The sequence below is a fragment of the Lissotriton helveticus genome, chromosome 7 (genome assembly GCF_964261635.1).
Source record: "Lissotriton helveticus chromosome 7, aLisHel1.1, whole genome shotgun sequence".
Classification (NCBI taxonomy): Eukaryota; Metazoa; Chordata; class Amphibia; order Caudata; family Salamandridae; genus Lissotriton; species Lissotriton helveticus.
The window spans coordinates 1,068,091,868-1,068,163,956 of record NC_136068.1 but is presented as its reverse complement, the minus strand read 5'-3'; positions in this window follow the sequence as shown (position 1 = coordinate 1,068,163,956).

Genomic DNA, 72,089 nt, shown 5'->3' with positions numbered 1-72,089 from the left:
GCTGAATTTATAAACAAGGAGAGCGGTGAATGGACATGCTGGGTCAGTGAAAACGCCCGTGTGTGAACGCTAGTCGTGGCCTCAGTGATGAAATCAGAGTTACCTGAACACGCTATGGTGCAAATCGTCTGGAGTGCTCCTGGTAATTGCTTAATCGAGTTAAATCTGTGGAGGTATACAGAGGTTTTAGCCAAACCTGCTATCATGTAATAAAGCGGTGATGTTGGCTGGGTACAGATTGAAACTCACCTGTATACCGGTAAAAGGGCTTTCGGAGTTGTTTAAAGACGTGCCAATTCATGTTAGGACAAGCGTGTGGTATCTGCGCCCTGAAAACAAGAGTATAAGGTATTGCCGATATTCAATATTGCACTCCCGGGACTAGTCCCGTCATCAGCGTGTCTGCTCACCTGGAGTATGAAACAGCCAAGATCTGCAGGGCAGCTAAGTGTCCTCGAAGTGGTGAAATTCTAAAAGGGACAGTCGTGCACAGTTTGGTAAACGCTCACTGTTCTTGTAGAAAAAAGCGTGTAAAATAGAGTAAAAAAAGTAAATGGACTCCACTTACATTCTCACAGAAAGAACGCAGGTGCCCAAATGGTCAGCTTCCAGATTCCAGATTCTACGACAGGCGCTGCGGCAAGCAACAAATCTTAGTCGGTGCCTGTACAAACGACTAACCGCGTCAATGTATTTAAAACGTGCGGCGTGAGTGTAGTGAGGGGACAGTGAAAACGGACTATTCACTAAGAAGGGCCACGTCCGCCATATTGTAATGGTGTATTATTACACAGTGTTTGTGATGTGGAAATGGGACGTGAGGGCATCGATGTAGTTAAGTGCATATTTAGTGGAAAGCAAACACACAATAAAGTGGTCAAACTGATGACGTAAAGCAAAAATACATAACAACGAATTTCAAATGAAAGTGTCATAAACATCAACATCAACTAGTTATGGTGATAAAGTGCTTAGGACATAAATGTTAATGTTTCACGTTCGGCATGATGTACAAATCTTTAGAGTCACACTCAGTGATGTACGTAATCTGAGACTGCACGCGATATTGTTTAAAGAAAACACAATCTGATTGCCAATCTAGTGAAGAACTTCTCCAGTTAGACTATAAATAAACAGTACTAGTCCTAAGCGTTACTTGAAGCTAAAAACAAACAGTACTGAGTTACATAATGTGTAAAGCTGAGCAGTTCGCAATTGCCGTGATTTTGAAATACATACAGTGACTTATAGTGAAATGCGAAAACATGATCTAACACATATTAACATTGTGTGGTAGAAACGAGATCTCCGGTGTAGTCTGGTAAAATATTAATCCAACAGAAATCTGACTAACCAATGTATGTCCTGGGTGCTACTCTGTATCAACAATAATATGATGCTTGAATCTGAGCCGATCACATTTAACGTAATGTAGAAATTCATACAGTGGCATTCAGTGAGCTGCCTAAACACAATATGGCACATAACATAATTTGGTGAAAATGAACTCTGCCTATCAGTCTGGTGAGATGCTAAAACAAAAATGTGAATGACCAGTGTATGTCCTAAGTGTTGCACTGAGTCAACAGTTGTCCTAGTGTAATTAACCATAAAAGGTCAGATTCATGCAACAGGGATCTGCTAGTGTAAAATCCAATCTCTACTCTAAAGGGATCTATTGAAAAGGCTTCTTTAAAGCAGTATCAAGTAATGAATCTACAGGAAACAAGCTAGTTCCAATTTATCATTAAGACCAAATGGAGTCAGGTAATTGAGATTTTTTATCCATATTGATTCCCTCTGAGTCAAAGCTTTCGCCATGTCTCTGTCATTACGGTATTTCACCACTTCCAGGACTGTGAACCGAAGTTGAGCTATGGTGTGGTGTGCTTCTTGCCAGTGTTGAGCTAATGGAGAAGTGATAGTCCGTGTCCTTATTCTGCTTTTATGTTCAGTGATTCTGGTTCTTAATGTTCTCTCTGTCTTTCCTACATAGTGTAGTGAGCTCGGGCATCGGATCATATAAATAATATATTGAGAATTACAATTAACTGTGAACCTCAAGTTGATAATTTTGCCAGACCAAGGGTGAGTTATGGAGGATCCTGTAATTACATTGTTGCAGTGTGAGCAGTTGTGACATTTCTGCATGCCTTTGTGTTGTTCTGTAGTGGGTGTGGGTTTTTTATTGAGAATTTCTCGTAGGTTGCTTGATCTTTTGTACGCAAATGTGAAATTCGTTGTTATGCATTTTTGCTTAATGTCATCAGTTTGACCACTTTATTGTGTGTTTGCTTTCCACTAAATATGCACTTAACTACATCGATGCCCACACGTCCCATTTCCACATCACGAATACTGCGTAGTAACACACCATTACAATATGGCGGACGTGACCCTTCTTAGTGAATAGTAAGCATCGGCGTAAAAATTCGTTCCGCTCACGGATTTTGCGGATTTCCAGCAATTTCGCGATCCGTGAATCGCGTGAAATCGCAGCAAAATCCGCAAATCCGCAAGCGGGACGAATTTTGCTCAGGAAGCTAATTCCTTTATAACCATTTACAAAATGGTTACAAAGAAATTAACTTCAACTTGGGCACCTGCTGTAACCCTGTAAGTGCTTCCTGAGCGGCGCCTTGTTGCCTACTTGCAACTATTCTCTGACCCTGCTCTGACCCTCGAAGCAGGGTCAGAGAATAGTTACAATTAGGCAATGAGGATCCTGTCACTAAAATTAAATCTCAGCAGGAAGCACTTACAGATAACAGGTGCCCGAGTTGAAGCTCAAATTCAGTAACGCATTGTAATCAGCCCAAGAATCTAGTGAGCACGGTTGATGCTAGGCAGGTGTGCTTTCTCCCCAGATCTACCCTCTACAATTAGCTTTAATCCGTGATGGGGGTCTAGGCATCCACGATTTTCTCGAGCACAATCCCCCTATACTTCCAGTAACCAGGAGGCTGCTTTCTCCTCATCTGCTGCGCTGAACGGCCTCTGACCTTTATAAACAAGAGGCATGTGAACTCTCACAGAAGCCCGGCCCCACACACACCAGGCTATGCAACCTCTTTCCGCCCTTGCCCCACTGTGCTGGACAGCTCACTCGAGGGACCTCGGCGCCTATGGGCGCGGTGGCATAGTTACAGACACACGGGGTCACTGGAGACAACTCTTCTGGGCCTTTACACAGCTGTAGTGCAGGAAAAGCACGATACATTTACCCAACGAGGTAGCACTTACTGCTTTCTCCTCATTTGCTGCTCTGATCGGTCTCTGACCCTTTATAAACGAGAGGCATGTGAACTCGCACAGCAGCCCGGCCCCACACACACTAGGCTATGAAACCTCTTCCCGCCCTTTCCTCCACTGTGATGGACAGCTCACTCGAGGGACCTCGGCGTCTATGGGCGCTGTGGCAAAGTTACAGACACACGGGGTCACTGGAGACAACTCTTCTGGGCCTTTACACAGCTGTAGTGCAGGAAAAGCACGATACATTTACCCAACGAGGTAGCACTTACTGCTTTCTCCTCATTTGCTGCTCTGATCGGTCTCTGACCCTTTATAAACGAGAGGCATGTGAACTCGCACAGAAGCCCGGCCCCACACACACTAGGCTATGAAACCTCTTCCCGCCCTTTCCCCCACTGTGATGGACAGCTCACTCGAGGGACCTCGGCGCCTATGGGCGCAGTGGCAGAGTTACAGACACACGGGGTCACTGGAGACAACTCTTCTGGGCCTTTACGCAGCTGTAGTGTAGGAAAAGCACGATACATTTACCCAACGAGGTAGCACTTACTGATTAGCCAGTAGAAAGTACTCCAGTAAAATATGGTGCAAATCGCAAACAAATCCGCGATTTCGTGGGAAAATCCGCGAATTTGCGGATTTTTTTACGAATTCATGGACAGCTGATTCGCAAAATTCGCCCATACTTAGTGAATAGTCCGTTTTCATTGTCCTCTCACTACACTCACGCCGCACGTTTCAAATGCATTGACGCGGTTAGTCGTTTGTACAGGCATCGACTAAGATTCGTTGCTTGCCGCAGCACCTTTTGTAGAATCTGGAATCTGGGAGCTGACCATTTGGGCACCCGCGTTCCCTCCGTGAGAACGTAAGTGGAGTCCATTTACTTTTTTTATTCTATTTTACACGCTTTTTGCTACAAGAACAGTGAGCGTTTACCAAACTGTGCACACCTCTCCCTTTTAGAATTTCACCACTTCGAGGACACTTTGCTGCCCTGCCGATCTTGGCTGTTTCATACTCCAGGTGAGCAGACACGCCGCATTCTATTTGATGACGGGACTAGTCCCGGGAATGCAATATTGAATATCGGCAATACCTTATACTCTTGTTTTCAGGACGCAGATACCACACACTTGTCCTAACGTGAATTGGCACATCTTTTAACGACCCCGAAAGCCCTTTCACCGGTATACAGGTGAGTTTCAATCTGTACCCAGCCAACGTCACCGCTTCATTACATGATAGCAGGTTTGGCTAAGACCTCTGTATACCTCCACAGAATTTACTCGATTAAGCAATTACCAGGAGCACTCCAGACGAGTTGCACCATAGCGTGTTCAGGTAACTCTGATTTCATCACCGAGGCCACGACTAGCGTTCACACACGGGCGTTTTCACTAACCCAGCATGTCCATTCACCGCTCTCCTTGTTTATATATTCAGCTAGGATATCACGTAACCTCACTCCATCTCCAACAGTCGTTTTTGACCACGATCATACCAGCACACTTCTCAGCTTGCCCATGTGGTTAACCAAACTATGGACTGTTCCGTTTCTCACTTCATTCTCAGATCTGGTCTTTGTGATTAGTTCTATAACTGGTTTTCGTTGATAAAATAGCATGTACGTGTATATAATCCCCACTTCCCCCAGTAAAGATGAGGCCAAGCCTACAATGTCAATGTTTTCAAAAAATTGATATATGATTATGTTTGTTATAGATTGTCCCCTGAAGAAGGGTGTAATTTATCACCCGAAATGCATTGGGAATCATCGTAATTACGCACAATGAAATCCATGAAAGTTTGTTTCATCCTGCATCTTTCAATAAAAAAGAAGCTTCATACAGCATTGGACAACAGAATTATTTATTAATTTTCATGATTGATACTATTGTTTTACATTATGACCTAACAGATGATTAGTGGATCTAGAGCCACACATTGTTGTACTGTTTAATTTAATGAGTTTAAATTGTAAGCACAGTTCTCCACTAGGTAGAGATCTCTAAACATGTGACATGGAGTACTTTATAAATCTGAGGCCCATAACAAGGGCCTAAGTGCTAGTCTTTCTCATATTACCTATCTTACTGTGCATATCGTGTTTGCCGAGCATTTAAATGTGACCATATTTCCTAGTGGGTAGTAACAAGTCTATCATGCTCTATTCCCTAACCTTACCTATCATTACCAGTAACACTTAAAACATTCCCTCCTATGTTACTTATGCTCTTTCTCTGGCTCTTCCTCTCTCCCAAGGGTCCAAAATCCCTTGGGTCAATTCCCTTTCACTTCCCTGTTCTTAGTCCTCTCTCTGTGTTAAAATTCGAACATTTCTATTGCATCTTTCTGTCAACATACTAAACCTTCACCTTTCCATCACATTTTACCACCTCTACTCACCATTCAGGAAACCCTTCATTCCTACACACTAGTTGTAAATATATAAACTACAGGCTCATGGAAAACAAGGTCAATCAGCAACAAAGCATCAATTCGACTCCCTGTCACTCCATCTCAACACTATCACTGAAACCTGGATTGACCTTAAGGACCTGCTTTTCTCTTCTTTAGCTTTACCGCTATATATCAGGTGAAGGGGTTGGCCTACTTATTAACAAGTCACAGCTGACCACCCATCGAGCTGTCTGACCGTCATACTCATTATAGAATACCTCATTTTCTCTGTCACTTTTAGCTTCAAAGCACACACAGTGGCCCTCTGTCATCCACTTGGCTTCATCCAAACATTCTTTGAGGGTGTCCAAAAGGAATTCCCCCTTAATCTCTACTCAGAGCCTTTGAAGACATAAACTTTAATCATATACATTCTTGTCATAACACTAATGCTTAATCTAAGAATTTTTGGGGGCCTGCACTTATTTTTCCTCATCAGAAACTGATCGTGACCAAGAGAGGGAAAAAAACACGAAGGAGAAAAAATTTGGAAGAGGAAGATTAAAAAACTGTTGCAAAGGGAGAAAGCAGGAACTGCACTAGTGAGATAAAAGGGGAGGGAGGGCCTGATAGTGGATGGGATTGAATCAAGACTTTGCAGCCTTTGTATTTGAAGGCCAGAAAGCACCGAACGTGGGGTTCTGAGCAAAGCTTTGGGTACCAGCAATCATTTTATTACAAATTAAGCACTGCATTACACTCTTTTCTGACCAGTCCCTTCAGTTTACTACTTCACCAACACTCACATCTCCCCAATCACTTACTTGGTAACTATCAAACTGATACTCATTTCAAACACAATTAATTACTTTATATCTACATTTGACCCATCCCCTTCAAACACCTCCCTCATCATAGTTTTGAAATACCTTACTGATGCCCCAATTTCTAAATGCACTATTTACTCTGTAAACTGTATCCAGTTAAAACTTGATCAAGTACAAAACATACGACTTTGGCTACACACCCTGAACCCGATTTACAGAAATTTGGGTGGCGCAAAGCTGAGTGGAAATGCACAGTGCTGTGTTGCTCGAATGGAAAAACTCATTAGTTTTGCACTCTTTGTGCTGATTTCTAAATTTTGTGTTATACTTTTAATGTGTTTTTTACTCACACTTAGGGGGGCATTTTACTAAAGACAGTTTAAGGAAAAGCTAATCTACTAGTACTCTTTTGTTTGGGGCACATTGTACTTCCGTTGGACACCACTTCCTGCTTCATCGGAGTCACAATGGGAACTGCCATTTTGTTTTTATTGCCGCTCTCGTCTGTTTCGAGCAAAGACTATTTCACGGGTTGAAAGCCGTGGACGCGCACAGTCATGCCAAAGCAAGCCTGTCTGCACCTGTTCATGTCTGGTTGTGACAGCGCCAGCTACTCTGCCCATTTTCTCTCAGGTATTTCCATGGCATCTGACTTTATAAAATCATGTAAAGAGTCTGTCCCACATTGTGGTCTCATTTGCTTTCCAACTTGTATTTAAGGTCCTTTCTCCTGCCTTAAGTTCAAAGGCGTGTTCGGAATCCCCTCAGAGCCACCTGCTGTTACTACAGGCATACACTAAGAGGTCACTATCAAGCGGCCTCATCAATGCTCGTACTTTGAGCAAACACCCTGAAGAAACTTATGATCTGATTAAAGACCTTCAGTTGGATTTCCTTTTCATTGCAGAACCTTGGCTCAAAGAGTGGTGCAATCCCGACAGTGCACTTGCTGTACCCCCAGGATACACCATTCTTAGGCAGGACAGAGAAGGGACTTGTGGAGGAGGCATGGCTATCATTTTCCAAGACACTCCAATGCAAACATTTTTATCTAGTTTCTTTGAAAGGGGCAGAAAGCCTGGGTTTTAACTTTTGGATTAGCCCCTCTCAGTCCTTTATAGGCAGTCTGATATATCGTCATCCAGGCTCTATTTTCTTAGCATCTCTGGGAGAAGCATTAGCTCCTCTCTTAATTCAGTATGCAAACTTTGCATTTTTGGGAGACTTCACCTACCACCTTGAGTGCAGTAATAATGCAGATGTAGCTAATTTTATTGAAACTTTAAGTATCATTGGTCTCCATCAATTTGTTACTTCCTCCACACACATTGCAGGCCATACCCTTGATGGAGCTGCCTGACGCTGACATTGTTTGTGTCTGTCAGGCTGACCTTTTCCTCAGCATGACATACAATCATTGTGCTTTCAAAAAAGGGGGCAGAGAGAGGGGGCAGGCTCTTGCACCCAAACATGCACTCAACTTCCCAGAGCTGCTTTAACACAGCCAAAACCTGCCATCTCTAGGGTTTTATAACAGGTCACAAAAAACAATACCCCAACCCATACACTTACAACCCTCTTGCCCTCACTCAAAGTCAAAAGTCTTTATTTCGATATTTTTCAATCATAAAAGACATTACATAAGACATTTAAAAAAAAAAAAGTTTTTTTTTGCAAGTATATAAAATACAAAAAGAAAAATTGGGGAAAATACATCATTTATAGCTAGTAGAATCCATAATTCATCCCTATACAAGTAACAATGGCCAGCTAAGGATCATAAAATCAATTCCGTAAAAACAATAAATAGTTGCAATAAAAAGAAAATAGAGGTAAAATCATTAGTTATATATAAATATTATTAAAATATGAAAGGAAATTCATTACCAGGAACGTTAATCACTAAATACATTTACCAATTTCATATTTTTGTTTTAAACAAACCAAATTACTGTAGGCTCATTTTACGGACCCGAATTATCCACATCCAGTGGAAAAATTTAGCTATTGCTATTACTACGGCTTGGGAGTTATCAGTACTCAGTATCCTGACTGCCTCAGTACCTGTTTTGAATCCTAACTGCAGACAGATAGGTTTTAACCAGGATCTCCTGGGAACCTTGTACTCAGGACAGGCAAAAAGGACATGCCCAATACCCTCCCGTTGACCAGGGCAGAAGGGACAGGCAGATCCCTGACCTCCTCGCCATTGGCGGTGAAGGCATTTAGGGGCAATGTCCCCACCCTAAACTGATGGTACTTCTTCCTATCCCCTGGAATGGTGATCCAGTCCCAATATGCCTCAAAGACCGGGGAATGCTTGAGAACTAAGAAATCAGCCGTAAGCGACTGCTCGATACAGCGGCTGAATCTCGATGTTTCAAGCATACTCCAGTACAGACCTTGAAAAGTCTTTTTTGGTGGGAAGGGATTACCTACAGGGTCATCCCACAGTGCAGATAGCCCCATGGCCTTGTAAATAGCCTTGACCTCTCTCAACCATGTTATTTTCCTAGCTTTATCAAGATCTCTTACCTCAATGAAGGCCTGCGCATACTGGGTGAGTTCGGGTGTAACCCATAGTCTCCTCCAGTAGGCGACCGATCTATATCTGGCCATATCATCGAGACAATGAGATCCTAGATCATAATGGAGAGGGATTAATGGAGTGGAGGGCGGTAGGCCTGTGATATTACGAATAAATTTATTTTTCGCCCCCGCCAATTTTCTCAAGTTGCTAAACCCCCAAAGTTCTGCCCCGTAAAGTACTGACGCTCCTACTTTGGCGTCATAAATCTTTAAAACCGGGGTAATGGGCCTGGTATTGGATAAGTAAAATTCCTCAGTGAGAGCTCCTGTCAATTGTGCGTGTTTTGTGAGTAGCTGGTTGGTATGCTGTTTCCAATCTAGTTTAGTTGATAGGGTTATGCCCAGGTAATTAAATACCTGGGTCTGCTCTAGTTGGACCCCATCCATAACCACCTTCCCTCTGACGGTTTTGCTCTTATGCAGGATCATGAACTTAGTCTTAGACGTATTAATGACAAGGCCATGATCACTGCAAAAAGCCTCGAAAACCCTAACAGCTTTTGGGAGTCCCTGCTGTGTTCGCGAAATCAGTAATGTGTCGTCAGCAAACATCAACAGGGGGATCAGCTTACCATTTAGTTTGGGAGCATCGGTTGGTTGCCGCTCAAAGTAGCCGATCACCCTGTTGATATATAACGAGAAGAGGGTAGGTGCTAGCACGCACCCTTGGCGCACCCCCCTATCAATTGGGAAATTATCGGTAGTGCTACCCTGCTGGTTCCAGCGTACCCGAGCATAGTTGTTCTCGTGCAGTCTAATTAGGAGTGACAGAATCTCAGGTGGGATGCCCTGCTCTTGGAGGGCTGCCCACAACTTGGTGCGTGGCACCAGGTCAAATGCTGATTTAAGATCAACGAAGACTGCAAAAAGCATGCCCCCCCCAGTAACACTACACGCCAGTATATTAAAACAAATCTAAAAACTTGGTCAATGGTACTTGTATGGCTACGAAAGCCTGCCTGTAGAGGCGATAAGATGTCCATTTCGTCTATCCAGCCCTGAATACGCTGCAGTAAAAGCCTTGCAACTACCTTTTGTATACATGCAATCAGACTGATTGGCCTGTAGTTTCCTGGGTCCGAGCATTCCCCCTTTTTAAAGATGGGAATGATCTCGGCTCCCTTCCAGGAGTCGGGCATTGGCGAACCCATTGCAATGCCATTAGCTACCAAAGAAATATAAGTGGCCCATAGGTCCTTGTCATACATAAAAAGATCGGCTGGGACGGAGTCCATGCCTGGTGCCCTAGCTTTGGGTATTATATCCAAAATTTTAATGGTATCCACTTTAGTGAAGGATAGATGGTTAGTACCCTCTTTTACTTTTAGGGGAGCCTCACTCACTGCCCCCGACGTATCAAGAGCAGTGAACTGAGATGCAAAATAAGCGACCCAAGCATTTGGTGATACATAGTTAATAGGGTCGCCCCTTTTTTCCCCTCTACCCCATTTTACCATATCCCAAAAGGAGCACAAGGATCTTTCTTTAGAGGCACTAAGGAGCTCCTTTCAATATTCATTGTCCCAGTCTCTTTTCGCCTTAAGTTGAACTTGTTTGTACATGACCCGGGCAACCTTAATCTTGGCTATCTCTTTAGTCTTTACTGCATCCAATAGGGCCTTATATGCAACTCTACAGGATTTATCATACCATTGATCCTCCTTCCTAGCTGGTCTACATTGTTTTTTAGGCGCCCTTTTTACAAAAAAAGATCCTAATTTAGTAAAGAGTGAGTCATGGATCCGACTTGTGTTCAATACTATCGCCTCATCAGTGGAATTATTCCTTAAATCTACTATGGCTTGGACTGTTAAATCCCTTATGGCAGCTAGACCCTCTTCATTAGCAGCACAGTTTGCCCATCTAATCCGTCTCTGGTTGTTTGTGGGGGCTATTTCCACGCAATCACCAGTGCCCTCAGGTTTAGGTAGATTAAACAACCTGAATGCAAGGACTAATGGATTGTGGTCGCTCTCCACCCGTTCTTCTATCCGCATGTCAACCATAGTAGACCAATTTTCCTTATTGGTCAGGATATAATCGATTCGACTATGTGATATGCCATTATTAAAGGTGGATGCGCCCTGCTTGTCAGAACCCATTCTTCCGTTAGTGGCACGTAACCCATGCTCCACGTTGAGGACTTTGAGCTGTAATGCTGCCTCTGACCATTTCTTAATAGGTGGTATTACCAACTGAGGGATGTTCCAGATGAAGTCCTCTTCCACTGTGAGGTCCACATCATAGTTATCTAGTGGTTCAAAGCAGCAGTTGAAATCTCCTGCAACGATGATATTATACTCTGATGAACCATATTGCTCAAGGAGAATATCTAACTGTTCAACTGCTTCTGTTGGTTTACCACCAGGAAGTCCCCTTGAATAAACGTTAAAAATAAGTAAATCCTTATGATTTAAACATTTAAGTTTAACTAACAAAATATCCGGACTGTTTGTGTTCAGCTGGGTAACAGAGTATCTGCTGTCCTGCTTGACCCACGTCAGCAGACCACCCTTTGATCTTCCCCTTAGACTGGGAGTTGCAGGGGTAAAGAAGTTTAGATATCCTTGCTTATATTCTGGATTAACCTGCCAAGTTTCTTGCAAAAGTATTATATCTTTGTTTTCCCAAAAGGCTTGCCAATCCGAAGATGTAACCTTACTCCTCAACCCGGCCACATTCCAAGAAACCAATGTGGTGAATGCTGGTAAATCAGAACCATCAGTTCTGGAGTTAGGAGCGTTTCCACCCCCAGCTTGGCAGGGTAAAGCTAGACCCCCATCTAGACTGGAAACCAGTACCTCCTGTATAAAAGCGTTTTTAATGATATGGGCGGTATTTGCTACCATACAGTCGTTAGGTTGGTTTTTGCCCTTAGTCCCTTCGGGGGACTCTACAATGTTATCTATGCCCTGTGTGATGGACCGGGGCACACTAGTGTCGCTGGTGTAAGTGGGACTAAGAGGTGCAAAATCTTCATTTGCTTTGGCCGGGTGCAATTTTATAGATGCAAAGATAGAATCCCCCCTAAGTCAGTCGCAGTCATTAAGGCCTGACAAAATGCCATACCTATTTCCTAGGCTAATCCCCCATTCATTGGCTGGGGCACCTGCACCCCACCTGTTCCACGGGATATCCCACCTTAACCCTGGGGTCTTGGGGTATGTTACATTTTGTCGCTCCCTGTAGAAGAATTTTAAGGTAAGGGGAACAATGGTGCCATTCCTACGCTGGGGGGGGGGAAAATATTTGGCAAAAGATTAGGGAGGACTGCCGAATGGGAAAAATTCACCACCACACAATCCCCTTTGAATTTTTTTTGTTTATTCCCTATCCAGGCTGTTCTTCTGGCCGAAGTAATCTCCCCTGCCAATTGCTCTTTTCCTCCAGGTGCCAACTGCATATTGCCTGTCAACCAATGCAACGCCTTACTAGAAAGGGAAGTAGGAGATTCTAACTGTCCAGGTGTCAGGGGTGGAACATTAGCCAGCACCAATACCAACGGGGAAGCTTCTACCATAAACTGTGGACAATCAGTTTCTTGATTGGGAGCAGTTTGAACGGTGGATGACAGCGCCTCTTCTCTGACTAATGTGTGGGTATCTGCGTTCGCTGGTGCCTGTCCGGGTAGAATGGTTGCTGTCAAATTTCTCTCTGTCTCTACCGTGGTAGAACCATTCACCCCCGGTAAAGCTGTAATGTTTGAGACCAAAGTTACTACATTACCCACCTCCCTATGTACATTAGTCTGGATACCACTGAGTTTTTTCACCTCCGCTGTAAGTTTATCTATTTTTGCCACCATTGGTTTTATGATAGTTTTTATTTTGATCTCTATCATGTCTGCTATCCTGAGAAAAAGCTCATCATCAATGTTGTTGTACTTAGCACTAACCTCCACAGAATCCATATTCTTATCCTTAGTTTTACGCAGAGGTGAGACCCTTTTCTTTCTCATTCCTGAGCGTAACCCACCCCGCTTTGGTAGAGTCTTTTTACATTTTCTATCTGCCCTGGTATCCTGCTCTACAGTCGAAACATCTCCTTCGGAACCCTGAACATGTACCTCTGCCTCGAGACCATCATCGCTTTCCAGATTAACCTCTGTGTCATTTTCTAGTTCGACCACTTGGGGTATACTTTGGTCAAGTACGCCACTAGCATGACGATCTGAGAAACAGAGAAGGTTTTGGATCCTACATCTGCCCAGCCCGGATCTCAGCAACAGAAAAAACAGAAGCAGTTGGCTGGACAGGACTATTAACACAACAAATATTTTGCAGGCACGTAATCAATTTGTACCACGTGGCCACTGGATTTATATTCTAAACACATTTATTTATCTTTTTAAACTGAAATTCCCAAAAGTTTCAAACCAGAATTAGATGTGTCAAATTTCAGTATGAGATAAGCCTCTTTTTGGGACAGGCGAAGGTCCGGGTCTCCACTGCCGCCCCTAATAACGGCTAGAACGGTCCATCTTATGTCGTGAGGGGAGTGTTTTTGTTGCAGGAAATGAGAGACCAGGGGGGCTGTCATGGTTTTGTTGTTAATTCTTGACCGATGTTGAATGATTCTTTGGCGAACCTCCTGTGTGGTTTTACCAATGTACAGCTTCTTGCACGGACATTGTATTGCGTATACAGTGTACTTGGTCTTACAATTCGTGTGTTCACTGTGGCGCCAGAACTTGTTCCCATCCGTGAACAAGGAGCCTTCTATTGTGAGGTCGCAAACGGAACATGTCCCACATTTGCGATGCCCCTGGACTGGATTGGCACCAAAAATCGTACTTTGGGAGTCCCTTTTCGGAGGTGGACGAGTAGATGTAATCATTTGGCCAATGCTCCTGTTCTTCTTAATCTACCGCTAGGATATAAACTACTTCCTGACGTTGGACCCTAGCAGTGTAACCCCACAGACTCACTCTGCCACAGGCTTTGGGAGACAGGCAGGCACCACTTTCCATCTGTATACCGCCTGTCCCCTGGTTTTTGAGCTCTAAGGACTGGTTGTCTTTTCTTTGTTTATGCACTGTACATAACTGCAATTTAATTGTTTCATTGTATGTTGTTCATCAATTTTTTGGTGTGTCATGATTAGCTTTTTTTTGAGTCGTCGTTGTATATGCTGCATTGTTGTATATTTGTATATTTGTAGATACTGTGTACATGAACCAACTGTTCTGACGATGTCTTGTTTGTGCCCTTGGTTTTGAAACTTTTGGGAATTTCAGTTTAAAAAGATAAATAAATGTGTTTGGAATATAAATCCAGTGGCCACGTGGTACAAATTGATTACGTGCCTGCAAAATATTTGTTGTGTTAATAGTCCTGTCCAGCCAACTGCTTCTGTTTTCACTAGCATGACGATCAGCGTCAAAGACGTCACTATCAATGGCCTCTAGAGATATATTCAACACAGTTGGTTGCTGGGACGGACTTAAAGGTAGAAGAATTGGTGATTGGCTTAGTCCAAGGGACTGACGTCTTTCGTTATTTATTTTAGAAACTACTTGAACCATATAGTTATCGATCGTATTTGACGCAATTGGGACTAGTTTTTTCGGCATTTTGTACAATAACTAGTTTGCGCCACACCGTAGGGTATAAAACAATATAAAAACCCCGGATTGATGGACAAGAGGTACTAAAATAGAGATAAGAGGGAAACAATCAAATTGACGTTCTACAACAACTCTCCTATTTTCAAATTGCAACAGAATAATTATTTGTATAAATAACTGGAATAATAACAGTCTTACGCCTGAAAGGTGATGTCTCGAACCTGACACAAGCAAAGTGATTAGCCCAGTCCTGTCTCGTTCTGTCTCGGACTGTCTAAGACTGTCCGCCCTTTGTCCGGGCTTCGTCCGGCGTCCCGCACGCGTCCCGCTTAGCGTCAGGGGTGTGTCTTTATAGGAGGAGCTGGGGCGGGAAGAGACTCCAGGTGCGCTTCGGTGATCCTGCGCGGAACCCTGGGTCTCGCAGTCCCGGCCCCTGTTGGAACAGCCCCACTCACGTCCAAAAACAATATTTCACCCTCTTTCTTCAGGGAACGGCAAGCAAGGAAAGAGAACCAAAGTCACGGATTCCAAGTACAGCTGCGAGCGGCACCCTCACTCAATATACTAGAACTCTACCCTTTCAGCTAGTAACTTTGCTGATTGCTTCCATTCCACAATACAGACCATTAAGACTAATCTCTTGGTTTTGCTCAAGACATACTCCTCCTCTTTCCCATAGCCCTACACAACCAGAGATTCCAATTAATGTTCCCAAAATGACACTATTCCCTTACTTACAGCTGCTAATATCTTGTGTGCTCTCATAAACTTTCTCCATTCAAATCATCAAACATCATGCTTCTTTCTTATGTATCCTCACTTCTGTCGTTCACGTAGTCAGCCAGCCTCTAACCACTGGCATGTACCTAAAATTCTTTTAAGTCTTCTGTATTATTACAAATCATGAAAAAGCCAAAAGACAACCCTTGCTCTCTGTCTATTTGAGATTTGCATCCTAATAGCCCATTTTCTCTAATGTATTGCTAATATCTTGGTATGTCACAACACACTTGACTATCTGGTTTCTGTGCTCTTCCCACCAATAAAATGTTTCTCTCATGTCTTCAATCATGCACTTCAGCACTTAAAAATAATTTTGTGGCTAAACTTATACGTCCACCTATTGGCTCATAGTTGACCTAATCGATCACTGTACCATAGTCAAAACCTTTGCCTCTCTGGTCATTTTCAGTACTATACTCGGCTGCTTCTATTTCTAGCTTTTGAATTATTCGTCCTCTGCCTCTTGATTATTGACATGCTCTCGCCCACCTCTGTTGTAGTGGGTGTCTCCAAGGCTCAAACCTGGACACTCTAATCATCTGTCTATAAACCTGGTCATTGTATGACATTATTGTCTCTTTTGACGTCTCGTACCATCTTCACGCTGATGACACACAAGTGTTATTTGCCTCCTCCTCTTTCTTCCTTTCCCCCATTTCCATACTTAAATCTCGAAATGTTTGCATCATTAAGGCTCTTTAATCCTGTAAATGCAATTTATTGAAGACTGAAATTACATAATGCAGAGTCTCAAGTCGCCTATCATTCTTCTTACCACCAATGATTTATTTATCCTTTCATACTCTTTTTTATGTTTGAAAAGCTTTATTAAGAATAATAATGGTAACAATTGACACCAGCAAAGAAGAATATAAAGCAAACAAGTCAAACGAAAGTCCCAACATTGCTAATGTCAAACTAGGTAACTAAAAGCATTTTATGGGATTTTAAGCGGAGAGGGAAGGAGGGAAGGGGAAGGGGAAGGGAATGAGAGAAAATATGCTATAACAAAACAAAGATATAGAAGGTAACGGCAAAGGAAGAAAGAGCACAAGCAATAATCAAAAATTGTAAAATATATGTAAAACATTGCAATAAGGAAAAGCTGTAAAATTGTAATGAAATACACAAGAAGGAGAGAGTAAAACCTTCAAGGGGGTTTAGAATTTTCGGAGTTGATATAAAACGGTTTCTTTTGAGCTAAATGATCTAGGTATGTGGTAAGGGGTAACCAATATAGGTCTACATTACGAGGTGGTTTACAGGAGGAAGCGAAGGAGACATCAAGTCTATGAAAATGACATAAAGAGTTCCACCAATGTTGTATGGAAACATTTGTAAGGGATTTCCAGTTAGAAGATATATGTTGAAATGCAAGTGCAAGCATAAGATCAAGGAGACCCTGTGAGTGTGGGGGAAGAGTTAGAGAATCTGAGAGACTACTGTGAAAAATAAGAGGGATTAAGTATGAGATGGAAAGTGAGAAAACGTGGGAAATATAAGACCAAACTTGTTTCCAAAAAGTAGAAACTGTGGGTCAGAAAAAGAACATATGTAGAAGATCAGCATTAGCTGTGTTACAAGTCCAACAGTTAGAGTCAGAGGAAGAAGTGAAACGAGAGAGGGAAAGAGGAGAAAGATAAAGTCTGTGATATAGAAAAAATAGAGATTGAGTGAGAGATGCAGATCGGGAAATTTTCAAAATTTTGGACCAGAGTTTATCCCAAAGGGTAATGGGCCAAGTGCATTCCAGGTCTGTTTCCCAGGAAAGTTCCAATTTGGACTTGACACGGTCCGGATTAGGGGAAGAAAAGAATCTATAGATAAGAGACGCTTTAGGAAGAGTAGAGAGTAGTACAAGAAGATGAGGAGGATTAGTAAGGGAGGCTGAGGAAGGAAGAGAATAATAACGATCAAGAATGATTTCCATAAGAAGAGTATATTTCTGTGGAAAAGAGCGGGCAATGGAATTGAATTTGAAAATGGGGGAAGGAGCAAGGCGATACACCATCGAAAAGCTGACGGATCCATATGATACCTTTAAGTCTCCAAGAGGTCCAACAAATAGGCCTGTGCAAAAGAATAAGCGAGTTATACTAGATGGGTAAATGTAGAAAGGATTCGCGCGAAATAAGCGACAAAGAGAATAAAGGTTTAAGGAGAGAGGAAGTGTGCTTAAACAAGGGAAGCAAATCATAAGGGGACTTAGAGGAGAAACGTACTATCTCCTGAAAAGAAAAGGGCGATAAAAAGGATTGCTCAATACAGAGCCAAAGAGGAGAGAAGGGAGAAGAATCCGATGATAGCCAACGTGAAGCTTGATGGAAAGAAAAGGATTTGTGATAGAGGGGAAAGTCTGGAAAAGTAACACCACCATTCGATTTAGGTCTGCGAAGAGAAAGAAGAGAAATTCTAGATTTGTTATTTTTCCAGAGAAATTTTGAGATAGAGGAATCAATACGTTTGAAATACAGGGCAGGAATATGCACAGGTAACATAGAAAGAACGTAGATAAGAATAGGAGCGATCATCATCTTGATGGAATCAAGTCGACCCCACCAAGAAAGAAAAAGAGGGTTCCAAAAAGAAAATAACTGATCAATTCGAGAGAGAACAGCGGACATATTTAATTTATTAAAGGAGGAAATAGAATTGGAAAACCAAATACCAAGATATTTAATCTTAGTGTTATTCCAGGCAAAACCAGTGGAAGAGAAGAGGTGAGGGAGACAAAACTTAGTCTGGGGGAGAATTTCTGTTTTATCCGAGTTGATCTTATAACCAGAAACGAGGGAGAATGCTTCGAATTCAAATTACAAAGGAGAGATAGATGACTCTGGGTCTGAAATAAACAAGAGGATGTCATCGGCATGTGCAGAAAGTTGTAATTGATGGCCCCCGTAGGGGAAACCAGAAATGGAAGTATTTAGCCGAAAGGAGGACAAAAAAGGTTCAAGGGCTAAAACAAAAAGAAGTGGAGAGTGTGGGCAACAATGACGGACTCCTCTTTGAAGGGAGAAAGAAGAAGAGAGTTGGCCATTCACGAGGACAGAAGCTTTGGGTGAAGAGTATAATAAAGAAATAAGAGAAATACATTTGGAACCGAAGCCATGCCACTTAAGTGAGGCAAATAAAAAAGACCAATCCACTCCGTCAAATGCTTTCTCAGCATCGACAGAAATAGCAGCCAAAGGAATGGAAAGAGAGGGGGCTTTATTTAAAACGTTTAAAAAGAGACGAGAATTGTCAGAAGTGAGCCTCCCTTTAATAAAACCGCACTGTTCTTTTCCAATAAGATGGGGCATGAAAGAATCCAAACGTAAGGCAAGTAATTTAGCGAAAAGCTTATAATCAACATTGACTAGCGAAATGGGGCGATCATTTTTACAAAATTTGGGATCACAACCTTCTTTCAGAATGAGACAGATGGTGGCATCTTGAAAAGCACCTGCAGCCTTACCAGAGGAATAAAAGGATTGAAAAAGCAATAAAAGTTTGGGTAATAAAAGGTCAGAAAAATGCAAATAAAACTCCACAAGCCATCAGGACCAGGAGTTTTACCCTTAGTGAGGAAAGATAAAGCCGTAGAAAGTTCATGTAGGGAAAGATCAAGGTCAAGGGATGAAAAATTAAGGTGGGATGTAGAAGGTTTAGGTAATTTTTCAAAGTAAGAAGGAACCATAGAAGAAGTAGGAGGGGATTCTGGAGTGTATAACTGTTGATAGAAAAGTTGGAATTGATCAAGAATATCTTTATCTGTATGGAGAAGAACATTATCAGAAGAAAAGATGGATTCAATGGAAGTACGCTCCTTACGAGATTTAAGGTAATTAGCTAACAGTTTCCCAGATTTGTTACGACCTCCATAATAACGCGCAGTACTACGAAGAAGAATAGAAGAAGCATTATCCGTGGTAAACTTGTTGAAAGAGATCTTTGCACGTAAAAGTTCTGGGGACATACAGGTATCGGAAGAGGTATAGAATTGATGTTCTAGTTTTTTAATATAACCAAGAGAAGACTTACGTTTTTGAAGAAATTGTTTCTTTTTTCTAGAGACAAAATCAATAATAAACCTTCTCGCAGTAGCCTTAAAGGAATCCCAGAGGATATAAGGAGGAGTGTTGGATTAGAGTTAATTTGAAAGAAATCATTAGTAAAAGTTTGAAATGAGGAAGAGAAAATAGGGTCAGTAAGAAGTGCAGAATTAAAGCGCCAGCGAGAAGGCTTAGGAAGAGGTGGAAGTAAATCAATATCCGTTATAATAGGGGCGTGATCTGAAATAACAATAGGCTCAATAGAAGAGGATAATAGATTTTGAGTGAGAGACTGAGAGAGAAATATATAGTCCAATCTAGTGGAAGAAGCATGAGGGTGTGAGAAAAAGAATAATCCAAAGTGTCTGGATGCGTGAGTCTCCAAGAGTCGGAGAGATGTGTTTGAAGTATAGTGTTCAAGAATTGCTTGTGAGGTTTGTGAGGGATGAAGCGAACAGTAGATTTGCGATGAAGGAACGGATCTATAAACTGATTACAATCTCCTCCTAAAAGAAAAAGATCATCTTTGTGTTGCATATATTTGCTAGTAATTAAAGGCCAAAATGAACAGTCAGGTTGAGTAGGACCATAAATATTGAAAACAGTTAGAGAAATTGAGTTAATCAGTAATTTAGCCAAAATCCATCTCCCTTCTGAATCTTTTTCTTCTAATAATACCTTACATTTCAATTTTTTATGAATTAAAATAGCAACTCTATTTTTTTTATTGTAAGAGGGAGAAAATAAAACTGTACCAACCCAGTTCCTTTTAAGGGATTCAAGATCATTAAGGTGAGTCTCCTGTAAAAGAGCAATATCAGGGGCATAGGAGGATAAATGAGAAAGTACTCTCTGCCGTTTAATGGGGTTATTAAAACCTTTTACATTCACTCTAAATTTGCAAACAAGATAAACATAATAACATTAAGATTTACGAAAAAGTATGAAAACATCATAAAGCCGAAAAGAAGAAACAGCAAGAAGCCAGAAAAAAGAAGACATGATCGAAGAAAAAAGAGGAGGGGAAAGGAAAGGAAAGAAAGAAGGAAAAAGAGAAAGCAGAAGAAGAGACAGTACATATCCAAAGGATGACTGAAAACAACGTACCTGAAAAAGATAAACACAGGGAGGTGGGGAAGTGGGGGCACTCTACAAGACGGACCTTGCAAAGGGAGGAAATCCAACTGCACCAGGACAAACAACTAATTGGAAAATCGACAAGTTGACCCACGCAGGTTCAAGGAAATACACCAGGGACCTGTGTTGCAGTGAAGACGCCAGGTGGGACAAAGGGAAGAGCTTCATGAATCTACGAAGGATATAAAATGGTAAATGACTATAAGAAAAGGACAATAGAGATGTACACTATAAAATACTCAGTGAACAAACATGAGAATAGAAGACAAAATAACAATGTGAAGGAGTTCTATATAGTACACAAATTAATCGGATGGTAAATCTAAAAGCACGATAACAATAGAAGTGCTATAAAATGCAAAACAAGCATGCGTAAATATTCATGGGATTACTAATAATATGAAAATGCATCCAAAACATTTAAAGAAAAAAAATGAACATAGAACAACAGAAATTCTACAAGAAGAAAATCCAACATAAACAAGTATAGAGCATGAGATGATCAGCCACACGAAGAGGTGGGCGTATCCATGGCACCACCAGATTTGAGATGGATAACGTTTTTAAGTTCTCCAGGGTCCTGAAAGGTCCAAGTTCTATTTTGGTGGGTGACCTTGAAAATACAGGGATGAAACAAGCCATACCTAGCACCCAGAGATCGTAGAGGCGCATGAAGATTCAGAAACTCTTTTCTCCTGGACGCTGTGGCGTTAGAGAAATCTTGGGAAAGGAACACTCTCTGACCCGTCCAGGAGATTTGACATTTGGAACTGGCTGCAGAAAGAACTGAGAGGAGATCCGTAAATTCCCAAAAAAGAATAATGACACCTCGTGGCTTCGGTGAGTCAGATGTACGTGGACCAAGTCTATGAGCTCTCTGGATACTGAGAGAAGTGGTAGGAGGCATGTCCAACAGTTTGGGAATGAAGGAGGTGAAAAATGTTACAGGGTCATCTCCTTCCAAAGACTCTGGAAGACCATAAATACAAAGATTATTCCGTCTGTTCCTATTTTCCAAATCCTCAGTATGTTGGTGGAGGGCACGGACTGATTTCTCCAAGGAAGAGATGCGCTGAGAGTTGGATTGAACCTCTGAAACTTGTTGCTCTACAGATGAGATTCTAGCATGCATAGACGCCCATTTTTCTTTCAGAAGTTGCTTGTCTCTGCTAGTATCCTCAACAAAAGGGCACAAAGCGCGAATCTCCTCTAGAAGTAACTCCATAGAGATTGGAGAGGATGGCTTGTCTGGTGATGGAGGATCCTGCTTCAAACGTTTAGAAGAAGCATTGGGAGGAGAAGATTTATTTGATGACGGCTGCGTTGAAAAGGAATGATGTGGAGCTAGACCAGCCATTTGATCCACAGATGTAGAGACGTTGGAGGAGACTGAGATGGATGTCTCTTGAGGAGATTTAGAAGAGACAAAGACGAACTTTGGCTTGCGCAGTTTGCCCATATAAAGAAACTTACTGTAAGTTGCGTAGTAGTAGGATGACAATAGCACTCAGCAGATCAGACAGTCAGTAACAAATGAAAATATTAAGCACATGAGACCACTTAGGATGAATATATGCACCAAGAAAAATCAGGAAGCCATACAGATATAATGTATTATTGTGGATACATCTTCAAATCCGTAGTGAGAGAAAGAAGCAAAAAACACATCCTCAATATGTAGTAATTGATATGAGGAAAACAGGAATGGTGGATATGGCAGGGTCGGATCTGTGGTGACGCTATGACTTGGAAAGCGCAAGTCAGTGAAGGAGTAGACAGATTGCTCGATGATAATGTCTATAATGAAGTTCCAAATTAAATAGAGCAGGAATTAGGTAACAGTAAGCAGTAGACCGGCAAGCTGCAAATAGTGACAAGTATGCATGACCTATCAAAAAGGTGGCCGTGGCAGATCCGAAACACCAAGGTGTCAGTAGCAGGTGGTATGGTTCATCTGTAATCTGTAGAATAAACTACAAAAGTCATTCAGCGAACATCTTCCCATAATGCTTCATGCTCTGTGAGGAGAAACATAACAGAGCTCATGTAAAAGTACCAATTACACACTCCAAGTATATGACTGGATGAAAAATCAGTAGAAATGTACTGCTATTCAGGGCGAGAGCCATCTGCAAATAAACATTGTGGAGAGGAAAACGTTTGTGCTGTGAGGAGAGGATACGCTACAAAATGGCAGGCGCAACCAGCTTCGTAGTTCACAGTCGGCCAAAGCCGGTATCGCGGTGAGAAGAAGCACTCAGGAATAGCGCAGTGAAAGCAACTTAGACGACGTTTGAAGAGCGCAGCTACAGCATGTCAGAGGGCGCCGTGGAGTCGCAGGAGAGAGCTGAGTGTAGTTCCAGCGCTGTAGAATGAAATAAAATGGCGGGCGCATCTAACTTCGGAGCACACAGGCAGCAATAACCTTTAGTGTGTCGATAAAAAGTGTTCAGAAATAGCGCGTAAGACGCGGCTTACATTCCGGTTGAGGAATATTGCAACCTTCTTGCTGAAGACATCGTGGAAACTCCGGAGAGAGTTGAATGAAGGTCCGGTGCGTCAGAGAGACCTCACTCCGCAGCCATCTTGCGTGGTGCCGTAACCACGCCCCATCCTTTCATACTCTTGATCCTTCTTCTCTTGATAAACCTAGGCTAACTATATAACTCAGAAATGCACCTGCAATTTCTTTTGTTCACTGTTGGTCTTCTTCACCACTTTAAAATCTGGAAACAATGTCCCACCATCTGATTCAATACCAATACACCGGCCTTTAACTCACTGGTCATAACTAGGTAGGGATTACCAAATTATGCTTACTTAACCCTAGACAGAGTTACTAACTTTGTTACCTGTATTCTCTTCAGTCACCGCAACCAGCACCCTCCCACATTCAAGTTGTATCCTGGGTAGCAACATAGCTCAATCTAAGCTTAACCTTCTGATATTTAAAACAGTGCACAGGCCTATTCTTCTTACTTATGTAAACTCTTTTCCAGGACTCGCCTCATTAACCGCTGCGTTCTACTTCTCCCTGTTCCTAAGCCTCAAGCACTCGGTCTACACCTCATTTTATCTTTTGGACCCATTTCACTGGGATGATCTCCCCTTGACCTCAGAGCAATCATTTCCTCACCAGCATTAAACACGTGCCTCAAACTCACTATTTAATGGCAAGGTACTCCAATTCGATCAACACGGACTCAGCATTGTGCCGTCCCTGATTTCCTCTTACCTTTGCTCCCCTCGCACCCTCTAATGGCTGCCACCCACTGTAAGATCTATGATCATTAGCACATGTATGTTTGTATCACTGCCTTAACTCCCTTGGTTGGTATACACATATTGAAAGCTGAGTGCATGCGCTCTTTATTATTTCTGCCTCCCTACCTTGATCTAAACTCTATCATTGCTTGACAACGGTTTGCACTCTCCAGCACCTTCGATTCAACAACTTTCTGCAACCACAGTCCTTATATATTCTTTACTTTATTGTAAAAATTGTGTTTTTGAAATACTTACTGCTTCTTAACAAAGGAATCAATACAGAATAAAATCTGCTAGCCTTTCTGTCTCTTCTATATATCTGTCTCCATCTGTGTGCCTGCTATCAGGTGTGTGTTTGTATCCGTGTATTTCAGTATATCTGTTTGTTTTTCACTGTTTCTACACAGGTGTGCCCCGTTTAAGCCCCTACTTGTGTGTCCTGCTAATTCTCTGTGTGGCCGTTTGTTACTGCCTGCTGTCTGTTCACGGTTCAGTCTCAGCTTTTTTCGGCTTAACATCTGTCAGTGTATGAGATACAGAAGGATGTCTGACTTGTGCAACCAGTTGAGAAAGGCGGGGGCCGTCATTGGCCCCGCCGCAAGTATGGCAGGGAACCAGCCCACCCTGCTCTCCGTGGTGGGGCGCGCCCTACCGCATCATCATGACGGGGTGGGCGGGCCCCGACCTGGATTGGCCCTAAGGGCTCCCAAGTGACCCAGAAGCGATTGAACCGCTTCCGGGTCAATGGGGAGCAGAGATCCGGCCGGTTAGAACCGGCCTGGCCAGTAGGGGGGTTTAAAAGGCCGGGGAGCGCGGGAGTCGGCCTCTTTTACCCGAGCTCCCAGGTCTGCCCCAACCAGCCTCTAGGAGGCTGTCATCTTTTTCCTCTTTTACCCGCGCTCCCAGGTCTGCCCCACCCAGCCTTTAGGACGCTGTAATCTTTTTCTTTCTATTTGACCCGTACAGGTTGCGTCGAGGTGCAGGAATTGGCATCGTCAAGGCGGTAGACTGCTTCGGTGAGGGACGGTATCGATCAGGAGAGCAGAGGATAGGAGCAGGAGAGCGCGGCGGCAGGAGTTTTCTTTCGGCGGTTGGCTTCCTGTTGGGCCGAATTTGAGGCCGTGAGAGGACGTCACGCCGGCTGTCTTCAGTGGATTACAACGGTCTCGCTTGGGAGAGGTTTCGGTGTACAAGGAGCGCACTCCGCGCTCCTCACAGGTATCGAGGCAGGAGGTTTTTGGGACCGCGACCGCTGGGAGCTGGGCAAATTTTACATTGTGCATTTCGCGCGTCGGGAGCGGTTGTCCCAACACTGGGAGCTGGGCATTTTCCTTGGTATGTTATTTTAAGGGGTTATCCTGACTGAAGGAGCCAGCTGGCTGCTTAAGTGAACGGTTCTGCTCATTGCTTTAAAACGGGTGGAGCTTAAATTTTCCCGGGGATTTTTTACCGCTCTGATTTTAATTGAGCGTGCTGGGCACACGTGGGGCAGGTCTTCACGGCGGCACTAAGGGCGGTGCAAGCCCTGGAGTTTTGTGCATATGCAATTGGGTGAAGGGTTAATTTGTTAAAATACACGGAGGCATACAGTTGGATGGGAGTGTTTCAGTGATCATCTTTTAGCTCCACATTCTCGAGTGGTTCTGTGTATGGTAAATAACACGACAAACTTTTCTGTTAATATAGTGCTAGTAGTAATTGAATCACTGCCCAAATGTAAACAAGTGAATCGTATAGATTTACAACATGCATGTGCTCTGTGTTGGAGGGTGCACTCATTAGACCACACACTGTGTGGATTACAGTTGGACGCAGGTGGTAGGGTGCCCAAAGACTACAAGGAGGTTTTCTCTTGTTTATGTGCCCAGGGCATATGCTAATCTTGTTACTTTCTATTATAGAAGCGCACACAGGGGTACTCATCACGCCAGATCAATGAGAGGCGAGAGAGAGAACATCGCTTTAAGGGGACACAGACAGGCCTGCATTTTACTTCTTCTGTGGGCCGCCGGGCTAGAGTTACTCGCCCAACACCCAGGTTAGCTGGTGTGGCGCAGTTCCAGTTGCATGGTGCTTACACCAGTTTGTGTACCCCCAACATGAGCAGGTAAGGACCTGAACAGGTCCCATTTAGGTAACAGATAACATTGTGCTCGCAGTGTTATTGACTATCAGGATTTAAGTTACCTTGTAATTGTTGTCTCAGGAGCTATGGCTAGTAAATGTGGTGCAAAGCGTTCCCGCATGGAACATATGTTGGAAGCAATGATGTGTAGGATGGCAACAATGGATAGGAGATGGGGGAAGGTAGAGCAAATGGGGCAGAGCCTTGCGGAGCTCAGACAAAGAGTAGATGGGCAGAGTGGGCCAGCAGGCAGGCCTAAGCGAACCATAGTCCCCCCACAACCCAGGGGGAATTGGATCCACTCCCCAGGTGGGCTAGGCCCAGGAAGGGGAAGAACCAAGCACCCATGCTAAGTCAGCCTTTAGGGGAGATTCCTTCAGGTGAGGGTCCCTCAATAGTTCCAGTGACACCGGTGAGCCCTACACCAATACCAGTGATTCCCTGCAAGTGTCCCAGTGGTCCCCACCCCTACACCACTCGTGCCTACACCAAGTCCGGCGCCTCCCGCATCAATCGCGGGGGTCCCAGCAATAATTCCTGTGGTGCCCACACCTAACCCCGCATCTTTCCCGGTGGTCCTGGTTCTGAATCCAGTGGCCCCCACTCCTGTCTCAGCCCCAATAGTTGTTAATCAGGCACCGTAGGAGCTAGTGGCTCAGATAGCAGCAGTTCTCCCTTGGCTAGTAACCGGGGGAATGTTACCAACTTCAGTGGGTGCAAAGGAGGTAGGGGAGGACCCGTTAGCGGAGGAACAGAGGATGGTGGAAAAGATTATTGCAACCTCAAGTGGGGTGCCAGGCGAAGGACCAGGTACTTCAATTCTCCCTCAAGAGAGCGACAATGGAAAAGACAAGGTGACAGAGCCAGCTGGAGTTGCGGAAATAGGTAAGGAAGTGTCATTGCCACTGCTGGGCACGGGTGTACTACCCAGTAGGAGGGAACATTTGGCCAGACATGTAACACGCGAGGTGAAGGAATTGGTATGGTCTGGTGCTTACATCAATAAGTTTTCCTTGCTTGTGGGTAACAGAGAAATGGAGTATGCCAAGAAGCAGAAGAATTGGATGCTTCATAGTGAATGGTGTGTTGAAATGTTGAGATTCAGGGTGGAGGAGACTTTGAACAACTGGATTAGGGCTTTCTCTGTATTTATGGTGATAATAGCTGAGCGTTCGCCTTAACTTCAAGCAGAAATGGCGTGTTACCAGAGCAGGGTTACTATGACTTATGATAAATATGGGGCATAGGATGGAAAGAATATGACATGAATTTCAGGAACGCGAAGGAATTTGACCCATCACTTACCTGGGACCGGGTTGACTCAATCTCGTGGTTCGATCAGTTTGGCCCAGGACAGCCGGGCAATGCAGCTCAGCAGTGGAACAAGGGTCACACTTCCCAAGCGCCTCAACCCCTTCGGTCACCACAGAGTGCGGGCGCGACCCCTAGTCCAGGGAGCGGTGGGGGATGGAAAGGGGTATGCTGGGATTTTAATAGATGGACATGCACCAGGGCCAAGGCACTTGTAAATTCAGACATGCATGCTCCACATGTAATCACCTTTCTCACCCAGAATCAAAATGCCTCAGTGCATGCCCATGGTTTGTTCTGTTTCCTGCTCTTACTTCATTTTTGGAATGGGTTTTGAGACAGGCAACAGGGCACCAATATGTCATGCATTATCTGGATGACTTTCTCTTTCTGGGGTCGGCGGGCTCCCGTGAATGCGCTTGGGCATTGCAGGAATTTTGCGTGCTCATGCGGGCTTTTTGGGTCCCTCTGGCGCCAGGGAAGACTGTGGGTACATCAACCACAATAGAATTTTTAGGCATTGAGTTGGACTCTGTACAGGGATGTTTCCGGTTACCTAAAGAAAAAATAGTGAAATTTAAAGCAGCACTCCAGCAATGTTTGGCAAAAGATAAGGTAACCTTGCATCAGCTACCACAGACAGTTGGCCAGTTGAACTTTGCACTAAGGGTAATACCTTTGGCATGACCGTTCTCCCATTAAATCTCTCAGGCCATGACAGGCCTCCAGGAAAAACACCATTACACAAGACTGTCGTCTGAGGTTCGCCAGGACATGCGTATTTGGATTGCAGGGTTTCAACGGTAGGGTAGTGTGGCCCGGTCTCCCCACTACTTCCGCGGAGTTAGGTTTATGGACTGATGCTGCAGGCAGTGTGGGATTTGGTGCCATACTCGGGAACGAATGGGTGGCTCAACATTGGCCGACTTGGTGGGTGGAGAGTGGTGTGACAGCCAATATAGGTTTCCTGGAACTCTTTCCCATCTGGGTTGCACTGACTGTTTGGCCTCATCATTTGCGTAATCCATCTGTGATTTTCTGGTCAGACAACATGACAGTGGTTGAATGCATCAACCACCAGGCTGCATGGTGTAAAATTATCCTCCGCCTGTTGAAAGAGATAGTGCTGTTGTGTATGAAGCTGAACATACAGTTTAAGGCTAACCAGGTCCCGGGGGTGCTGAATAATGCTGCTGATGCACTCTCTCGCTTCAAGATACAGGTTTTCAGGGAACACCTACCGTCTGCAGAGGCGATACCAGCACACTTCCCGGAACTGGTCTGGCTGATTGGTGCCCCCAGCTACAGAATCTCGTGGCAGCTAGCCTAGGGCCCAGGACCAGGAAGGCTTACGAAGGGACGTTTTTGTCTTACTGCACTTTTTTGGGGCAGGATTGGGCGGATAGCTGGCATAAGTCAGGGGCATTTCTCTGGTATTTAGACACTTTGAATAAGGAAGGGTGCTCTGCGGCGACAGCCAGGTGACATGTGGCAGCGGTTTCTTTCTTTGCGCAGATCAAGGACACCAGGGACCTCATGAATAGTTTCATTGTAAGGAAGGCACTAAAGGGGTGGCGGCGCCTCCAGGGGGCCACTCCGGACACGAGACACCCGATTGGCTTAGAGCGGCTGACATCACTGCTAACAGCCCTGGGTGGCATTTACAGTTCAATAGGAGAGGCATTACTATTTAGAGCTGCCTTTGCACTGGCCTTTTATGTGGCATTTAGGGTGGGGGAACTGGTGGCGCACAATAAACAGGATGTCCAAGGTGGGCTCCAGCTGGAGCATGCGAGGATACAGGGCGACACTTTGCTAATAACCATTAAAAAATCTAAAACTGATCAGGAAGCCCATGGCGAAGGGATAGTACTTCACTGGGCACAAGACAATCCATGCTGCCCAGTGATGCACCTGGAAGCCTTCCTCCGAAAAGTGGAATAGTGCAGTAGGGGGGACATTATTAATGCATGCTGACAATACCCCGCTTATCAGGCTCCAATTTAAAAGGGTATTGGCCATGGCGATAGACAGGACAGGTTTAGATCCGAAGGACTTTGGGACTCATTTATTCAGAAAAGGGGCTGCCACAGATGCAACAGCTAGAGGGTTGCACAGCAACAGTGTGAAGAGAATTGGAAGATGGTCCTCCAATTGTTGCAAATGCGATGTGCGGCTACACATGTTGTGAGGATGGCAATGCAATTGTGTCCTGATGCCTGTCCTATTTGTCTGCTTACATTTCAGTTTCTCAAACCTGTCACTCTGGGGGGAAACTGCCGTCGGCGCATCACCAGCAAGATTTTCACAACGAAGGACACATCCACAGGACAAGGGAACACATGTTGTGTGGGTCATTGGTCATTCCTATGTACGGCGTATGAAATCTGTTTTTCTTTCAGGTAATTACAGGCAAAGAGCTGAGCAGGATGGTTTCAAGGTTTCTTTCCATGGTAAAGGGAGTCTCTTGCTCTGTCAGTTTAGGGTTTTCGTTACAGAACTGTTGAGTAGACACAGCCCTCCACCCACGATAGTTATCTTGCATTTGGGTGGGAACGATCTGGTAAATCTGGGTAGAAGGGTCTTGATGGAGGACATAATCTCTGAGGTGGGCTGGTTAGCTAAGGCATGGCAGGGCTGCACCATAGTTTGGTCTCACATGATACCCAGATTTAAATGGAGAGGGGGAGATTCTGTGAAAGCGTTGAATCACTCGGTAAGGAGGATCAACAATAAAATAGGGAAATTGATCAGGTCTCCTCAGCTACAAAACATTGTGCATGGGTGTGTCAGGGGGAACTGTGCTACTTAAAAGACGGGGTCCACCTGACTAGGTTAGGTAACGAATTCCTTTTGGAAAATATAATGGCTTGGCTAGGTAGTGTCAGGGCTGGGCATGACCTTTCGGTCTAGGAGGGTAGGGGGGCAGATAGTCGGTCAACTACGCTGGCCAGTGGTAGTAAGGTCATGATTGGTGAGCCGTAAATTTAAGATCCTTAGAGGGCGGCGCCATTCTTGAATGGGGTCCCCCAGGGGGAGGGACAAGTGGTCTCTCCTAGAACTCCAGAGGCTGTACATCCGGTTGGCCGGATGGTTGCGGGGGAGGGGGGAGTCACGCTTTCTTTAGGCTGGTCGCCCACCCCACACGGGCACAATGACGTCACTAAACAGCACAGAGTGCAAGGGCCCCTTTTAATGGAGTTAATGGAGCATAGGGGGATGAACGGGGGGGAGTACCCTCTCAGAAAACGGGCCCTCTGTGCATGCACACTCCTACGAGAGGGCGTGGCTAATTTGATAAGGATTTGACAACAGTTAGCGACCTTGCCGTAGGCCCAAATAGGATACGCAGAAAAGTAATTAATGTATAATTATGGTTCAGATGTTAGACTCGGATAGGAAATATCTTGTACTAGAAGTATGTTAAGGTTAGCCATCTGATATCTATACATATTAATTGTAATCAAATGTCATGCTACGTTTTCTGCGTAAAAATTTGTAAATATTGTTTATTTCAATTTTTATTTGATTTTAAGTTTTAATAAATACGGCCAGAGGTTGTACGACCCTCGCCTCCAAAGAAATCCTCTCTCATGCCCATCTTTAATAAATGTTGGTTAAACGTAAGGCGGGGAGGGGGATGTTCGGTAGCCCCTGGCCATAGAGAAAGGCAGGGGCTGTCATCGGCCCAGCCGCAAGTATGGCGGGGCACCGGCCCCCCTGCCCCCCTCGCCTGCTCTCCGCGGTGGGTCACGCTCCACTGCGTCATCATGACGCGGTGGGCGCGCCTCGGCATGGATTGGCCCCAAGGGCTCCCAAGTGACCCAGAAGCGATTGAATCGCTTCCGGGTCAATGGGGAGCAGAGGTCAGGCCGGTTAGAACCGGCCTGGCCAGTAGGGGGGGTTTAAAAGGCCGGGGAGCGCGGGAGTTGGCCTCTTTTACCCGCGCTCCCAGGTCTGCTCCACCCAGCCTCTAGGAGGCTGTAATCTTTTCCCCCACCCACCATCCCCTAAAGCAGATACGGGTTATTGTATTATAAGGTTGTTCATATGGTTTTTTCCCAATGTAAATGGATGGCAGGTGTGTCGTTTGATTATTTTTGTTCCTTAGAACTTTTTCCCATTTGCAGGTCATCAATCGTCGTATTTATTGCTCTTCCTTGGTCAGGCGGTAAGGTCATGATTGGTGAGCAGTAAATTTAAGGTCCTTATTTCAATTTTTATTTGATTTTAAGTTTTAATAAATACGGCCGGGGTTGTACGACCCCCGCCTCCAAAGAAATCCTCTCTCATGTCCATCTTGAATAAATGTTGGTTAAACGCAAGGCTGGGGAGGGGGATGTTCAGTAGTCCCTGGTCATACTCCTTCATACTATTCCAAATTGAACTGGCTGTAGCTTTTGACACAGTCATGCACAAGATCCTACTGCAACCACCACACAAGGTTGTTTTTTTCTTCTCACTTTCTCTTAAACTCCACACCCAACTTTTTCCTATTAGAATCTCCCAGGCATTCCTCCTTGATTTATTTTTCCTTATCTGCAGTAGTGTCCTTGACAACATCAATACCTCCTTTTGCATTTCCATCTACCTAACCCTACTAATCTGTTCTCTTCTTCTTTCTCTTCCCTTCACTGGAAACCTCCCTGCTACCTCACGGTTGTCTTCCACTGATCGCATCAAACTGTCATGCCTCACACGGCCAAACCACACAAAGACCATTTACTTTCTCTTTTCTAAAGTGTCATCACATGTCATCAGGTTCTCTGCGTACCTACAAAGTAACCCGCAAGAATGACCTGTTGTTGGGTAATTATCCCAAACAGCCGGCCCTCAATCCTCGCACTGCTGTGCCTTCCTTTACCAGTACTTCCTAATATATATATGAAGAGTGTAGAATTATATTGGTCAGCTGACAATCAAATGATATGTAAGTATCACATCCCTTATTGCACTCCATTGGCTCCCCGTCCAGAAGAGATCACCATTAAAAACACTGTGCTCCGTGGCCTCCATGGTCATGGTCCATGGCCTTCAAGGTCATGCAGGTCATGCACCATCTAACCTCACAAGAGTCCTTTATCTGTACAAGCGTTAGTAAATCTCCTATCAGTTTATCCACATAAAATCAAAATATTTGGTGGATGAACCTGCCTGGTACATGCACGGTTCAATTCGCTGGAACTCCTTACCGTTGTCCTTCTGGATACGAAATAATTCCATAAGAGTTAGAAAAAATCTGAATCTGCTAAGCATTCTACTTGTCGAATCTTTACTAAGCACAACCCCTCCTTTCCTCTCGAAATCATTCAGATGCCTTAAGACAATGTACTCCGCTGGACTGTGTCTGAGGGGTTTTCATCCAACTTGTCACTGCTGGAATCACCCCCATGACACAACTACTTTTGCTTCCATGGCTTGTGTTTTGGTTTTCCTTTTACCCCTGATGCCCATAGGCAGCATGTATGCAGTCTGCTGAACGTTAAAACAATACAACTAAATAAATACATGTAGATGGACTGTCTTACACTGGTAGGGATCCTGTTCTCCGTTTTGTACCAATAACTACCCTCTCTTCCGAAATCCTTCCTACACATTTTATATTTTTATCTTCCAATGAGCCTAGCTTACTGTTCCTAGACTAGCTATTTAGAGCATTTCTATGAACGTACAAAGTAATTACATATATTTAGGCATTGATCTGTTGTGTCTCCTATTTTTCTTTGAGCCTTTCTGCCTGTAGGTCTTGGTTGTCTGTCTGTGTGATTGCCTACTTGCCTCTATTTGTATTTTTATCTCCCTATTTGGCTGTGTGGGTGCCAGTCCATGTGATCGCCTGTATGGCTATATCTGGTTGTTGTTGTGATGTTCTATCCGTGTTAGTGTAGGAACAGAAGTTCACAGTTGACAATACTAACTGCCTCATCAGGTATTTTTTTAACAGATGCCTTTGAAATTCCCATATCCTTTTCCCCTAACAGGAAGGAACCCTGGCATGCAGTGCTCCCCCTGCAACCCCTGAGGCTGCTTCGTGAAGAAAGGTGGCTCTAAATTGTCCCTGAGCTCGACATTTAGGTGGTATCCTCGTTCGACATTTCTTCTAAATGGCTGCCTGATTGTTGGCAGTGATTTAATTTGCTTGGGGGCACTGTGGTTTTTGTTATATACCACGGAGGGCCAACTAAGACGTCAATGTAAACTCGACACAGTCCCTTCTAAGTCGACCCACTCCACCCCCATCTAGAGTGTGCATGGAGGGCATGGAGGGCGAACATGGATGAATATGCCCATTGGAAAGAGCTCTGTGCCTCGAGTGATGACACACATTCTTTCTTGCTGCCTCCATCCTCGCATCTCCTTTCCTGGCTTGGATCGGGGATGATAAAGATTCCCATCCAATCAGCCCTGTCCAGGTTCCAGATGCGTGTGACGGAGCCTGTCGAGATGCCCCAAAGGGGTAATGAAGAAACTCCATCCTGCTCGAGGTCAAACCGGTTTCCTCAGTTTATTTCTGGAGAAAAGTAGTTGAACCGATACTCTCCTCTGATTGGCTGATTTCCAAAACAGTGATAGTTGCTCTGTTTGCGGGCAGCGCGGGTCCCTGCCCAGCTTCCCTCAGAACTGAACATGCATTGGCCTGTTCAAGCTTGGGTTTTAAAGAACTATACTGGTGTGACTTGTGGTACCAGCGTGTTGCCGCATACTGAGTGTCGCTCCTCTCCCCCAGGCTGCACCAGAGAACCTGCAGCTGCGTCCGCGTGCCATGTCTGAGGAAGGAGTACACCTGACAAGGAAACCAACCCTAGTGTCAGTGACCAAGCTGGTGAGCAGCAGAGGACCTTGTATAACCAAGAAGGAATAGGCCAGGTGCCTTTGAGTAAACACGGGGGCAGGCAGTGACTTTCCAGAAAGGACTAACGAAAATCTTTTCAGGAAACCCTCCAATCCATCTACGGCAGCCCCACAGCATACCCCCTCTGGGTGTAGGGTGCTGGCGAATACTGTAGTGCATGCAGTTAGATGCACGGGGTGACTGAGGCCACACTCGGAGGGTCACATCACTGACCTGCTGGACTGCACAAAGACCCAACCACCATCCGCACCTGCGCCCCTCCCACCTGAGCTTGGTAATGAAACCACAGGCCCACCTAAGGCTCTTGGATCAGATGGAACTGGGTTCAATTGCCTTCTGGAGGATAGAGCGAGTACTAACTCGCACCCCAACAAGAGTGCTCCCTAAGGCTCAGGATCATAGGATCCGTGAAGGTGCTGACAATGTTGCCGTGGTCAGAGGCTTTAGGGACTGCCATAAAAGTTTGTCAGGCCTTGCAGCAGTCTAGCGCCATTGGCATTGTCAAACCACTGCAGGCGATTTAAAAGTTATAGGCATTTTCATTTGGGGGTCGGCTTATTTGATACCTTAACATGGTCTGTGTCTCTTCCAGTAGGCCTGAGTGCACCGGGCCACAAACACGAGGGCCTTGGCGATCCCAGCAACTTCAGGGATTTAGGGCCATATGTATCACCAAACTATTTTGCATTTCCTAAATAGCGAATTTTAAGGAATCGCTATTTAGGAATTGCTAAATGGTATGTATGAAAAAAATCGTTTTTTATTTGCGATTCCTTAAGCTTCCGTATTTGCGAATTCGCATTTTGCGAATTCGCAATTAAGGAATAATTTCCAATGCATTCCTATGGGCCGGGAGGCCCATAGGAATGAATGCAAAATAATTCTCAAATTGCAAATTCGCAATTTGCTAATCGCAATTTGAGAATTATTGCAAGGGTGCAGGAGTGTCTCAAAGACACCCTGCTGCACCCCTGAAAAGAACATGTGTGTGCATATGGCGCACATACATGCCCTATGGGCATGTGTGTGCATCACATGCCACCTTTAAAAATGCCAAATTGTGCATTTTTGGAAGAATTCGCAAGTTACCATCAACTACAAGTTGGTGGTAATTTGCGAATTCTTAACCAAAATTCGCAAGCCAAAAATGCTACATACATAGCATTTAAGGAATCGCAAAATTGCGATTCCCTAAATGCTATGGAAAAATAAGGAATCGCACAAGTTTGCAATTCCTTATTTTGGGAATGTTTCATACATCCCAAAACATGCAAAAAGGCCGTTTGCGATTCGCAAAGGCCGAAATTCTGCGAATTTCGGCCTTTGCGAATCCCAAAAGGCTTGATACATATGGCCCATAATGTTTGAGCGCAAACAGAACGCTCTCGGAAGAGCACATTTTGCTCAGTTTTAATAGCAAACTATTAAACTTTTTCTTATTTCATAAAAAATAGAGCCTGTAAACCCGTCGGTAATTAAGCACAGGCCTGTTGCTCCACTTAAATCCGGCTCTCATTGGCACTGTCCTACTTCCATAAATCCCCGGGTGAATGAAAAAGCATTCCGAACCAGTGGCAGCCTCGCAGCTATCCATGGTGCTGAACTCAAGTAGGAGCGCAGTGGCTTATAATTGGCGTTGGAAGTTACAATAACCCTGGTTAAACACTGATGCTTATTGTGTGTATGGTACTCAACTGTGTCTCAGACCTAAACCATCTCATCGGAGGTAGACCTTGATTTGTCGTCCAAGATACCCAGGAGAGTCAAAGAGACTTTTGAGGCTCAACTTTCCATCATTGACCAGTCTAACAAAATGGATTACGTTAATAAGCAACATTTTATGTCTGAATATCATGAACTTCCTATTTCTCTTATTTTTCAAATAAAGTTTGAATAGAATAATTTATGTATTTTAAACAAAAACAATTGATTCGTAGTAGAACGAATGCATTACCTAACAAACAGTGATTTTGCCTTTTAGTTAGTAGTTCATTGTTCTCACAGTGAATCAAATTTATATGTGGAAGGTGGATCTGTGTATAAGGCTTATGGGAACGATGCCTGATGTTTCCAGAATCTAACTACGCTAGACTGTCTGTAGATAACCGTGTGATAAAAAGTATAAGCTGCATGTATTTCCGTGGGAACAGAGGAGCTGAACCTGCTTACCAAAGAACTCTGCCACTTGATTGGTCTGTGGAGAAAGGAGCATGTTACAATGTTTTCAACATGTTTTATTGACTTTTATATTAGTTTGTGTTCTTAGGTAGTCACTCATCTTTTACACTTTTTCTTTGGATCCTTTTCACAAGCCCAGCCCCTTGACAATTGTGGCTACTACGGTTGCTGTCCCAGTTTTAATTTTCTTTGCTATTTTGATTTGACAGATTGCTACTGCAGCTGTATGCTGATCAGCGTGGATTTAATGAGACTTGGCTGAGTTCTATGAACTACTCGCTATTGGAAGTTATGCTACTTTAATTTGGCTTTGAAGCTTTATGCTCCTTTGTGCACAACATGATTTAGAAGCTTGATCTAAAGATTTTAGGACCCAGTCCGCGCTATCAAAGACAAAAACAGAGGGAGGGGATTTCTACTCCACCAAGGGAGGCAACAACAGGCGCACAGGAATGGAAACTGTCAACCTGACAACACAGCCAAAGTACTCAAGGGAATGAACACATACTAAGTAGAACCCAGATACCCTCAGAATGAAGTTGAACAAAGTCACAGGCGAAGACACAAATGTGAATAAATCAGAACTCAGCAACAGTATATATAGAAGCTGCATGGTGTTACGATGCAATGACCAGATAGATGGCCATTCAGAGAAATGATTTGAGAGAATGAAGAATAAGCTAAGCTGGAGCAAAACGCCTATCTACTAGATTCACAAGCAGAAAACGTAGGGGAAGACTTGACTGCTTCATGATGGCCTGGACATCCATGAGGCTGGGATTATTCCAGCCCTATAAATAAGGGTAAAGCCACAATTTTGAAGAGACTGGGGTGATACAGTATATGAAGAAAAACAATGGTTCACTGGGATATTTATCAATACAAAAAATAATATGTCTGTATTCATTCAAGACACATTATTTTGTGCCCAGAGCAAGACAAAAAAATATTATGAAAACCGAAAGGCAGGCCATAAGTACTGTTCAGTACATTTGTTTCTCATATCATTATTATGCTTTTTTGTTTGTCAAGAGGAGATTTACATAAATTTGAACCCCCCCAAAAAGTACAGCAAAGTTTATTGTGACATCAAAAATACAGTAAAGAAATGAAATGAAATGAAATGAAATGAAAAACGATTTTTAACGCGCAACTAAGCCCGGGTGGGCGTCAAGGCGCCTGACCAAATGATACCAGATAGCAGAGACTGATCCTAATTACGGATATGCCCTGACAAAACACCAGGTCTTGAGCGCCTTTTTAAAAGAAGACAGAGAGGGTTGCATCTTAATCTCAAGAGGTAACAAGTTCCATAGTTTGGGAGCAGCAATGGAAAAAGCTCTGTTTCCCCAACGAACCCTTTTGGCACGTGGGACAACCAACAAATTCATCTCTGAAGATCTTAAGGATCTACCAGGCTGGTAGCGGGTCAGCAGGGCACCAAGGGGATCAAAAGAGCCCTCTGCCAAAGCTCGATAGACAAGACAGAGGATCTTAAAGGAGATCCTGAGATGAATGGGCAGCCAATGAAGGCTCTTTCTGGCCATGGTGGCGGATGAGGCTTTGGAAAGTGCTAAGACAAAACGAGCAGCCGCATTTTGGACCACCTGTAATCGCTGAATGAGCCCCTTGTTGGAGTCTACATAGAGCGCATTACAGTAGTCCAGCCTTGAACCTATCAATGCTACTGCCACCTGTTTACGTGCTGAGAGAGAAAGATAATGAAGAATCCTCCTGAGAATCTTTAACACACCCCAGCAGGTAGCCACCGTACGGTTGACCTGCAGAGTCATGGATAGGGAGGTGTCAAAGATTACCCCGAGATTTCTTGCCGACTGGGAGGGAGATGGACAGGTTCCCAGTGAGGCCGGCCACCACTCATCCGACCAAATATCCTGGTCCTTGCCAAAGACCAGGATCTCAGTTTTATCGCCATTCAACTTCAGGGAATTCTGAAGCATCCAGTCAGAGACTGTCTGCATACAGATCCTGAAGTTGGTGGCAGATGATGAAACTGAGTGGGCCAGTGACACCATAATCTGGGTGTCATCGGCGTATGACACCAATTCCATCCCCTGAGATTTTACTAGCCTTGCAAGGGGGGCAACATAAATGTTAAATAGGGTCGGACTGAGAGCAGACCCTTGTGGCACCCCACATTGCAAGGACATAGCAGGGGAAAGGAATTCACCAAGCTTGACTCTTTGCTCCCTGTGCTGCAAAAAGGAGTGCAGGAGGTTCAGAGCAATGCCGGATATCCCTGCCTCCCTCAACCGAGATGTAAGCGTTGATGGAGACAGGGTGTCAAACGCCGCTGTGAGGTCCAGTAGCACCAATACGGTAGATTGGCCAGCGTCCACCTTCCTACGGATGTTATTTGCCACCATAGTCAGAGCTGTCTCAGTACTATGCGCCTTTCGGAACCCATGCTGGGAGCTGTCAAGATACCCAGATGAGTCCAGGAAGGCGGTAAGATGGCCATTGAGGTGTGTCTCAAGAATCTTAGCAGGAGCGGGTAACAGTGAGATAGGTCTGAAATTTTTCAACTGTTCCGGGTCTAGCGAGGGCTTCTTGAGTAGAGGCTTTACTATCGCCTTCTTCCATATTAAGGGGAAGGTACCTTGGGTTATTGCACCATTCATAACTTCCAGGAGTGGCGGAAGCAGTACCGCTCTGCATTCCTTCAATATCCTCAGAGGGCAAGGGTCTAGAGGTGATGAGGATTTGATCCTATCTAGTAGAAGCTCAAGTTCTTCTCGAGTAAGAGGTGGAAAGGCCGTTAGATTATCCGGGTGGTCTCTAGTCCAGGCTTCTAATTTGTTCAAGGTTTTGAGTGAAGAGTCGGCTAGGGACTTTCTCTGGTTTTCCAGCGCAAGATGGATGTCCTCAATTTTCTTATGGAAAAACTCTGATATGTTGTTGCAGAGCTCCTGCGAGCCCACAACTGGATCCGGGACCTGAAGAGAGCTGAGGGAGTCTACAATCTTAAAAAGCTCCCTGGAGGAAGTGAGGGAGGTGGTAAGATTAGAGAAGTACTGCTGCTTTTCCCTGATAACACTGTATTTGTATTCGGCAAGCAGACCCTTATGTAATTCCCTTTCAATAGGATCCCATGCTTTCCTCCATTTTCTTTCCTGTCTTCTACAGCCTTGTCGAAGAAGTCTAAGTGAATCCGTGTACCACGGAGCAGTGGGCTTACAGCGGGCCGAGTATCTATAAGATGAGGGAGCCAGCTCATCAACCGCTATTGTGATAGAGTCGGAGAGCAATACCGCTGCATCCTCCACGTTTCCCAGGGAAGAAAAGGTGAACTCCTTTATGTATGGTTCAAGTGTGTCATTGGTGATGTTCTTAAAGTTCCTTTTAGGGCCTCTGATAGTGGGGAACAAATCGGGGGAACATGCCCTTACCTATTAGACAAGATTTGTTACCACTCCATTCCAGATGCCACAGAAAAGCAACACAGGGCCATTGGGCATATTCAAGTACCAACAGATGGTTATGTTTTCAGAGTCCGAGCACTGCGGCACAGGGACAACAATAATCCCATGTGTTAGCCAGAGGCCTTTAAGGATTCAGAGGGAGAGGCAGAGGGAGAGGGAGGAGCAAGAACAATTTCCCTCATAGACAATGCCTACAAGACGGATGTTTTACCACTGCGATCCCTAATATTAACCAATCAACCTTCTGAAATACCCATATACAACCTGTCTCAACACCGCCTTTCCTCCACAGAGATCTCCTTACTCAGTAAAGGCCTCTCTTGTGTGTTTACTGAGGGACCAGATTGGTTCATGATTTACACTGCAATAATGCAATTTTTCAGCAGCATCAGACTCACATATTTCTTTATGAACAAAGATAGCACTGTAAATCATGATACCACAGGATGACACCCAAAATCCACCTTCCAGCCACCTTCTGACTTGATGCCCCCAGAGATTACCACATTTGAGAAATTGATACTCAATGATTTTCACTCTCTAAAACATAACCACTTATTTATACCGTACAATATCAGTGTCCAAGAAAGGTAAACCCTCTGGGATCTCAAAGCCAATGATTATATTTTTGTGTTATTTAGCCATGAGACAGAGGTGGTGGAATAGTCATTCTGGACAAAAACAAATATGACAAAGACATTTATAGACAACTTAGCAACATCAGTCACTATGGCCCCCCAAGCCAGAAACCCCATCCTGAAATTCAAGCTATGATTCAAACACTGACTAATTCTGCGGAACCAGAGGGTTTCTTAAGTCATAATGAGTTCCTCTTCTATAATAATAAGAGCTCCCATACACCAGTCCTTTATACACTAACCAAGATTCTCAAGAGCCTAGACTCACCCCCGGACAGGCCTATACTATGAGGCTGTGGTTCCATCCCGGAACCCCTAGGCAGATACATTGACTATTTCATCAAGGACATGGTCCCACTCACTACTACTTATGTGAAGGACCCAGCTCATTTTATCAACCTGATTGAAAATGAACATTCAGATCCAACATCGAACTGCTGGTCACATTAGATTTAGAATCCCTATATACTAATATACCCCAGATGGGAGGTATTCGTGTGATTAGTGATCATCTTAATCATAGACCAGCTGCAGTACCGGATCCAACAGACTTCATTATTTCTTTCCTCGAGATTACCCTCACTAAAAACGATTTTCTTTTTTATGGTAAATATTTTGTTTTTGAGATATTTCTAAAGTATACAAAAACCTGGAGGTGTCTACACGCTGTCTTTGATACAGAGTTGAATAGCCCAACTAGTTGTTAAAAAGCCAGGTTTTTAACACCTTCCTGAAAGACAGAAGATCGGGCATGGATTTGATGTGCAGGGGGAGGGAGCCCTACAGTTTAGTAGCACAGATCACAAAACTTCTCCCACCCCACGAGGAGCATTTGAATTTGGTGGCAACAAACCTTTTGGCAGCTCTTCGTCGAGCCTAGATGCCTGTTAGGATCACTTAAAACTATCTCTGACATATTTCTGGCCTATATCATGCAGTGCTTTGTAAGTGATGCATAAGTCTTTAAAGCTAATCCTTTGTTTAATAGGTAGGCAATTTAGCTTCCACAAAGCAGGTTTTGTTGATTGAAATGTAAGGATCCCCAGAAACCACTCTGCCAGTGCATTTTAAAGGGATTGGAACTTGTTTGGAAACTGTAATTGCATACAAATAAAGTCCATTGCAATAGTCTAATTTGGACAAGACTTGAGCTGTCACAACAGTTTTTTGCAGGACTGATGGAATATAAGGGAGGATTTCTTCCTGTCTTCAGTGAGTAGAAGGAGGAAGAGATAGTGGCATTCACTGGATCCTGAAAGGGGAGCTTGTTGTGCACTAAGACATCTAAATGTTTTACCTTCCTGGTTAGCAATGGGAGAGTTCATAGTTCCTGAGGCCACCAAGCTGGTGACCAAAAGGAGACCTCCTTGCCGTACACAAGGACCTCATGCTTCCCAGAGTTTAACTCCAAACTGGTTTTATCCATCCAATCACTGACTGCTAACATACAGTTATGGAAACAAGTGCTGGTGTTGTCATCATTACTCGAAATGGAGATTACAATCTAGGTGTCATCCGCATAGGATATAAGTGAGAAACCAAAGGGTTTGATCAAGCCAGCCAGTGCCATTACATATACATCAAAAAATGTCGGACTCAGCGAAGGCCCTGAGGGACTCCACAAGGCAGGGAAAAGGCTTCTTGTTCATACCCCTTTAAAGATACTGTTTGCTCTCTCTCACTGAGAAAGGATCTTAGAACGGCCAGTGTGGCTCCCTTATTTCTGATGTTGTAGAGATAGCCAACCAACAATCTGTGGTTGACTGTATCAAATGCAGCTGATAGGTCTAGTAGGATGAGAGCTGCTCTCTCACCCTCATCAAGAGGGGGAACAGCCATTACAACACGTTTTTTACCACGCGTTGCTATTACATCGCTTGCGTTACAACGCATGCAATGTTACAACGCATGGTAAAAATCACACATACCATTACCTGGCATACACTTTTACAACGCATGCCGCTCGTAGTTGTGTGGAGTGGCAGTGGAGTTTAGTGCCTCACCTGTGTCCCAGGCAGCAGTGGATTAACGTGGGCGGAAGAAGATCAGCGTTACAGCGGGACTGCGAGTTCCAGGACTCCAAGCGGCGTGCTTACCAGCCGCACCTGGTGACTCTTCCCGATTGAGGCGATAAACAGGGACCCCATGACTAAAATATGATTCCTGGATCAGGGCAAAGCAGTAAACAGCAAAATATAATATCCAGGCAAAGATAATGTAGATGGCTGGCAAGAACTACGTATAACAGATAGTAAACACAAGTAAAAGAAAAAATAAATTAATAAAAACAATTATTATAATCACATATAGATTTTAATCGCATAGATAAAAATTGATAAACATGTTCAATTAAGTACAAAATTCATACAATATCCAATAATTATAATCTCTCATATAAGCACAAAAGTTTTAGAAGGAGTTTTGATGATTCCTGAAAAACTTAATGCTGGTGTTGATATCTGCCTGTCGACGCGTTTCGGCACAGACAATGTGCCTTCATCAGGACTTTATCAGCATATTTCTATAATCTGAAAGATAATAACAAAAAGATATATTTTTACTTGTGTTTAAATGAATAAAATTATTTACAATTTAGTTAGTTTATACATTTTGCCAGACATATCTTACAACACTTACAGATAATACCATACCTAAGGACACATATATCAACACTTAAGACAATAATAGAAAACTTTCATAAGGTATTACAAAAAGAGAAAAACATTGATGTGAAACATTCAACAAAGTGAATGAAATTCAACAAGGTAAATGATATTCTTTCAGACGCAAAAAAACCCCGTTTTCTTTTTTGTGTGGCTATCATAACCGATTTTTTAGAAAACATAGATATACTCTTTATATGATTTTGTAAGACCTAGAAAGGTAGAGAAAGGTGGAAAAAGAAGAGAAAAATCTGAATGTTGCATTCCTAATTATTTTTAAGATAGTTTTAGGTTTGATCAGCTAGCATTTTATTCTCTTATTATAACCTGGTCTAAAGTTCATGTCTTAAAGGTGTTGGCATTTCCTTTAAGTGGAAGAGGAATTTTAAGCCTATAGTGCAGTTCTAGAACTATATAGTTATTTAAGCTGTGAATGATTTACCCTATTCCTCTAACATGTATTTCTAAAACACGGGAATTTCTTATTTAGTAAAAATGAAAAAGCAGAAAGCAGCTATTCTAATCTTTACATACCGTTATCACTTGTCGTTAAACATTTCCAATGCTCAACGATAGGAAGAAATCGATATATTATATTTTATATTGTTTCTCAATTCTTTAACATCTGTGAATAAAATGATAACAATTGGTAATGTGGTCGGGTTATTCTTAGATACAGGTACCTATTCTATAACTGTTCACCTAGCAAGTTATTAATGTGGAAAAAAATTACCTGAATTTCCTTTTTATCACGAACTCCCTTTGATAGTAATATTTTTAAAATTAGCTCTGTGAAGATAGAATGTTACAAGAATGGTATCAAATAGGGCTCTGCAGGTGACACCCTTTGTAGAAAACCAATCGCCATTAAAAAGCTGTGAACTCACCTATAGACTCGAAGATGTGTTCATAAATGCTGGTATCCAAACTTTTAATCCACCGATCTCACAACACGGTTCGATATTTTGAGTTCTTCCCTATAAACAATAGGGGGGCAGTTATTACCTGTATTATTCCCTTATATTGCTAGTTCACTGGACCCTTATACATGATATCTCAAGAGTAATTATTAAAGAACACGAGTGCCTACCTATAGGTAAACCTGGTCGCTCGTTCGTGTTGCGATTCTTTAAATTTTCAATTGCTTGTCGTCCAGTGTTAGGAGCGGCGGCGGTATGTCAAAGTGGCGGCGGTATGTCAAAGTGGACCTGACAGCCTTCGGTTTAAATTCTAAAGATAAAACAATACCGTGTTTCAAAAAGTGAGACCCAAACAGCCCACATGTGACGGTCCTTACAAAAAGGGTTATGGGAGGACGAGCGTATTAAACTGAACCGAATATATAATAAAGACGGCACCCACTATTTTATTAAAAAAGCGATTAACAGTACTTTGACTATTTTACGAGAACTAGAATTTCCCTGGTACAGACCGAGCTCACAGAGACTTCTATAAAGATAGAGCGTTCTTGTTTGTAGTCGTAATTCCTGACTGGAACACAAACCTGTTTCAATGTTGGGATGCAGCGCGAGCAATGGCGGCGAGTCCGTCACATCAGCCAAGAATTGTACGGTGCTTGCCGATTGGTGCATTTATAGAGAGTTTCGATAGGCTAGAAATCGAAACGCCACTCCCATTTTTAAAGGGATATACTTTCATGATCAAATGGTACGAGTCAAGTGTATCAAAGAGTACCAAAGATAGTTTAAAGGATACAATTACTAAATGATATTAAAAGGAAGTAAAGATTAAGATCTAACAAATTACTTTAAATAAATATAAAGGAAAAACCTAGTATAATCAGTATCCAGACAGATGTAAAATCGCCATAATTTCAGTAAGCAAATACTGAAACGTCCTATGTGATTGCGTTTTCCCATGGCAGATCAAGGTTTAACCCTTTAGTGAAAGTTCCAAGGGTGAAGATCCAATAAACTTCTTTTTTCTTACGTATTCTGTCTCCTCCTTTGTCATCCGGTGTGTGTATTTTCTCTAACACACACCATTTTGTTTCAGTTGGGAGATGTTTATGCTCTACATAATGGCTAACCAAAGGGGCCAAATGTTTTTTTGTTTTTATTGCTGATCTATGTTCTGTGAGGCGCGTTTTAATAGCTCGTGAGGTCTCGCCCACATAGCCCAAGTTGCAAGGGCATATAATTAAATAGACTACATTTCTGGTATTACACGTGCATAGGTCTTTAGTGTCAATGGTAACATTGTTGAATGTTATTGTTTTCCCTGTGATGATAGAATCACAGGATTGGCAGGAGCCACAGCGGGATGTCCCTCTAACGCCATTACTTCCATCAATGGTTTTCTGTATGAAGGGAGTATTTGTGGAATTTGTGAAGCGAGATCGGACAATTAGATCTTTCAAATTTCTATTCCGCCGATGGGCGAACATAGGTTTAGCCAGTTTGTCTGTCTCTTTTTCTTGATTCACATTCAACAAGTGCCAATTTGAATTGATTATTTGTCTTATGGTTGCATCTAAAGATAAATGTCTAGTGATGCAAACTAGTTTCTGTTCTTGTTTCTTTTTATGATTGTTTAATAAAGAGTCACAGTCAAAAAACCGTGCCCTTTTATAGGCTTCCCTCACCAGCCGGTGTGGGTAGCCTCGATCCAAGAACTTCTTCTTCATTGTGACGGACTGGGTGTCATAATCTTTTAAGTTGGTACAATTTCGCCTCACTCTAAGAAATTGAGAGAAAGGGATACTGTCCTTTTGGCACCTCGGATGAAAACTTTTAAAGTGCAACAACGTGTTTCTTGCATTTGGTTTTGTATATAAATCAACTTCAAGATATCCATCGTCATTGCATTTATATAAATGTCCAGAAACTCCACCTTAAGTTTATCAGTGTGGGCGGTAAAACGTAAATTACTGTCTGTAAGATTCAGCCATGTCAGGAAATCTTCAAGAGTCTGTTCCCCATCGGTCCATACAAAAAAGATGTCATCAATGTAACGGTACCAATGGGAAACAGACTCATAGAAGGGGGCAATTTCGTTATAAATAAATCTCGATTCAAAGAGGGACATATAGATATTCGCTATTGAGGGTGCCATAGAAGCCCCCATGCTGACACCCTTTGTCTGTAAATACATGCTATCACCGAACTCCAAAAAATTTTCTTTCAGAGTGAGAGACAGACATTTCTTAATAAAAGGTTTATGACACGGAATGTTATGCTCATCAATAAACCACATTGTCGCAGCAATGGCTTCATTCTGCGGGATGTTGCTGTAAAGTGATTCTATATCTAGGGCAACTAGTATGTCCCTATATTTATTGAAAGGGAGATTTTCTATTTTAGTAAAAATGTCTCCAGTGTCCCTAATATAAGATGGTGTTAAAGTGATAAAAGGGAGTAAGATTTTATCTAAATATTTGGAGACCGCTTCAAGAGGAGTCCCTATCGTGGAGACAATAGGTCTGTAGGGGGGATCCAATTCATTCTTATGGATCTTTGGTAGTCCATAGATACATGACACTTTTTCCTCTGAGGTGTTTAAAAATGCAAACTATTTTTCAGTAATGGCACCCCTTTCTTTAGCTTCTAAAGTTATTCTCTGTATTGTCTTTACTATTCTTTCAGTTGGATCAAGTCTGATTTTTCTATAGAAAGAGGTGTCATTAAGCATGTTTATCATGTTTGTCTCATATCTAGTGGTGTCAAGCAGGACAACGCCACCCCCTTTGTCACTGCTTTTGTGTGTTCCTCTTTAGTGATGTTATATTTAGGTTTCGGGATAAATCGAAGGGCCTGTTCTAAATGATTCATCACCACCTTTTCAAAAATTGCAGTTTCAGGACCTATTTGGTCTAAAGTAGGGGTGAAGTTAGATGGTAGGGACACTATATTGGTTATTCTATTATCTGTCTGCAAATGTTCACTGGTTAAAAAGAATTTTTTCAATCTAATTTTACGGAAGAAGGAGTGGATATCCTGGTATATTTCAAACATGTTAGTATTAGAGTGAGGGACGAAAGAGAGGCCCTTTGAGAGGAGAGACACATCATTAGATGTTAAATTGTGTAGGGATAGATTGAAAATGGGGATCACATCCCTTGCCTCCAATACTGTTTGTTCCGTGTCTCTAAGTATTGGTGAGGTTCCTGGGGATATTGATGGTTTTGATATTGACCTCTCGACTGATTTTGGAATCTCACTCTCTGACGACCGCGTCGTCCCCCACGCTGGCCTAAAAAAGGTTGTCGTTGATTTCTTCGGCCATTCTGAGGAATATATGGGCCCTCATCTTGATATGCCATATCATTGTCTCCCTCTGAATCTGGATCAGAGGAGTCTGAAAAGGTATTTACTTTTTGGTGAGAATTGTAACTAAAATCACCTTGTCAGATTTATAGAAATTCTCACCCAAATACGGGTATGTACGCTCTATACTATAATACCTCTTATCTTTTATTAATTTGTCATTTTTCCTCTTTTTTAAGTATTCCGTAAAAGACAGAACATCTTTCTTTATTATTTCTAACTGTTTTTCTGCCTCATCTAAAGTTGTTTCTCTCTTTATTTTATCCTCCAAGGTATCTATTTCTTTCTTTATATCTGATGCTATTTCTTTTGCAGTTGATATAATTAAAATCATGAGGTCTCTAGAGCAGCGATTAGCTATCTGGCTCCATTTAGTAAGAAAGGCTTTGACATCTACGAAGAGTCCCGGGATATTACGGACTCTGAGTCCTAGAGGAATTACGCCTGATTTTAAATAATTCAGCATAAATTCCCCATGGGCCTCTATTCTCACTAGTTTTTTCTGTAAATGTAATAGTTTATTGGTGTCAGTACTATTCTGAGAGTTAACAGTGGAGCTGTTGCCGAAAGCTGCACTGGTCCCTAGCAGGGTTTCAAAATCCTCATCGGAAAAGCCAAAGGTTTGAAGATTGGCCATTGTAGAGGATGAATTTTTTTTTTTTTTTTTGAAATATGGTATGAATAAATCCAATGTTTGGAGAGCGCTAGGAAGACTTAATAATCACTAACGATTGCCAGACATGGAGTATAGAAGGCAGAGTATAGAGAATAGAATATATAGAAAGATCTGACAGTGTCCTGAGGTGGTAAATGCATACACAGAAGAACAAACAAGTCCCACACGGCTTGCCGTGGGTAGATAGAGGCGATAAACAGGGACCCCCTGACTAAAATATGATTCCTGGATCAGGGCAAAGCAGTAAACAGCAAAATATAATATCCAGGCAAAGATAATGTAGATGGCTGGCAAGAACTACGTATAACAGATAGTAAACACAAGTAAAATAAAAAATAAATTCATAAAAACAATTATTATAATCACATATAAAATTTAATCGCATAGATAAAAATTGATAAACATGTTCAATTAAGTACAAAATTCATACAATATCCAATAATTATAATCTCTCATATAAGCACAAAAGTTTTAGAAGGAGTTTTGATGATTCCTGAAAAACTTAATGCTGGTGTTGATATCTGCCTGTCGACGCGTTTCGGCACAGACAATGTGCCTTCATCAGGACTTTATCAGCATATTTCTATAATCCGAAAGATAATAACAAAAAGATATATTTTTACTTGTGTTTAAATGAATAAAATTATTTACAATTTAGTTAGTTTATACATTTTGCCAGACATATCTTACAACACTTACAGATAATACCATACCTAAGGACACATATATCAACACTTAAGACAATAATAGAAAACTTTCATAAGGTATTACAAAAAGAGAAAAACATTGATGTGAAACATTCAACAAAGTGAATGAAATTCAACAAGGTAAATGATATTCTTTCAGACGCAAAAAAAACCCCGTTTTCTTTTTTGTGTGGCTATCATAACCGATTTTTTAGAAAACATAGATATACTCTTTATATGATTTTGTAAGGCCTAGAAAGGTAGAGAAAGGTGGAAAAAGAAGAGAAAAATCTGAATGTTGCATTCCTAATTATTTTTAAGATAGTTTTAGGTTTGATCAGCTAGCATTTTATTCTCTTATTATAACCTGGTCTAAAGTTCATGTCTTAAAGGTGTTGATATTTCCTTTAAGTGGACGAGGAATTTTAAGCCTATAGTGCAGTTCTAGAACTATATAGTTATTTAAGCTGTGAATGATTTACCCTATTCCTCTAACATGTATTTCTAAAACACGGGAATTTCTTATTTAGTAAAAATGAAAAAGCAGAAAGCAGCTATTCTAATCTTTACATGCCGTTATCACTTGTCGTTAAACATTTCCAATGCTCAACGATAGGAAGAAATCGATATATTATATTTTATATTGTTTCTCAATTCTTTAACATCTGTGAATAAAATGATAACAATTGGTAATGTGGTCGGGTTATTCTTAGATACAGGTACCTATTCTATAACTGTTCACCTAGCAAGTTATTAATGTGGAAAAAAATTACCTGAATTTCCTTTTTATCACAAACTCCCTTTGATAGTAATATTTTTAAAATTAGCTCTGTGAAGATAGAATGTTACAAGAATGGTATCAAATAGGGCTCTGCAGGTGACACCCTTTGTAGAAAACCAATCGCCATTAAAAAGCTGTGAACTCACCTATAGACTCGAAGATGTGTTCATAAATGCTGGTATCCAAACTTTTAATCCACCGATCTCACAACACGGTTCGATATTTTGAGTTCTTCCCTATAAACAATAGGGGGGCAGTTATTACCTGTATTATTCCCTTATATTGCTAGTTCACTGGACCCTTATACATGATATCTCAAGAGTAATTATTAAAGAACACGAGCGCCTACCTATAGGTAAACCTGGTCGCTCGTTCGTGTTGCGATTCTTTAAATTTTTAATTGCTTGTCGTCCAGTGTTAGGAGCTGCGGCGGTATGTCAAAGTGGCGGCGGTATGTCAAAGTGGACCTGACAGCCTTCGGTTTAAAATCTAAAGATAAAACAATACCGTGTTTCAAAAAGTGAGACCCAAACAGCCCACATGTGACGGTCCTTACAAAAAGGGTTATGGGAGGACGAGCGTATTAAACTGAACCGAATATATAATAAAGACGGCACCCACTATTTTATTAAAAAAGCGATTAACAGTACTTTGACTATTTTACGAGAACTAGAATTTCCCTGGTACAGACCGAGCTCACAGAGACTTCTATAAAGATAGAGCGTTCTTGTTTGTAGTCGTAATTCCTGACTGGAACACAAACCTGTTTCAATGTTAGGATGCAGCGCGAGCAATGGTGGCGAGTCCGTCACATCAGCCAAGAATTGTACGGTGCTTGCCGATTGGTGCATTTATAGAGAGTTTCGATAGGCTAGAAATCGAAACGCCCCTCCCATTTTTAAAGGGATATACTTTCATGATCAAATGGTACGAGTCAAGTGTATCAAAGAGTACCAAAGATAGTTTAAAGGATACAAATACTAAATGATATTAAAAGGAAGTAAAGATTAAGATCTAACAAATTACTTTAAATAAATATAAAGGAAAAACCTAGTATAATCAGTATCCAGACAGATGTAAAATCGCCATAATTTCAGTAAACAAATACAGAAACGTCCTCTTCCCGATTGACCGCGCCCTCCCCCCCTGGGTGCTTAAGACCACGACTCGCGGCCCCCGCTTAGCAGGAGCCGCTCGTAGTTGTGTGGAGTGGCGAGTGGAGTTTAGTGCCTCACCTGTGTCCCAGGCAGCAGTGGATTAACGTGGGCGGAACAAGATCAGCGTTACAGCGGGACTGCGAGTCCCAGGACTCCAAGCGGCGTGCTTACCAGCCGCACCTGGTGACTCTTCCCGATTGACCGCGCCCCCAGGGCCTTTGGTTACAAGATCACGCCCCCGGACGCGCATCGCGGAACGGCGCCGGGCGAAGCCCGGGCAAAGGGCGGGCCGTTTGAGGCCGTTAGAGGCCGGGAGAGACTGGACCGGGCCACCCCCTAAGTCTTTGCCCAGCAGGTTACCCTAATTCTACACTTTGCCTAGGTTTTGCGAAGCAAGGTGTTGTTCAACATGGCAACGAGGGAAACAATGAGCAAAGCGGCCACTCTGGTAACAGGTACCCTGGACAGTTTCCTCGTTAAGGCAAATACTGTGGTAAATAAGGGTCTTACTGTGCTAGAAAAACAAATAGCAGAAGGGCTGGAAAGCTCGCTGCAAGTTTCCCTGGGTTCATCAATGAATGTCAGATCCCTAGAACTGTTGGATGCTACCCATCTATCCCTTATGGATAGCATCGACCAAACAATAGAGTCAGTGCTGCAGCAGCTGAGGACACCATCTAACTTACAAAGAGATCGAGACTCAGCCCATACCATCCATGAGTCGACATCTTCCCAAATATCTCATCCAGTTCTAACTCGGGAAGAGGGGGATGTCTCTACTGCACCACATCATAGGGATCAAAGAGATCGAGACTCAGCCCATACCATCCATGAGGCGACATCTTCCCAAATATCTCATCCAGTTCTAACTCGGGAAGAGGGGGATGTCTCTACTGCACCACATCATAGGGGTCTTCGGAAGGGTGCGGTTCCGAAAAGGAAAAGACCTAGGCAGTCAAAGGGTGGTAAGAGGGCTAAAGTAGACTACACCTCAGACACCTGTGGTAAATAAATAAATAATACCCTATTTTTGATAGCATAACAGATAGCTCAATAAATAAGAGTCAAGATTCGAGGTAGTAGGAGTTTCTGCAGGTTTATTACAGCATAAGGACAGGATCAGGACAACCTGCATAGGAATAGGACAATAAGGCCCGGCAGCTGCCGGGGCTGGGTCTGGGATGAGCGCGCTAACATTTAATAACAAAACATTGACTTATATACATAGCGCAAACACATAGCAGTACATTGCAGTAGGCGTAACAGTAGGTGGAGTAGGAGGCGTGACGCGTAGCAGTCGCGAGAGATAACAGTAAAAAGAGGTGTAACTGGGAGTATACATAGACATGTGGTGCAAACGTAACAGAATATGTCATGAATGGGCGGAAACATTGGAGGGGGCTACCTAAGGAGCCGGGACCTCTAACCTAATGGTGCGCGAAAACTAGCAATGACGTGTTACTAGGAGAAGCTGGGGGCTACGAACTCTGTGCTAGGAGCAGAGACTAAAGTCTGGAGGGTCGGAGCGACATGAACCTAAACCCTATCTGGTATCTACTGTTTAGGGAACATGTTGATATAAACTAGAAGTCATGAGGGGAAAAGCTAACCTGATTCTAAGACTGGACCATGCATTATTCTACATGTAGTGCGTGATGAAGAATATTAAATGACCATTTAAATACAGTATTTCTCTAACATGGAGACGAGAAGGCTAGACAATGACGGAAACTATTGATGCAGTTCAATAGCTTAGGAATGCAGAGGAGGAGGACTGAACTGATAACCGGAACTATAACATACTTTTGGCAGACTCAGAGGCAGAGCCGGGGTACACCGGGTACTGCAAGGCAGGAAGTAAGTGAAGGGTCGAGGATACAGGTGGGGGCTGTATCGCTCCTCAGCGAGGCTTTCAGGAGACAGGAGCTGAATCTGTGGTCCGGGCCCTTTTGAGGCCTGGAAACGGGGACTTTATAATTGAATAACGTGCACACTGAGAAACGTGGCAACATTACTTACATAGGCCTGATATTCGTAGTATTCACGAGGACTGGAAACTAACATACTAGAGGTGGACACAACTGCAATTGCGTCTTTAATCAGAAATGGGGAATAACATATGCATATTGGTCATGCACACATAACATATGATGGATGGGGCGTAGGGACACAGAACATGGCAAAATTTACTTTTCCACATTCCCTCCTTGTCACTACGTTTCCATCAGGAAACATCAATATTCATGATACCGTCTATCATTTCATACAGTACCATTTGCTCGTCTCGAATTGTCTTGGAACGGGATTTAGAACGGGGCTTGGGACGGGGAGTACAAGAGGTAGCACACATGCTGCAAATCGCAGGGCCACATTGTATACAGAGGCAGCAGCTAAATATGATCGCTACTGCAATACCTAGAAAGGACAGGACTTTCCAACCCCATGCGGAAATTATATTCCAGAACCAACCTGACCATGTCCAGGTGCCTGGATCTTGGTGTAACAGATGGGCAATTTTATGGAGTCTGGTTATAGCTGAATAAACAGACGGCGCGTTATTTGGAATGAAAATACAACAACTGGATCCGAGAATTCTACAGGCCCCGCCCCTATCGGCCAGTATGACGTCAAGGACGAGACGATTCTGTAAAACGACAATTCTCATAAAGGATTGCTCTTCAGTTAAGTTACCTAGAGCGGAGGCAGTCTCATCTACTACTGCTTCAAGGGTTCTTGTTAACCTACGAATAAGCTTACTATTTACAATTGTACCTAAATAAGGGAAAACACCTTTATCTATATCAATGAATTGCTCTGCAGCGGTTTCAGTATAATCGACAATCGGGAGATTTCTCTTGTGTCTAATGTGTACTAAGAAAGAATTCCTATGATAGTCAGGTGGGGCTAGAAAAACAGGTGGCAGTAGGAAAGCAATGTAACAGGTTCCCTCCCAATCGAGGGGCAGACGGACATATGCAGTTTGACCACAAATAAAATAAGAATGACGTGAAGCTTTGAAAATAGATTTCCCACTGTCACTATACTGGATAACAGTAGTACATTCACTATGACCTATATGTACAGAACCATAACTACGGACACATAATTCGCCTTTGACTGGTAGTACTGAAATAGCGGGTGAATCTGGAGTAGTATCAGACTGAACATTCAGAACCATGAAATTCGACGAATAATTTCCTAAATTATATACTTCATTTTCTAAATCTAAACCTGTTCTGTGGGGGAAACCTTGCTTGTCTGGGAAACATGTACTGTTAAGAAAAGACATATCTGTTGAGGATGACGTTAGCGTGGACCATGCTCCACACGAACCATTGTGTGAGAATGGATAAGGAAAGAGTGGCAGAACTCCCTTCGGTGTCTGGAAAGGGGGGAGTCGACCACACACCCAACAATTAGTGGCATTGCTGGTCTGGTGTGAATAATGTAACATACGGATAAATGTGTTATTACGCATGGCGAGGCGGTATGCATATTCGTGAGGAGGCAGATCACTAAACGTGTGCTCTACTGTAGCATGAGCAGACATATTTACATGAGGAACTGAAAAACACAGGTAGAAAGCATAGCTGGTGCAGGAAATCATTATGCTGAGAAATAATACGAAACTCAGAAAAACGATACATTTAATTGAGCTTTGACTGACTCTCTCACTATGGGGGTCTATTTTATACATGTCAGAAACAGTCTAACCGTTTCACCTAGGGGAGGACTTATACAATCAAACTGGCTGACTTATTAGACCTAAGCTTTAACTTATACTCCTGTTGCGGAGTTTTCTCTAACAAGGGAGGGGTTGTAATAAAGTCTTGTGCGGGACAGTCCTTTAAAACAATGTTCTGGCAATCCTTCGAATCCTGGGAAATGTTCTTGGAAATGTTTTTGAAGACTGGTTTAGATCCTTTGAAAAGTTTTACATGAGAAAGGTGGACCCACCCCTTCCTGCCTTCCAACTTGACGGCAGTTCGGGTGGTCAAGAGGACCTGACGTGGCTCCTTCCAACGTGGTTCCAGCGGACTTGATCTGTCGAAATTTCTGATCAGCACTAGGGAGCCTGGAACGATCTCGTGCGGTGCCACCTCGGTATTGTCTGGAAATGCGGCGGCAACCTGTGAACGACATGAGTTGAGGGCAGACATCAAGGAAGCTAGGTAATCTGTCAGCATATTACATGAAACATCGGTAATACTTCGGGGTCTAGGAGTACCCCACATGTTAGGGGGGCGGCCGAAAACGACCTCATACGGGGACAGACCTGATCTGGAATGTGCAACCATACGCATGTAAAACAGAGCGACTGGCAAAGCTACTAACCAGTCCACACCCTTGTCTTTACATACTTTTGCTATACGGATTTTCAGAGTCTGATTATGCCTTTCGACTAGTCCAGCTGCTTCTGGATGGCGTACACAATGGAACTTCCACTGGTACCCTAACAACAGGGAAACGTGTTTCATGAGTTCAGATGAGAATGGCTGGCCGTTATCAGAATATACGACTCTAGGGAGTCCATATCTAGGGAAGAATTCACGAACCAACTGCTTGGCAGTGGTCGCGGCTGTATAATCTGGGACTGGATATGCTTCTGTCCATCTGGACAAGGCGCATACAACTACAAGGACATACTTGAAACCTCGACATCGCTCCATTTGAATATGATCCATCTGGAGGACCTCAAAAGGGTGGTCAGGGGGCTGGAAACCACCTTGTTCCACCGGGACACTTTTACCTGGATTAAACTGGCAACATATCATACAGGTACGGACTTTCTGCTTGGCTGCAGCACGTAAATGCTTGTTGAACCAAATGTTCTGGATACTGTCTAACATAGCTTTTTCTCCTAAATGTGCTGGACTATGTGCGGTATTGATAATGACTTGAACCATAGAATCGGGGAGAAACCATGTGGCTCTACCCTTCGTTAACCATCCTTGATCTGTCTGGACCCCTCCTTGTACAGACCATTTCTTGATTTCATCGGGAGTAGCATGTGACTGGATATCTATGACATCTTGTGTAGGGTCCTTAACTGTCATGCATGTAGTCAGATCTGGAGTATGTGTCTGTGTCTGATTAACTGGAATGTCTGGAGTCTGTGCTGTAAGCTTGGCTGTGCGGTCTGCTAAATCATTACCTTGGGAAATAATGTCAGTGACTTTCGTATGTGCTTTGCACTTCATGATAGCAATAGATGTCGGTAATTGTATGGCATCTAACAGGGCTTGAATAAGGAGACCATGCTGAATCTTGGTTCCATGAGAAGTCATGAAACCTCTCTCCTGCCAGAGCACTCCGAAGTCGTGTACAACTCCGAATGCGTAACGTGAATCTGTGTAAACATTAACTTTCAGGTTCTTGGCATGTATACAGGCTTGTGTCAGAGCGACTAGCTCTGCTGCTTGAGCGGACAGGGTATCAATACGGTGTGTTTCAATAACTTCGGTGTCGGTAGTCACTGCATACGCGGCGACTAGTTCTCCTGTACTAGTTCTCATACATGAACCATCCACATAAAGTGTCAGGTCAGGATCTGGTAACGGAATATCTGTCAGGTCTTGTCTTGGCTTTGTCGTAATGTTAACTACTTCCACACAATCATGTGTGTCTGGATTTGAACTAACTGATGGTAACAGTGTAGCAGGATTCAGGACGTTGCAGCGTCTAATTTCTATGTGTGGCTGGAACAGTGTCAATTCATAACCTGTTAAACGTGCAATTGTCAAGTGCTGAGTTTGTGTTCGGTTTAAAAGAACTTCTACTGAATGTGGGACCTGTACTGTCAGGGAATGTCCTAAAACTATAGAATCACTTTGTCTGATAGCTAGTGCTGTGGCTGCAACTGACTTGAGGCACGCAGGCAACGCCTGGGCGACTGGATCTAATGTGCTCGAAAAATAAGCACAGGGCTTGTATTGACCTGCTTGATCTTGTGTGAGAACAGATAATGCTGTACCTTCGCGTTCTGTAACGAAAAGTGTAAAAGGCTTACTGTAGTTCGGTGTAGCTAGAACTGGAGCTTGACATAGGGCTTTCTTTAACTCGTTGAAACTAAGTGTATGGTCAGATGTCCAAGGGAGGACAGTCGATACGGCTGCCTCCTGTGTCGTTAACTGTATCAGTGGCTTGGCTAGGAATGCATACTGGGGAATCCATTGTCTACAATAAGAAGTAAGGCCGATAAAAGCACGTACCTCCTTCTGGGTTCTGGGCTGGGGAAGACTCGCTATTAACTGGATACGGTCGGGTGTCAACTGCCTACCCCTCTTGGACAGCAAGTGTCCTAAGTATACCACTTGCTGGACACAGAATTGAAGCTTCGAAGGTGACACCTTGTGCCCCATCTCAGCTAGAAAATACAGAGCTGTAAGTGATGCTCGCTCGCAGTCACGTTCAGAACGGGCTGTGATCAGTAGATCATCGACATACTGGAGCAGGGCAGTGTCAGTTGGCATGTGAATGTTGTCTAGTTGTCTCTTGAGTGCTTGACTGTAAATACTAGGGCTTTCTGTGAAACCTTGAGGAGCGCGTGTAAACATATAGCTCCTTCCATTTAAACAAAATCCGAAAAGAAACTGGCTGTCTGGATGAATTGGAACACTAAAAAATGCATTCTTGAGGTCAATAACAGTGAAAAACATGGCTTCGGAATCAACGGCTGTTAACAGGGAAGAAATGTCTGGGACAACTGGATACTGAGGAATAATACATTTATTAAGCTCTCGTAAATCAATCACTAATCGATATACTGGGGGTGCATTTGGATCAGTACGTTTCATGACTGGAATGACCGGAGAATTACATACATTGGAGTCAGTTTCTACAACTACTCCTTGAGCCATGAGCTCGTCAATAATTTTGGATAAGGCTGCTACAGCCTCAGGTGGCAATCTGTACTGTCTGATTCGTGGTAATACTACACCTGGTTTGAGAGTCACACGATGGGGTGTGATTTGCATATAACCTACATCAGTTGGACCTTGCGCCCATAAATGCTGCGGAACCTTAGACAATCTGGAATCAAAATCTCGTAATACATAGTGACCCTTGAAGTCACGTAGGAACAGACGTATTCCCTCTGGGGAACAGCAAATAACTGCACCTAATTCTTTCAATGTCTTAATGCCTAATAGATTTTCTGGACATGACTTAGTAAGTAACAGATCAGTAGTACGGGACAATGGACCTACTTCTAGAGTAACTGGCTTAGATATTTCATTAACTATGGGTTTTCCTGAAAATCCAAGGGAAACATTTCTTGAGCCTGAGAGCGGAGCCCCTGGAACTTCGGCGTGACTAATTGTGGTCCTACTTGCCCCTGTATCGATCAAAAACTTTCTGTCTTTCCCTAATACTTGACTATGTACGTAGGGACCTTCTTGGTCTACAGGTATCTCGATGAGAGGCAAGCCTACCTCCCTCTCTAGGCTGTTTCATGAATATGACTGATACTCTGGATACTCGGACTGTGCATACTGGTACATCTGCGATGTAACGTGCTGTGTTGCAGCAATAGGCTGCGGTACTGTAACTGTCTGTGGTGCATTCTGTGACTGAGGAGTCTGTGAAACTTGTTCTTGTCTCGGCGGACGTGGTCTTTCTTTAGTCTTACCAGTAGCTATGTTATGTTTCAGAACTGCACACTCGTTTATAAAATGACCTGGCTGTTTACAATAATTGCAGTTCCCTTTAACGGGAGCTGCAGGATGACTGGCTTGATTCTGACCTCTCTTCTGACTGTCTTGAGGAATAGATTGTGCAACTAGCACTTTCATTTTCGTGTCTTTCATACGTTTTCTTTCGTGTTCTTGCTCTTCTCTAATTCTATTCTGGTGATACTGGAGCATCTGGAGCATCTGGGACGGAGTATTTGCTTGCCAGGTGCTTTCGACTTTCAAAACTCGGTTTTTAATTTGTGGACTTGAATTCTCGACTAATTTGGTAACGAAAAGATGAGGGTACGACTCACTACTTGTCTTGAGACCACTGTTGATACTGAAACATTTCTCAAATCTAGAATAAAAATCACTGATGTCTTCATCTTGTTTCTGTTTACAGGCTGAGATTGCATCCCAGTCTTCTTTCCTAGTTGTCAATAATCTGGGTAAAACTTGAATCAATAATTCTGGTAATTCTTTACATTTATCTCCAAGACCGGTACCTGGTACTCGTGCCTTGTCTTCAGCTTCTAGAGCTGTCCAATCGATCTTTTTCTCTCCCACCTCCCATTCTTTTTCCTTTAACTTTTCATACACCCCTGCGGGTAGCAGGACCTTTAACATTTTAATGATATCTGGGTAAGTGTATTCTCCCATACGGAGCATGTCTTTTAATTCTCTATGGAACCCCGCTGGATCTTTGTCATGACAGGGAATTAATTTCTTCATTTCAAGGAGTTCCATCTTTGATATTGGAGTGTATACAAACACTCGTTGCATTACGCCACCCGCCCCTTGGACTGGGTGGACTTCTCGTAGCGGATTCTGTCTGTCTATGTAGAATGGTTTACTTTCTGGGGGTGAGACATGAACAAAATGCGGGTTCAGGAACGTTCTATACTTGTGACGCTGTTCTAGAATGACACTTATTAAATCGGTACCTAGACCTCTCCATCTGTACTGGAGTAACTCGTTCAGGATATCATGTAACGGGCCTGGATCAGAATGTTGACCCTCATACAGGGTAATGAGGTGTTGGATCATATACATACCCACCAGTCGTTGCTCGGCTGGGGGCAGTTTCAGAAACATTTGTGCCACTATTTCGTCTGGAAAAGTGGTAGAATCAGTAATCCATCGGACTGCTGATCGGGCTAGTTCTTGTTCGTGCATGGTACTTAATTCGCTATAACCGACTCGTGATTTCAGAATGTGGTCGGTAGCTTGAAATACTTGCTCTAAAGAGCCTCGTTCTGGTGCTGGATGGTGAAAAATAGACTTAGGTTCTGGACGTAAATGGCGATCTGGAAATCTGGATTTTCCTACATACGCTATTCTGGCGGGATTCTCGTCTTCCTCTTCAGGATCAGAGACACTTTCTTTCTCGCTTACTTGTGCTGCTTTACGCTGTTCCTGTAACCTTATTATTTCTTTACGAATTTTCTTGTACATACTTTCCATGGCACTAATGGTCTTGTGCTTACCCTCGGCTATATTATCACTCCACCTTGTTAGGATTCTCATTTCGGCGGGATCTTTAGACGGGTAATCTTGTTCTCTTATTAAACAATTGATCAGGAACTTTAATATCATGAGCTGAATCTCGGCTTTCCTTTGAGACATAATCTCGCCAATACTTTCTGGATCATCCCCTGTACGGATGAAACGATATATTCTGTCTAGATCTTCTTTCATATTTGGTAAGGTGACTAGATACTCGGTCACCCTTCTTACGCGTACGGAATATAAAACCATATTATACTCGCCTGGGACTGTGTCATAGACACATTCGGCAAGGGCTTGTCTGATTTCTGTAACAGACTTATTACTTTTGGGAGTACGCTGTGATGCTTGAGCGTGTAATTCGAGTGCTGATAAACGCTTGTGTGGCGGCGGGGTTTGAGGAGGACCTCCTCCTACGGCCCCTAGACTGGAATCGTCGACTGACATTCTTCGTGCTTGCAGGGTCGGTAATTGTAACGTGGGCTGAACTTGTATGGCAGGCTGACCCGGGGGTACCGTAACAGGTACTCCGGTGTCTGGAGGAACGGGAAGTGCCTGATTTACAGGGACAGGTGGAGCGCGAACTGGATTTGCATATTCTGGAACTGTGTCGTCCAAATAGGACGAAATAAAAATATCAGCTGCGGTCGGTTTGTGACGTAGCTTGGTCGGAACTAATGGTGGCGGGAAATTACTGGGTGCCTCTGGGGTCGCTTTCGGCAAGCCTTCGGCAAGGAGAGGATACATACCCTTAATAAGGGCATGCCTCTGTCTGTCTGACTGTTCGACTTTGACTTGTTCACCTATCTCGATTAATTCTCTTTCTTGGGCTCGTTCTTGGGATTCTCTACTTAACTCTGACTTTCTGACTTCCTTTTCCGTTCTTCTATGCGCTTCCTTACGCCATAACTCGATGGCATCTTTCTGTGACTGTCTGGCTTTCTTTTTCCATAATGCTTCTTCTACTCGCATGATACATTCGGCATCCCATGTACCCGATACGGGCCATCTATACTTTTCTTCTAACTGTTTGGTATACTCTACCCATAAATCTAGATATAATATGGCGCTTATGCCATGTTTCTGATACATAAAGTGACCTGGACTGTCCCTAGGCGGAACAGGAACTGCTGCTTCCAGCAGACCCTTTCTTTTTTTTTATTATTTTATTTACCACAAAACAGCAAAGTACATATCGTAAACAGCCATTCGCCTACATCCCTTCTCGGGCCGGCAGTAGTACAAAGTATCTCATCAGCGAATCCTGGCCAAGAACAACAGAATAAATCCGACGGCATATCAACCAGGTGTCCAACCAGGGTCAGGCCCTTTCCGGCTAGCCAATACTTTCGACAGTGTGTCGTGCGTTACTGATACATGGACAATTTTAAACAATTTCAACTTTTTCTCCCAACCTACCCCCCTTCCCGAAACTCCCCACTCCTCCCCAACAGTTCCCCAATCAGTGCTCCTCAAGTGTGGCAGTGTATAGGCTAAGGGGGTGTTGTGGCGTTCGTTGCGTGCTACCTTTCATGGCTTCAAGTGATCCCTCCCAGGTCCCCACTCACCCAGGGATACCGCTCCTCCCACCTGGCTAAGACGCGCTGCTGTGTAAGTGACTACCCTGACTGCCTCACCCCGGGTCTATGTGCGGGTCGCGCCCCTGCTCCTCCCCACCCTCCTCTGTCGGGTCATCATTGACCGTCCTAGAAGTCAAGTAAATTTGGTACAGTCCCCAGAAGTTCTTGGGTCGACTCCGGGGCGGTAGCAGCTCACTATAAATCTCTGCTTGTGTGTTGCAAAATGTCATGCTATGCACCCAACGCTGCAATGTCGGGAGGGGGCCCCTCATCCAGCAACATGCTATTACACGTTTGGCAAGTAACATGCCCATGCTGACCATTTTTCTCACTGACACCGGCACCTTCTTTGTGTATCCTAGCAGGGCGAGTGCCGGGTCCATGGTTAGGTCCATTTCCACAATAGTGCTCATTTCCGCAAAGATCCCGGACCAAAATCTTTGAATGCCCGGGCACAACCATGCTAAATGTAAGAAGTCAGCCACTGGGGCGCGGCACCTTTCGCAGCCCGGTGTATCTCGAAGACCGTACCTGTGTAGCCTTTCCGGCGTATAATACACTCGCTGTAAAAATTTAAAGTGGACCAGGCGGTGTCGCCCGTTCAGCGATATCCGCCGTGAGGCCGCACAGCAGTATGCCCACATATCGTCATCTATGTGGGTATCCAGGTCGGTCTGCCAGGCCAAGCGTGCCCTCGTGTATTGTAGCGCCGTGTGTCCGTGCCCTATCTTATGAAGTTTAGATACCATTTTCTGCGGCGCCTCGGTGGCGATTACATATACCAGTTCTGGGATCTCAGGGGGTTCTGCCATATCGGGGCCCAGAAGGTCTAGAAAGGCGCTACGCACCCTATGATACTGAAAGCGCTGTAGTAACGAGAGATTCTCTCTCCCTTGTGACAGTTGATCCCATGTCTTAACCGCGCCATCCTGGAAGAGGTCCCCCAGAGTATGTGCGCCTAGTTCACTAAGGGCCCTGTGAACGCCTGGTTCCGCCAGCGTGGGGAGCCACAGCGCCCAATGTATCGGCATATTAGGTGCGTACATCAGCTCTTTATCTTGCCTCTGCATTATGGAGTGCCAGGCATGGTTAGTAGACAGTAGGGAGTCCAGTGTTCCCACCCTACGGTCCCTAGGGCCGCAGATCGTCGCTGGGAGCGGGGTGGGGTCAGCAAATAACCTCTCCAGTATCACATGCGGTATATCCTGTTTTCCATGAATCCAAGTGTGGAGATGCGAGGCCTGCGCTATCCTGTAATAGCGCTCCATATCTGGCGCCGCCAGCCCCCCTTGCTCGTACAGCAGCTGGAGGACCTTCCACTGCACTCTAGGTTGCTTCCCGGCCCAGGCCAGACGCACTAGAAGCTTGTCTAAGGTTTTAAAGAAGGTTCTGGAGAGGACAATCGGGATATTATTAAAGAGGAACAAAAACCTCGGCAGAACCACCATTTTTATCAAAGCAATTCGTCCCATCAATGACAGCGGGAGCTTAATCCAGAGTTCCACGTCATCTGCGAGTTTGCTATAGGCAGTACCGTAATTCTCCCTCAGCAGAGTTTCGGGATCCGTATGTATCCAAATGCCCAGATACCGTATCGGCTCCGTGGACCATTGAAGCGGATACTCCATCTCGAAGGGTTCGGTAACAGGGGTCAGGGGAAAGGCCACCGACTTGGACCAGTTGACTTTCAACCCCGAGAGCGCTCCAAAACGGACCACCTCCCTCAGCACCGACGCAAGGTTGTTACCGGGATCCCTGACATACAGCAGAGTGTCGTCTGCATATGTGGAGATGCCGATCTTGTACGTGGGGTAATTGATGGCCTCATAAGAGTGATACTCCCGGATCGCGCACGCCAGAGGCTCCGCAACAAGAGCGTAGAGTAGCGGCGAGAGGGGGCATCCCTGTCTCGTGCCTCTGCTGATGAAAAACGGCTCCGAAACTGCATCGCCCAGCCTAACTCGTGCAGTGGGTTTGTGGTAAAGCGCACTCAGGAGCTGGAGAAAGGGGTCTCCTAGTCCCATCTTCACAAGCACCCTACGCATGAATGCCCACTCCACAGAGTCGAACGCCTTCTCCATGTCTAGAAAGACTGCTATAGCCTTGGTGTCATGTTTGGTGTGCTGGATGGCTCCCATCACTGTGCGAATGTTGTACGTGAGGTTCCGAGCAGGAATAAATCCCGCTTGCTCTGGGGCCACCAATTCAGGGGCCACGAGTGCCAACCTGGTCGCCAGCACCTTAGCATAGAGCTTGGCGTCCACATTGAGAAGGGACAGAGGGCGGTACGAGCCTGGAAGATCATGTGGTTTGCCCGGCTTCAATATCGTAACGATGAGGGCCTCTCTCAGAGAAGGCGGCATTGCGCCAGTCTCACCAATTTCATCAAATAGGGTGGAGAGGTAGGGCAATAACTTCTCTTTGTATGCCTTGTAAAAGGTCACAGTCAACCCATCTGTCCCGGGGGCGCTCTCAGACCTCATGTCATCCAGGGCGTCCGATATCTCCTCCCGGAGGATGGGAGACATCAAGAAGTCCCGCTGCCAGTTCTCGAGAAACGGCATTTTAATATAGCTTAAATAGTCGTCAATTCGATCCTCTACCCCGGAAACCTTGTTAGTGTACAGCTCCTCGTAAAAGCCCCTGAATTCCGCTAGAATGTCCTCCTCCGCCGTTAGCAGCGTTCCCTCCGCTGATTGCAACTCTGTAATCACCTGCTTACGCCTGGCGCCCTTCATTATTCTAGCTAACAGCGAGCCCGGTCGATCTCCCTCACCATAAGCGCGCGCCGCCGCATACTTTCCTAGGTGCTTAACTTCTCTGTCTGCTTCCTCGTGGTACTCTTTCAGGAGTTCCTGCAGTGTCCCATCCCCTGTGGGGGTCTGACCCGTCAGCTGTTGTCGCTCGCACTCTGCCAATTGTCCCTCCAGATGTGTCAGCCTGCGCCTGATGTCCTTCAGGACACTAGAGTGCTTAGCCATGACTATCCCCCTGACATACACCTTAAAAGTCTCCCATATCGTCCCGAAGACGTCTACCGTGCCTAGGTTAGTATCGAAGAACACATCTATTTCCTCCCCGAGCTCGGCCCTGAACGTGTCATCCAGCAAGGAATAAGGTGGGAAGCGCCACGTGAACGGGGGTATCCTCCGCCTGGGAGTGCTAAACTCCAACAATATAGGGGAGTGGTCCGATAGCGTACGGGGGAGCACCTTACAGCCCTTCACCTGCGCCAGCAACGGGGGAGTGGACAACCAATAATCTATTCTGGTGTGTATGTCATGGTATGCAGAGTAATGTGTGTATCCCCCTCTATCTCGGTGTCTATCCCTCCAGACATCCACCAGCCCCAGTCTCATCATTTCAGCTTGCATTTGCTGCGCAGCTGCGGCCGGACGACGAGGCGGCCCCGCCGACCTATCCAGCTCCGGGCTAAAAACAAAGTTAAAGTCTCCCCCCCACAGCAGTCTATCTGAGGGCCACTCAGTGCAGTGTCCCGCGAGTGCTGCGTAGAAGTCCGGGGAGTCGTAATTCGGGCCGTACACGTTCATGACCAGCAGAGTATGCCCCTTACCCGCACACTTGCTGAGTACGAACCTCCCTTCCGGGTCAGCTCTCAACAGTGTGAGGGACAATTTAGACTTTGGGTTGACCCAAGTGAGCACCCCCCTTGCGTGTGTGGTGAAGCCAGCATAAGTAGAATTACCCTGAAGGCCCCTATGCGTGAGCATCCTGCTGTTGTTGGGTAAGTGAGTTTCTTGCAGCAGCGCTAGGTCTATATGATGCCTTTGGAGATAGTGTAACACCTTGCGGAGTTTCCGATAGTCGTTTAAGCCCCTCACATTCCATGTCAGGGCCCTCAGTGTCTCTGTGTCAGTCAGTGAATCATCATGTGGTGAGTCTGCCATATGTAGTGCAGCAACATTGCATATGCGTAGCAAATGTATTCCCTGTCTCTCGTCGCAAACAGCAACTGCCAAACATCACAGTGGGTAGTAACATTGTGGAGCACGCTAAGAACCCCCCCTCAAACATATCGGAACCCCAAACTCCCACTTCCCCCCGCCTCCCACAGTCAACCAACCCCAACCTGGTATGACCGAAGTCCCCGTGGCCCTCCCTCCCACCCACATTGAAACCCATGCAACAATTCCCCATACCAGCTCTATCCGAGCCAAAGCCGCAGTGAGCGCTGGGGCAGAGGTAGCCTGTGTAATCCTTCAGCCGACCACTTCCCTTCTGGGACTACCAAACAGTGTCCTTTAGCTTGCCCCTACGCCAGCGCCCCGTTTATAGAATGCAGCAGTGTCCGCTAAACGCAATAGTTCACCTTTGTGTGTGAGGTCTCACCCCTCCACTCCCCCGCCCTCAATTTCTGCAGTCCTCTCCCATAACGTGCAGTTGTGAGCCAAGACTCGCCTAGGGGATTTCCAGGAGTGAAAGCGCAACTCCCCAGCGGCCCTAATTCAAAAACATACAGATCTCACCCACAGTTCCGCTTATAATAGCCCAGGGCCTGTGGCAGGATACTCCGAGAGGCCATTCCCCTTCAGTCCAATGAGGGGATTCGGTGGCGCTGAAGCGAACAAAGGTCCTCAGAGTCCTGCATTCCGCCCTCTACTCCTCAGTCTTGTTCCTCTAGGTCCCCGTTACTGGTCCGCTCCTCCGAGTTTGGTGCTGGACTTCCCCGGGAATCTTTCATCCAGACCTTTAGGGATTTTTGCAGTTCTTTGGGATCAGTGAAGAAATGCGAGTGTCCCTGCCTGTTGACGCGTAGCCTCGCTGGGTATAACATGGCATAGTCCAGGCCCAGGGTTCTAAGTTGCTGTTTGTACGGGACAAATCTTCGTCTCTCCTCCTGGACTTTCGACGTGAAATCAGGGTATAGCGATATGTCCATTCCCTCGTACTGCAGTTTGCCCTTCTCACGGGCTACTCTGAGGGCTGCGTCCCTATCCCTGTAATTTAACAATTTCGCTATAATCGGTCTAGGGTTAGCGCCCGGGGGAGGTCTTGGTCCGAGGGTGCGGTGAGCGCGTTCCACTATAAACATTGGCGAGAAGGTGTCATCCCCCAGCATCGTCTTCAGGAGCTTCTCAATAAACAGTTCCATCTTGCCTGTTTGGGTTGACTCGGCCACACCCGTGACGCGGATGTTGGATCGCCGGGACCGCGCCTCCAAGTCCTCCGACTTCTCCTGGATTACCTGAAGCAGTCTACCAAATTGTTTACGGTCAGTGTCCCATTCAGTCTGCGCCTCCTCCGCCTCTGTCAGTCTGCGTTCCGCCATATCCAGCCTTTCCGAGTGCTTGTCCACCCTTTCTGACATACGATCCATCCGATAGGACAACGCATCAATCTTGGTTCCAATGGCCGACATGCCCTCCTGAAGGCCTTTCTCCATGGTGTTAAGCATTTCCTTGATTTCGGCACACAGGGAGGGACCCGGGTCAGTAGCCGTGCTGGAAGACTGGGCAGCCTGTTGCTCCGAGTCCTTATTCCTTCGCTGCTCGAACGTCAGCTTCGGCTGTGTGCGGTCCCCCTTGCCCATTTTGAACAATCTTCTCGGGGGAGGCTGTGTCCTGCCCCGGCGGAGGCCCCACAGGAGACCGAAGCACCGCGCGTGCACTCGCTCTGGCTGCAAGTGACTTCAGGGGTGCTGTAGACGGGGCAACGTAGTGCGTGTGTCCTGCTAGGGTCCGTCGACACCACTTGGGTCCACAGGCTCCTTTGGGTATGCCCGGTAATTCACCCTCCAGACCCCCCGGATCGGCCTAGGACGGTAACGGATGTCCGTGCACGTGGGGAGTATCCTCCGCCCTCCGGTGTTTACTCGCCACCACGTCAAAGCCCCTCTCGCCTCAGACGTGCCCGTCTATCAGGCGCCCAGGCCGATCCTACCTTCGGGGGTGCTCCGCCATAGCTACGTGGATCGCAATCGGCTCCGTTGTTGTGCCGGTGTCTCCCCCGCAGCCCTCCGCAGCTCTCATGAGTCGTGTAGCACCCCCAGTGCGTGATTCCACCGCGTGGGACAGCTGGGGGGTCAGCCTCCGCCGGTCTCCGTCAGACCCCCAGGCGACCGCTCGTCGCTGCCGCACGTCGGGTGACGTCGCCCGGCGTCGCCAGCTAGGAAAGACCGGTGATTGGGGCCTGGTCCGGCGTCCGCAGGGTAGTCGGGCAAAGTGAGGATTCCGCAGCCCGTTTTCCGCCCAAACTGCAGCCGGAGATTCGTTAAGGGCAGGGGCGGCGATATCCGCTGTTGTTGCGTAGTTTGCACCACTGTGCGAGGATCTATGCCGGATAGTTGTCGGCGCTGGCTCGGAGCTCCGCTCTTAAGCGTCCACCATTGACGCCGGCTAGCTCCGCCCCCTCCAGCAGACCCTTTCTAGTTTTTAACTGACGTAACTTGGAAAAGAGCGGCATTCTAAACTTGAATCGGAACACAATACAATACACGAAAAACAATAACAATTGGGAAAACAATTCAGGCATACCACGACGTTGAAAATACATTAAACAACATTATGAATAACATTTCGAACAGAATACTACCTGAAAATACTGAAAACAAAAACAGAACAGAATTCTCGAGAACGGAACAGACTAGAGTTACTGGATGCACTGCTGTAACAGTACGGAACATACCGGTCCCATAAAGGAACGCATCAAGACCCGTATCCACCTAGGTGAACACTTCGTTTGTGGGCTTGGGTACCACCAACCCACGGACCAGGAGTCAATTTAGACTGACCCTGTCTAGACACTACCCCAGCAATGGTACTCACCGGGCAGCACGGAACGGAAGGCCTCGGACGGGACTGGACTACGACGGACTTCGGACTTCAGTTACGGGTGGGCCTCCGGATACCTCGGACCTTGGACTCTCGGCTTGGGCTCTGGTCGGGACTCGCCGCGTTCCTCCACCGTCTCGTTCGGATGCTGGACCGCCTCCTCCGTCTCCTCCGTGGGCCTGAGGGATACTTGGAGCAGAAATATCTGCCAGTGCACGGTATGGTTCCGTCACGACTGCAGAGGGTCAGGGGGTCGGCGTGGCTTCACCGACGCGTGGGGAAAGGGCAAGTCCCTATTCGGGCGCCATTATGTGGTAAATAAATAAATAATACCCTATTTTTGATAGCATAACAGATAGCTCAATAAATAAGAGTCAAGATTCGAGGTAGTAGGAGTTTCTGCAGGTTTATTACAGCATAAGGACAGGATCAGGACAACCTGCATAGGAATAGGACAATAAGGCCCGGCAGCTGCCGGGGCTGGGTCTGGGATGAGCGCGCTAACATTTAATAACAAAACATTGACTTATATACATAGCGCAAACACATAGCAGTACATTGCAGTAGGCGTAACAGTAGGTGGAGTAGGAGGCGTGACGCGTAGCAGTCGCGAGAGATAACAGTAAAAAGAGGTGTAACTGGGAGTATACATAGACATGTGGTGCAAACGTAACAGAATATGTCATGAATGGGCGGAAACATTGGAGGGGGCTACCTAAGGAGCCGGGACCTCTAACCTAATGGTGCGCGAAAACTAGCAATGACGTGTTACTAGGAGAAGCTGGGGGCTACGAACTCTGTGCTAGGAGCAGAGACTAAAGTCTGGAGGGTCGGAGCGACATGAACCTAAACCCTATCTGGTATCTACTGTTTAGGGAACATGTTGATATAAACTAGAAGTCATGAGGGGAAAAGCTAACCTGATTCTAAGACTGGACCATGCATTATTCTACATGTAGTGCGTGATGAAGAATATTAAATGACCATTTAAATACAGTATTTCTCTAACATGGAGACGAGAAGGCTAGACAATGACGGAAACTATTGATGCAGTTCAATAGCTTAGGAATGCAGAGGAGGAGGACTGAACTGATAACCGGAACTATAACATACTTTTGGCAGACTCAGAGGCAGAGCCGGGGTACACCGGGTACTGCAAGGCAGGAAGTAAGTGAAGGGTCGAGGATACAGGTGGGGGCTGTATCGCTCCTCAGCGAGGCTTTCAGGTAACAGCACGGATGTCTCAGGAACATCTCCTGCCGTGATTGTAACCGACACGGTGAGCCCTCGACACCCCGTCCACAACCATATGCCTCCGCACACTGGCCCGTACATTTTTGGAGAGGGACCTTCTAACACCTCGGACCATATTATTTGCTCTCTCACTAATATCCTTAAAAATTAGTTGGACCCCCTGTCGGAAAAACTCGACTGCATTGATGCTAGACTCTTAGCCATAGAAAAATTAAGTGGGGGTAGGGCTGACCAGCAAGGGTTGTGACCTAGTACAAATGGAGTACTTGGGATAAATAGTGGGATTCCTCTCCTACCTAGTGCCCCTACTGCTGTGATTCCAACCCACCCCACTACCTCTCTTATGGTGAACGCCCCCACAGTTGCCCCAACCCAACCTGTCCCACTACTCCTTCCCAGGCAACTCCCTCCGGTGCCTCTTGTTAGGACGTCGAGGTTGCCCACTTCGACTACCACAACGAGGCAGGAAAAATTGCCCAACGCAATGTCTGACCGCCCTAGCCGGATGAGCAATAGCCAAAACCGGCTAAAAGTAGTTAACTTGCCTCCAGAGGCGGCGGCTTATACTGTAATCTTGACTGGGGTACCTGAGCTCTCTAGCAACGTGGTGGGATCTTTCGACTCCCTACGTAACAAAGTTATTAGCTGGTTGAATGTTCACAGGCCCCTACCACCTAATCTGAGAGGAGAAGTATTGATGGCTAGGAGGGTCCCATGGGTTGGGTACACTGTTAAGAAAATAGGGGAAGATTGCATCCTTGTAAGTTTTAGGAATTCCCAGATTGTGCCCCACATATACAATTGGCTCGGGAGTACAGGGAACACATCCATAGAACTGGTTCCGCTGTCGTTTTTTTATCCGAGTGGTGGGGATTCGCACTTGGGGGGAAATGACGGCTGGACCAGGGTGGGATTCGCTATTGATGGGTCAAGGTATAGGCCCCCTCATTATGATACTTCTGCCCATAGCAATTAGGTTCACGCCAATAGATATAGTTGCCTTGACCAGGTTGACTGACTCTCGATGGATGCTTGTGATGGGGATATTGACGGGGTAGTTTCCCATACTGCTTTGCTGGGAACAGGGACAGTCGCTACTGTTAACACCAATTATAGCCCTGTCGTATCACCTTTGGAGAGTTCAACTACCATTAGTACCCAGGGGTATCTCGTCAATCTATCCCCAAAATCATTCCATTGTAATTTAACAACTCATGTTCCAACTCACCTGGGGAGCCCCTGATGGGCGAGTATTACTGGATAGGTCTGCATCGCCACCCACAGATAATGCTGCTGTGAGGGCGAGGGGACTGGCATTTAAGACACCTTCGGGATCCATGAAGGTCCTTTCCTGGAATGTTGCAGGCATCGCCAACAAATTAGATTCTAATGACTGGGATTCTCTAGTAGGCAGTAATGACATCTGTCTCTTCCAGGAGACGTGGGCTAGGGAACCCTTTCCTAGGGCGGGTTACGCAACCTTCTATATCCATGCCAGGTGGAACGGTAAAGGGAGGCCTTCCGGTGGACTCGCTATCTGGGTGACCAGTCACATTGGCTGTAGAGCAGAGACAATACCAACTCTCTCGGAGGACATCCAATGTGTTCTTCTTAAATGGCCAAACGCCTTCAACCTGGCGATTGTCAATGTGTACTCGCGCCCAGTCAGTGTGTCCATGGAATCATCCACTCTGGATGATTTATCTTCATTTTTGGGGCAACTACCTGCCGACTGTAAGATACTGATGGGCGGAGACTTCAACTGCCACTTCGAACCTCTGAAAGGTTATAAGGAGGGTGCCCTAACTGCTGAAGATGATTACTGGGGGATCCCCCCTGCCAATCCCCTAATCCAAAATCATGGTCCCCGCTAGCGGTCCAGATTATGTCCCTAACTTTGAATTTTGGCCTGAGGGCCTGTAATGGGCGCATTCTATCTGATACCCCTTTGTTGTGTACCTCCAATAGGAAGGACCACGAATCGCGCCTGGACTACATTTTTGTAGATACAGGCATGTGGTCCAAGGTCCAGGACTTCAGGGTAATTGAAAGAACAGATAGTGACCACAATGCCATCTGTTTAGATATGGCTCACCCAGTTCCCGAAGTAGGGTCGTCGCTTAGAAACCCAAATGAAGACACAGGGAATTTGGTTTTATCCAACAATAGACGCAGGGTAAGATGGGGGAAATTAGTAAGTACAACAGAGTGCATTACAAAAATGTATGAACTGGCACTCCCAAAGTTAGTTGAAATGGATGAACTAATTAACAAACCTAGAACTACTGATTTTAATGAGAAACTAGCCCAAATACATACAGATTTAGTGGGAAATTTAGGAGAGGTTTTTTACCCTGAGGTGGTGACTAGGAAGAAGAGGACACCAACCTCAGCTTGGTACAATTCCACCTGTAAAAAGATAAAAACCGAGCTGATTTTTATGATAAAGTCTGGTACCAACAAGGATAAGGTAGTTGAGCTGAGACGTAAATATAGGGATGACATCGCCCAGGCAAAGTCAGAATGGGATTGGGAGAGATGGCAAGATTTATCTCTGGCATTGGAAACCAGGGATTCAAGAAAATTCTGGTCCCTAGTCAATACAGGCACAGGCGAACCAAAGT